Source organism: Hibiscus syriacus, unplaced genomic scaffold, assembly GCF_006381635.1.
Source record: "Hibiscus syriacus cultivar Baekdansim isolate YM2019G1 unplaced genomic scaffold, ASM638163v2 tig00110777_pilon, whole genome shotgun sequence".
Taxonomy (NCBI): domain Eukaryota; kingdom Viridiplantae; phylum Streptophyta; class Magnoliopsida; order Malvales; family Malvaceae; genus Hibiscus; species Hibiscus syriacus.
The window spans coordinates 2,501,395-2,556,028 of record NW_024062858.1 but is presented as its reverse complement, the minus strand read 5'-3'; the positions used below and the strand labels follow the sequence as shown (position 1 = coordinate 2,556,028).

The 54,634-nt window shown below is 33.6% G+C and overlaps 3 protein-coding genes, 1 non-coding gene and 2 pseudogenes across 4 annotated transcripts in view; 3 read left to right on the top strand and 3 right to left on the bottom strand.

The window, feature by feature from the left end:
• Positions 1-21,263: 21,263 nt before the first annotated feature.
• Positions 21,264-22,298, top strand: LOC120139915 (annotated as a pseudogene).
• A 4,177-nt stretch (positions 22,299-26,475) lies between these two features.
• LOC120140028 lies at positions 26,476-30,132 on the bottom strand (annotated as a pseudogene).
• A 2,165-nt stretch (positions 30,133-32,297) lies between these two features.
• On the bottom strand, positions 32,298-32,403 carry LOC120140066. The gene has a single exon (XR_005517697.1). It is a non-coding gene; the product is annotated as a U6 spliceosomal RNA (small nuclear RNA).
• Positions 32,404-32,753: 350 nt separating this feature from the next.
• On the bottom strand, positions 32,754-35,066 carry LOC120140033 (probable aminotransferase ACS12). Its single transcript, XM_039155095.1, has 4 exons — positions 34,584-35,066; positions 34,361-34,495; positions 33,717-33,877; positions 32,754-33,627 (listed from the first exon to the last, which is right to left on the bottom strand). Exons 1-4 carry the CDS (start codon positions 34,938-34,940, stop codon positions 32,778-32,780), a joined length of 1,503 nt encoding a protein of 500 aa, XP_039011026.1. The 5' UTR covers positions 34,941-35,066; the 3' UTR covers positions 32,754-32,777.
• Positions 35,067-39,270: 4,204 nt separating this feature from the next.
• LOC120139910 (cytochrome P450 704C1-like) lies at positions 39,271-42,850 on the top strand. Its single transcript, XM_039155009.1, has 5 exons — positions 39,271-39,657; positions 39,743-39,955; positions 41,661-41,945; positions 42,019-42,354; positions 42,430-42,850. The coding sequence occupies exons 1-5, from the start codon at positions 39,304-39,306 to the stop codon at positions 42,814-42,816; spliced, it is 1,575 nt and encodes a 524-aa protein (XP_039010940.1). The 5' UTR covers positions 39,271-39,303; the 3' UTR covers positions 42,817-42,850.
• Positions 42,851-54,028: 11,178 nt separating this feature from the next.
• Positions 54,029-54,634, top strand: part of LOC120140027 — a 3,106-nt gene continuing 2,500 nt past the window's right edge. The window contains exon 1 of the mRNA XM_039155092.1: positions 54,029-54,634. This exon is cut by the window's right edge and continues 772 nt beyond it. Coding sequence (XP_039011023.1) covers positions 54,029-54,634 — 606 coding nt within the window.

Below are 54,634 nucleotides of genomic sequence, written 5' to 3'. Positions count from 1 at the left end.
TGTGAATATTTTAATTATGGTCGGAGGGTTGACTTTGGATGGAGATCTATAAGTATAATATAAATACTTTTTAGAACTTGTAAATATTTAGTTAATTATCCTTATGATGAAATATGGATGATGTCATGATGACATAGTTTATTCGAAAAGCCTTAAATTAAAACTTAAAATATACCAGCATTTTTTTACAGAATTTTGAAATCTTGAAGAGAAAAAAAAACAATTATTTTTAAATTTTTTAATTCAATTAAATATTTTATCACGTCACGGTATTTCCATGTGGTATTTCAAAAAAAAAATACTATTTTTAATTTTTCTATATTTTGTTTATAATTCTAATAATATTTTTAAGAGATTTTCTTTTAATGACAAATCTAAAAATAATGTGACAATATTACCTCAAGATTTAATGAAAAGGAGGTGGAAAGTATCAGCTAAATACATCCACTGGGAAAGTGAACTGACTGCGGACAGAATGACAAAACTGACACGGGTTGGAAGGAGAGAATGCAAACTTTACATAGACCCTCCAGCAGAGATTGTACCTCTGATTTACCTACAGTGTAATACCTTTGGGAAAAACTGAAAAGTAAATAAAAGTCATTTTTTGATAAAAAAAATATTATCTCAAGAAAAATAAAATAAAATTTAACGGTGAAAACAAATTATTAATAAAAAAATTACATTAAAAAAACTTAAATATGTGATAATTTATTTGAGAAACCATAAATATTTAGAGTTTCAACCCTAGAAAGCATAAGATGCTCCAAGGAGGGTATAACATAGTCAAAATTGAAGGGTGTGTTTGTTGTACTTAAAAGGGTGTTTTAACCTTTGAATTTGAGAATGGTTGGTATTAGGTAAATAAAAGTTGACGAATGTTAAAACCCTCTCTTTGGACTTGAAGAATCACCACTCGTTTGGGTTTCCCAATGAAACACCAATATCTCTCGTACTTTAATTCCAATATTTGAATTACAATCCAACTAATTCCCACCTTTAGGATGCCAAAATTCTAACAAAATGATTTAAATCTTTATGTAGACACAATATTTCGTCCAATTATACATTTATAATATTTTTATAGTATATTTAACATATAAATATATATTTATTATTTTATTTATTTACACATTACAGGTCCAATAATAATTAACACTACAAGCCCATCATACCCCAGTAGCCCATAAGCCATTACACCCAACCCGTTTACAAGTTCAACAACCGGCGACCCGGATAGAGCCCGAACTAGATCCAGTGAACTAGCGACCCGCGAACTGCTCCACTGGAGCCCCACGACCCGATTTAAAACCCTAGAGCAAATTAGGGTTTCAAAATTTTCTCCACAGCGCCGTTTCCTTCGAGGACTCCTCCTCACCCGCGCCTACGATTTTCACGGCAACACGCCTCCATCTCCGAGTAATACGACGCAAGGAAAATACCCACAAAGCAACATACAACGAGCATCAACCATTTTACTCGGATGAAAACTCTCTAAAAATAGCATGTTATTCTCTTATAAATAAAGCGTGTAATCAACAGTACAGGGACGAAACACAGAATTTTTGTACACGATTTACACGAAATAGAGAGCAAATACATAAAATTTCGGAGAGGAAAAAGTCGAAATCCAAAGTCTTGTAAACGATTCAAGAAGCAATATAAAGGTGAAAGCTTTTACCTTTCTTTCTTTTCTATACTTGCATGCGTTGTTCCTCGTCGTTCTTACTTGGAAACCCCAAAAAAGCATTCGATCGATGACCGGAGGGGCATTCGAATGATCTTTGTTAGATCTAGCTCTGCCGATGCCTGTTTTAGAAAAAAGGTTTTGCTTTTCGAACTTAGGGAATAAAAATCTTTTTAAAAAATATATTTTTTCCGACCACCGTCGATGAATGGCGGCCGACAAGGCGGTTGCCGGCCGGTTTTTGGAAAATTGCAGCCAATGTTCTTCATTTGAAGAACACCCCAAGAACAATACAAAGAAAACGAGGGTGGGGGTGTTTGATCTGTTTGGGCTTAATGGAAATAATGAATAAATGTTTAAGGGTTTGGGATTTATACCCAACCCGTTAGTCGACCCGTGACCCGGTCCGACCCATACACGATCCGCGTGTTTTTTATGAAGGGGGAAATTACAATTTTGGTCCCCGTATTTAAAGCTTTAATTTTAGCCCCCTTTAATCCAATTAACTCCCAAATTCCTCTTAAAATTGACCTTAAATTTTGTTTTCTTTTCAATTTAGTCCTTTTATTATTCTTTTATTATTATTTTTATTATTTTTATTTGTTTATTTTATTTTTGTTTTATTTCCTATTATTATTTTATTTTAATATTTTGTTTAAACGTTATTATATATATATATATATTTATTTCTATTTTATTTTAATCCTTTATTTTATTTTTTTGTTTATTTTTTTATATCTATTATATATATTTATTTATTTCTTTTTATTTTTTCCTATTGTTTGTGTATATATGTATATATTTTTTATTTTTTTTAATTATTTTATTAAATATTATCTTATATATATATATATATATTACTAACCTAATGTTTGAATTATCATCTCCTAGGGGGCCCTCTTTGTCCTAATTTACTAAAATTTCTCCCACTTTCGATGAAGTGATGGGGTTGTTTTTAAATATTTATTATGTATAGATATTTTATTTGTTTTATTAACATTATGATGTGTATATATATATTTTCTTTTTTTTCTTTTTTAAAAAAATATTACTATATATATATTATTTCTTTACTATTATTTTTTCTTTATCTTATTTATTTTATTTATTTATTTTTCTTCTCTTTATTTTATTTTCTTTATCTTCGTTTTACTTATTCATATTTATTTATTTATTTATTCATTTGTTATTTTGTATTTATCTTTACTTTTTATTTTCGTTATTTTTATTTTATTTACTTTTTATCTTTACTCCATTTTTTTATCTCGTTTTATTTACTTCATTTTTTTCTTTAATCTATTTTTTGTATCTTATTTGTTTTCTTTACCTTTTTTTTTTCTCTAACACATTCTCTACTTTTAAATGGTACACTTTTCAAATCATTCGGAGGTAAGTAATTTAGATCATAGTTTTACCTTTTAATTTAAACTTTCAATTTTCTTAATTAAAGACAACTGAAAATTACGTAGTACCGAAAGGGCAGTTCAAGGGTGTTAATCATTCCTTAACTGTAACCGACTCCCGAATCTGACACGTCTTTGGTAAGACGCAGATCATATAAGAAATAAGGTATCCGATCAACCTATTTATTTTTAAATAAACGATCGGTGGCTACTCCAATACATTTCCTTCAAGTCGAAGCCCAATTTCGGGCTTACCCGAAAGACGGTTCCGACAGCTTGGCGACTCCGGGACAGGTAAGTGAGTCAGGCTAAGGTAATTTCTAGTCGTCTTTTTAATGAAAAGGGTAAGTTTAAATTTTAAGGTAATTTTTCGATCCTTATTACTTACTTTCGATTATGTTTTTTCAAATAAATAGTTGTAGTGACGATCTCCTTTAAGTGATTTCAGCCTTTTAAGTTTTTCCATCTAAGACTCTATACCCGAGCTTATAACCCTATTTAAATGGGGGTGAAAGCGACACTCTCGTGAGAATTTATTCTCCGTATGGGCCTAGCAAGTAACCTTCGTGATTCATATACCTTATGCTTTCGTGGGAATTTATTCTCCGTATGGGCATAAGAGAATGTTTCCTCTCGAATTTAACTTAGTCCACACAATCTTGTAATGGGCTTAGGACTAAGGGTCTGGCAAGCCCAAGGGGGCACCAGCAAGGAGAACTCGGGTACCGTTTTTTAGAACCCAAACCGGGAGACTATGGAGAATTAAAGACCACCCCAAAACCTCATTTCAAACCCTAGGTTGCTTTGATATTATTTCCTGCTCTATTTCATGTTTAAACCATGTGAACTAGAAATGTATGCGGTTAGAACTTATTCAAAATCAACTTATGGGATAGAGATCATGTCCGGGTAGGAATACTAAGCATGTGAGGTGGATATCATGTGGGGTAGGATTTTTTATTTTCATGGTTGTTTTGATTATTTTCACCTTGCAAACTCTTTTCATTGTTTTCTCTTTTATTTTATTTTCATTATTTGTGTCATTCGAAAGAGGTGTTGATCCACCAGAAATGTTTTCGTTAAACATAAATAATCTGTATTAATGGACAAAGGGGTTATAATACAAGAGATGAAAAGCTCAGAAGTTCGACTATAGTTAGAAAGGACTCATAATGGACCAGGTTTACATCGAGCATGTCGAAAGTCAACTTTTCCAAAACGGGTTGGCAAAGACTGCAGGGGCAAGACAAGAAAAGGGACCTGGAATGTCCCTTCAAAGGAAACAAGATGGCAAAGTGATAGAAGGCCATTGCTGACGAATTCAAGAAACATGTTTCGGATAGTTCCTCCAATAGTATTTTCATTAGGGAACAGACTCAACAGAGAGTGAAAGCCGGAGATGCAGTCATTCGAGACTTTTTGGGGAAAACAGCTCGTCACTTGCACAGTTTAGCCAAAGGAGCCGAAACGGTTCAACAGGGTATTCAACCGGTGATAGAAAAAATACGGAAGACGAATCAACTTGTCAGAGGCTATTCGAGATCTATACCATCAAAATGTTTTTGTCTCTTACCCCAATGAGGATTATTTATAATAACGGACACATTTTTGGATCAATGCCTCGAACATTACATGCATCATGCATTTAAACATATTTAGCATTTTGTTATTTTCATTTTTTTGCATTCATATTAACTAATAGAAGAATGTCTCATCAAAAGGGGGAAAATATTGGATTCGGCACCTCAAGCATTGGACATACCTCATCCGCATAACACCCGCTTGAAAAAGAAGATGATGGAATCAAGAATCACTCAGATCGAGAACACGTTGAAGCTCTAGAGAGAGTTGGAAGATAAGATAAACCAGAGCAGTCTGAGTACTCTGGATACAATCATGAAAAGCCAAGAGCCCTTGGTCGATCAAATTGTGGCCAAGTTAACTAGTTTACATCAAGTAAGTGCACTTGGGCAGGTTCATCAGAAGGGGTAGCTAAGCCACCTACCCCGTAGGTGGTTATCACACCTGGAATCTTACTCGAACTTCAAGGAGACCTATCCGCTACAAAGGTAAAAACCTCGTTTGCTATAAAGATACAGACTATTATATTTAACCCTGAGAACAATCCAGGTTATTACCATATATTGTATTTGGAAGAAGAGAACAAAGCAGAGAAGATGGAAGAGAAAATCAAGCAACTGGAGGACCAAATGAAGGTAATCAAATGAGATCATGACTACCATGGAGTCGATACCGTATAACTCAGTCTAGTCTCAGACTTAGTTTTTCCTCCGAAATTCAAGTCCCCGAAATTCGAGAAGTTTGACGGGAATAGTTGCCCATCCGCTTACATCACCATGTTCTGCAGAAAGATGACAGTATATGGAAAAAATGACCAACTCTTGATCCACTGCTTCCAGGAGATTCTGTCGGGCTTAGCCATCCGGTGGTACAACCAGCTAAGCCGATCATATATCAAGACATGTAAGGACCTGGCCAAGTCATTTCAGGAACAATACAAGCACCTCAATGACATGAGGCCAAATCAAGTTATTGTAATACCTCCAACCCGTACCGGACCCGGATACGAGTCTAAGGTGTCACATTGACTTTTCAAAACATTACTTTGACAAAAATATAATAAAATTCAGTTTAACATTTTCAATAAACCAAATAATTTCTATTGTATAAAACATATGGTTTTATAAAACTTATCGGAGCATATTCAACTAAACTCTATTAGTACATGCCAACTATATTCAAAATAACCAAATACAAATAAATCATCTCTTTGATTTTCTGATATGAACTTTGTAAGGGAGATGTTAACCTGTCTTGCTCCTCTTAACTTCTCTTCTCACTTTTCGGAACCTACGTGTGAAATATTCACACGGTAAGTCTATGACTTAGTGAGGCGAATACACATATAATGTAAACTCTAACTTATAATCATGCATGAACAATTACTACTATCATATCATACACAAACATATATCCTTTCATACATCAAATCCACACATGCATATAATTATCTTCATTCCTATTATTATCATTAATTTCTTTTTATCGTATAATCATATACTTATCATTCATACACATCATATCACCAAACAAACACACAACACCACATAGAATTTACTCATGTAATATCTTTTAGATAGCCCATGTACACTTGTGAGAACTAAAGATATGCGAGTACATTGAGGTTGTGCACACATGCTGTCACCACAGCTCGTATAATTCCCGCTGAGTGAAATATAAAATTTGTCCCGAAGGACCTGTGAGTATGTCCCGAAGGACCTCTATACACTGTGTATGTCCCGAAGGACCGTGTAGACCCTCGACTCTTAGCATGCCAACTATACCTATAACTCTTGTATCATATAACATGGACATTTTTCTTATACTTCATATATTCATGTACTCATATCATTTCTTCTATCACATATCACATGTGCATATAATCATCCATTTCATATCATATAACATATGTCATTTGAATACGTTCACATATCATCTATCATATAACTTATATCATTTCTCTTATGTTCATATGACATATAAATCATTGTCATCTCTTGTTTTCATATGTTTCCCATACATCACATATATCACATATACTATATTTACATACTTCAATATCATGGAACTTATTTCACTTTATTACATAAGCACTTATGCACATAATCTCATAATTCTTTCATATAGCTCATTATCGCATTTCATAAGATCACACTTAGTCACGTAGTTTATTTCATATCATTCACATGTACATATACTCATATAGCTATTATCCTTTCTCCGATAATCACATAGATCACATCTTATAACATACACTAGGTACATATAATAACTTATCTCATATCATTTATATACTGATTTTATATATTTACTTAGTTCAGTTTCACATAATTTATCACCTATGCAAGTCTTCTAATAAATTATCATCAAAAGCTCCTATAACATCTTCCTATGGCTATATAGATCTTTACCATATACCTTATTTATTATAAGTTCATTTAAGCCTATAAATCTTTCCCACATAATTTATCTTACATGTTCATATAATCACTTCTATCAATGTCTCCTAATTTGTATATTATTCTCAAATTGTTCTATAGGTCTTTGCTATTTAACTTATCTTATTTGTTCATGTCATCACTTTATATTCAAGTTTCCTAATTGATACAATATTCTCATTTCATTCTATAACTCAATCTTATTTAGTTTCCTTCAATTCACATTAAATCATGTAACTCTATTATACTAATTCTCATAATTAATTATACCACTATGTACTTGTCCAACTGATATTTCTATTATTCATATAACTTTTCCACATAATTACCTAGTTTCTATCATTTCTCATAGATTCACTTTCATTATATTCTCTTACTTTTACGTATTTTATCTCATAATCATATATTTCCATTATCAGATGATTTATGTTTGTTCTCTTATGACTCTTTATAGACATATATATTTTCATTTCCCCATATCACGTAGATCTTATCATATAACTTATCCTTTATACTCACATAAATTATATAGCACATAAAAGAACATATCAGCTCATATAATCAACCATAAATACATTTCATGTCATTCTCATGCTTATAATCAACACTTCATGCATAATAAAATAATTATCATAAATAAACTTATCACAAGTCCAATTTCCTTATAGTCCTATAAAATAAGATGCACTCATAATACTGATCTCTTATCTTTCCCTTGATCGATTTTACTTGCCAAATGTTCTATATAAATATAATTTCCAAGATGATTATTAGAAGCCTAAATCTTATAATTCGATGCTAATAACTTAAACTAATTTATTGAACTATAATTTATTTTTTTCCTTTAGGGGGTATCGATATACCCCTTGAGGTATCGGTACCCTTACTGCATTCTGTTAGTTTTCGTTCAAGAGGGTATCGGTACCTAACTGGGGTATCGGTACCCTCATTACATTCTGTGATTCTTTTCGTTTGAGAGGGTATCGATACCTGTTGAATGGGTATCGATACCCCTAGCCCAGAAATCACATTTTTGTGCACGAAAATTACATCATTTCATCTCAAACACTTCATATTTCAACCCTTTTTGTATCTTTAACTTACATACACTTACTTAAACCAATTTATTTTCATTCAATACCTCTTTAACTTAAAAATTCACTCCTCCACATAGCATTCAAGAATCATACCAAAATTTCTATATGTTTCTAAATCCAATTCTATCACTCCAAATCTCTTAATTCAACTATTGACAAATCAAATTTAACTTTAAATTCTACTTATCAACTATTTTCCAAAATTTCATTCAAAAACTCCAAATCTTTAATCTCTCATAACTCTTTCATTCTTTTTTTAAAACTAACTTAAGCCTTCATTAAGCTTTTCTATCATCTAATGATCATAGCCCAGTCTTAAATTCAGCTAAATATCAACCAACAATAAATCTTACCTTTGTTCTTGGCTTTCACACGTGAAGAAGAAAGGAGAAGAAGATAACTCTGGAAACTGGAACCTTGTCTCTCTTCATTTCCACGTGTTATATCATATATAGGAGGAAATAAAATCTTTCTTGTGAAATTACTAGTATATCCTTCCAAATTTCCATAATTATCATTCAATCCAATAAGGAATTATTCATGTTTAAGTCATTGAAATTTTAACTTGTTTCGAAATCGAGCACATAGTTTTCAAATTTTGCAATTTAGTCACTGACCCTGATTTGGGATGTTACAAATCTCCCATCCTTTAAAGAAAATTCGTCCTCGAATTTTCACTACACACACAATACGAACATATCTTATAATGTTCTTATATTGTTTCTTTTACTTAATATTTCCTTCCTTTAGTTCTTCAACTACCTTTTTCCTTTATACATCATTATCATATCACTTATCATATAATAGTTGCATCAGTTCTTATCACTCAAAATCATAAATCGGTCAAATTCCTTATCAATCTTTAATTGCCTTGCAATAATAACCAACTTTTATTCCATCATCACTTAACTACTTCTTAAACTTCCTTAATACATATAAATCATTCTTTATTTCTCTGACTAAGTCTGCTTGACCAAGAAGCATAACCTTATCATATATGATTCTTTAAACTTTATCATTTCATTTCCTTATTCCATTATTCCTTTATTAATTTAAAAATCAAAATCTCCTTATACAGAAATCATATCTTTTCTTTCATGCTCACATACTCTATTCCTAACATTTATGCTCATCTCTGATTACTGATCTTTATCACCTCTTCATAACTTTGATAATCAACACTCCTTGAACAACTTTTATTCTTTGTAAAGTCCTTGTTCAAATCACAATACACATATCCTTAACTTCCTTCAAACATATGAATCCTTATCTCTTTCACTACATCACATTTACATAATCAAATACATAACCATTTATAAATTTTACGACATACTCTGTTGGCTTAACCTTACATCATCATTAATCTTTTAATTAAATTCTTCATCACTTAACCTTGTCAGTCAACAACAGTTCTTCCAATCATATACACTCTTTCCGGTCGAAACTAACTCGGTATTAATTTATTTGACTCATTCAACTCACATTCTTACTCATTCACAATGTAAATTACCCGAGTTCAAACTCAAGCATTACAACTTCCTTTATCTTATAAATCAATCATCAATGTACCCATTCTTAAATCCTTCCAAAACAGTATCTATATCACCAAACAAACACAAAACACCACATAGAATTTACTCATGTAATATCTTTTAGATAGCTCATGTACACTTGTGAGAACTAAAGATATGCGAGCACATTGAGGTTGTGCACATATGCTGTCACCACAGCTCGTATAATTCCCACAAAGTGGCATATGAAATTTCTCCTGAAGGACTTGTGAGTATGTCCCGAAGGACCTCTGTATACTGTGTATGTCCCGAAGGACCGCGTAGACCCTCGACTCTTAGCATGCCAACTATACCTATAACTCTCGTATCATATAACATGGGCATTTTTCTTATACTTCATATATTCATGTAATCATATCATTTCTTCTATCATATATCACATGTGCATATAATCACCCATTTCATATCATATAACATATGTCATTTGAATACGTTCACATATCATCTATCATATAACTTATATCATTTCTCTTATGTTCATATGACATGTAAATCATTGTCATCTCTTGTTTTCATATGTTTCCCATACATCACATATATCACATATACTATATTTACATACTTCAATATCATGGAACTGATTTCACTTTATTACATAAGCACTTATGCACATAATCTCATAATTCTTTCACATAGCTCATTATCGCATTTCATAAGATCACACTTAGTCGCGTAGTTTATTTCATATCATTCACATGTACATATACTCATATAGCTATTATCCTTTCTCTGGTAATCACATAGATCACATCTTATAACATACACCAGGTACATATAATAACTTATCTCAAATCATTTATATACTGATTTCATATATTTACTTAGTTCAGTTTCACATAACTTATCACCTATGCAAGTCTTCTAATAAATTATCATCAAAAGCTCCTATAACATCTTCCTATGGCTATATAGATCTTTACCATATACCTTATTTATTATAAGTTCATTTAAGCCTATAAATCTTTCCCACATAATTTATCTTACATGTTCATATAGTCACTTCTATCAATGTCTCCTAATTTGTATACTATTCTCATATTATCCTATAGGTCTTTGCTATTTAACTTATTTTACTTGTTCATGTCATCACTTTATATTCAAGTTTCCTAATTGATACAATATTCTCTTTTCATTCTATAACTCAATCTTATTTAGTTTCCTTCAATTCACATTAAATCATGTAACTCTATTATACTAATTTTCATAATTAATTATACCACTATGTACTTGTCCAACTGATATTTCTATTATTCATATAACTTTTCCACATAATTACCTAGTTTCTATCATTTCTCATAGATTCACTTTTATTATATTCTCTTATTTTTACGTATTTTATCTCATAATCATATATTCCCATTATCAGATGATTTATGTTTGTTCTCTTATGACTCTTCATAGACATATCTTTTCATTTCCCCATATCACTTAGATCTTATCATATAACTTATCCTTTATACTCACATAAATTATATAGCACATAAAAGAACATATGAGTTCATATAATCAACCATACATACATTTTATGTCATTCTCATGCTTATAATCAATACTTCATGCATAATAAAATAACTATCGAAAATAGAATTATCACAAGTCCAATTTCCTTATAGTCCTATAAAATAAGATGCACTCACATTGGTCTCACTAAGTTAATATCGATCTCTCATCTTTCCCTTGATCGATCTTACTTGCCAAATGTTTCGGAACTTGTTTAGGCTCAATATCTACATAAATATAATTTCCAAGTCGATTATTAGAAGCCTAAACCTTATAATTCAATGCTAATAACTTAAACTAATTTATTAAACTATAATTCACTTTTTCCTTTAGGGGGTATCGATACACCCCTTGAGGTATCAGTACTCTTACTGCATTCTGTTAGTTTTCGTTCAAAAGGGTATTCGGTACCTAACTGGGGTATCGATATCCTCATTACATTCTGTGATTTTTTTTGTTTGAAAGGGTATCGGTACCTGTTGAATAGGTACTGATACCCCTAGCCTAGATATCACATTTACATCATTTTATCGTAAATACTTCATATTTCAACCCTTTTTGTATCCTTAACTTACATACACTTACTTAAACCAATTTATTTTCATTCAATACCTCTTTAACTTAAAAATCCACTCCTTCACATAGCATTCAAGAATCATACCAAATTTTCTATATGTTCTAAATCCAATTCTATCACCAACTATTGACAAGTCAAATTTAACTTCAAATTCTACTTATCAACTATTTTCCAAAATTTCATTCAAAAACTCCAAATCTTTAATCCTTCATAACTCTTTCATTCTTTGTTTAAAACTAACTTAAGCCTTCCTTAAGCTTTTCTATCATCTAATGATCATAACCCAATCTTAAATTCAGCTAAATATCAACCAACAAGAAATCTTACCTTTGCTCTTGGCTTCCACACGTGAAGAAGAAAGGAGAAGAAGAGAACTCTAGAAACTGGAACCTTGTCTCTCTTCATTTCCACGTGTTATATCATATATAAATGAGGAAATAAAATCTTTCTTGTGAAATTACTAGTATACCCTTCCAAATTTCCATAATTATCATCCAATCCAATAACAAATTATTCCTATTTAAGTCATTGAACTTTTAACTTGTTTCAAAATCGAGCACATAGTTTTCAAAATTTGTAATTTAGTCATTGACCTGATTTAGGATGTACAGTTATGCTACAAAGCATGAAAAAAACATAACAAGAGTTTCAGGCAATACGCACAAAAATAGAGTGACTTGGCTGTGCATGTTCATCCATCATTGGATGAGAAAGAGACCCGAAAGCCTTTTTTACAGACCCTGAAGGCTCCATACTTCAGACACCTGGTTGCAATCACATCAGGAAGCTTTTCAGACTTAGTTATGGCTGGAAAAATGATCGAGTAGTCCATAAAGCAAGACAAGATAAAGGATGGAGAGGCTAGTAAAAAATCTCTTGTAAAGAAAGTGATGGGGAGATTAACAACGTTAACACCTACTGTCAGATTCCAAAGAACCTATGAGAGAAAGAGAACATTTCGACCATATTCCCATGACCTACAAAGAGCTTTACTAGCAACTTCTCGACACTCACGCAATATCATCATATCCGGTGGAACCCTTGAAGCCCCCATACCCCAAGTTGTATGATGAGAATGCCCATTGTGAATATCACGGCGGTGTCCGAGAGCACACTATTGAGAACTGTTAAGCATTCAATAGAATCGTGCAGAAGATGCGTAACCAGAACTGGATCGACTTCAACAACTTGGGGGCCTCCAAGTGAGGAAGATCTTTTAATCAGTTGAGGCATTTGTTTGAATTTGATTTTTTTTTTATTTTTTTCAAGTTTTTGTAAGGAAATTTAAATAAATTTATGTTACTTTAAAGATGTTGAGCATTGAATCAAATTTACAACTTGAAATTCTTTGAATATCAGTTGAATTAAAAAGTGTTTTAAATGACTCATAGTTACAGATCTTTGACAAGTTAATAAAACAAAGGACTTTACCTTACCCAGAAGATACGCTCAAACACCGTACCCTTCTCTTGTAAATAACCAATATAGCCTTCTCCCTTCATAAGGCTTGGTATAAGTACGGATAACATGGGGTATCTTTTGCATATGAGAATTACTATACTTTTTGTTTAAGACGTTCAGTGATGATAATGATCTTCACAGATGGAATAATCGAGTAGGTGAATCTAATTCAGACTAGTTGCTTGGAAATTGAACTATAAAGATGAGATTTCTTGACTTTCAACAACACCTAGACTATAACAGGTTCTTCTTGACAAACTTAAGAAATTAGACCCGTATACCCAGATTATATATATAATAAAGCTTGAGTTGTCCCTCTAGAGCAATTGGTTAAACGCCCCGGCTTTATGGATAAGATTCAGCTAGCCAGATAAAGGTGATTATAATATACAATAAAGCATGAGTTGTCCCTCTAGAGCAATTGGTTAAACGCCCTGGCCTTATGTATAATATTCAGCTAGCCTGCTAAAGGCGATTGTAATATCTATACAATAATATTGAGCTGTCCCCTAGAGCAATTGGTTAAACGTCCTGGCTTTATGGATCCAGCTAGTCAGACAATGACCAATTAAATAAGGAGTTTCGGTAAAATATAGACTAAGGGAGTTAAGGAACGCCTGTTATAGTCAACTTTACACGAGCACTCAGGAATTTCTTTTTTAGACCTATATTTTTACACTGCCTTTGTTAGAGGAGCCTACGAAACTTGAACAAATGGAGTATTTCAGAGGACCGAAATAAAAGGTCTAGTAATTGATTATGTTAGTTGCGTCATTTTGTCCGCATCCAATTAAAATGCCAAGCGAAGAAAAAGACATGTTACAATGACCAAAAAATGACATTTTTTATGGCTAGAACCTTAGAAAATAGGAGGTCAACCTAAAGTCAACTCACCCATTTGAATATTTGTCAATAAGCTATAACTCTGAAATCGTGAAAGAGCTATTGATTCTTTTGATTTTCTTTGAACTCATGTTTATAATTTGATTCGATTGAGAGCCTGAATTAAGGAGCAATATTTTACAGAATTTTTATCCATTTCCCTCCTAAAATAAGAGAAATGAGAAAAACATTTTCAAACAGGACAGTCTCAAATGTGAAAGGCTGTAACTTGAGAAGAAAATAGGGCGTGGTTGATTCCGAGTACAAGATCGACATAAAAAATGGGGCTCCATCCAGAAGATAAAATAGAGCCAAATCATATTGCATGCATCTTAGGCATACTTAAGAGCATCACATTTGTTTTTTATATATGTAATGTTTTGTAGCTTTTAGAGTCAAGTTTCGACTTCATGACGAAAGATACTCGGTTCAAAAAGCATCTACAAAGATCGATGGTGGTTGCTTAACTCAGCAGTGAGAAGCTACACCTCAACCAACTTGACATATCTACAGATCCCAGAATCAATTTCAGATGGGTTCGAGAGCCAATTCAGAACGAATCTAGTTCAACTTAACTCAATAATGATTAGCAGGTTTCCAGTTAACATTTTCAAGCCAGATTTCAATTCTACGACGGAATATATCTGACTGACAGAATTTATCAGTGGGTTTTCCCATGAAGGGGAGTCATCTAAAAATCATATCACTTGGTTCAGACCCGCTCAGGGGAACCACCTGAGAATTATGATCGGCTCATCATTTGTAGCATAGTTCAAGGCAAGAAGGTTATCTGCCAAAGACCTTCGAGTTTGATTACACTCAGCTTAGAGGCACATTTGCAGCATAACTCAAGGCTAGAAGGGTTATCTGTCATCAAAATACCTTCGAGTTCGATTACACTCAGCTCAAAGACACATCATTTGCAGCTTAGCTCAAGGCAAGAAGAGTTATCTGCCAAAGACCTTCGAGTTCGATTATACTCAGCTCAGAGGCACATCATTTGCAGTATAAATCAATGCTAAAAGGGTTATTTATCATCAAAAGACCTTCGAGTTTGATTACACTCAACTCAGAGGCACATCATTTGCAGTATAAATCAATGCTAGAAGGGTTATTTGTCATCAAAAGACCTTCGAGTTCTATTACACTCAGCTCAAAGGCATATCATTTGCAGCATAACTCAAGGCAAGAAGGGTTATCTGCCAAATACCTTCGAGTTTAATTACACTCAGCTCAAAGGCACATTATTTGCAGCATAGCTCAAGGCAAAAAGGGTTATCTGTCAAAGACCTTCGAGTTCGATTACACTCAGCTCAAAGGCATATCATTTGTAGTATAACTCAAGGCTAAAAGGGTTATATGTTATCAAAATACTTTCGAGTTCGATTACACTTAGCTCAAAGGCACATCATTTGCAGCATAGCTCAAGGGAAGAAGGGTTATCTGTCAAAGACCTTCAAGTTCTATTACACTTAGCTCAAAGGCACATTATTTGCAGCTTAACTCAAGGCAAGAAGGGTTATCTTCCAAAGACCTTCGAGTTCGATTACACTCAGCTCAAAGGTACATCATTTGCAGCTTAGCTCAATGCAAGAAAAGCTATCTTCCAAAAGACCTTCGAGTTCGATTACACTCAGCTCAAAGGCACATTATTTACAGCATAACTCAAGTTGAGAAGGGTTTTATATCATCAAAGAGCTTCGAGTTCGATTACATTAAATTCAGAGGCAAATCAAATTTACAACATAGCTCAAGGTAATAAGGGTTATTTGTCAACAAAATTGTCGAGTTTGATTCTATTTAGCTCGATGACACATCAATCACACTACTTTCTGGTTGCAGTCTAGGTTTTCAAGTCGAGAAGAATACATGGGTTAGCCGTGCCTTAGTGACAAGAAACTATTTTCCAACAACATAGCTTAAGTCGAGAAAAGTTATATGTCAACAAAGACTTTTAAGTTCGATTTCGTTTAGCTCAAGGGCCTATCAACCACATGGTGGAGTCAATGAACTATTTTCTAGTTGAGTTTTTAAACCAAGGTCTTTAAACAGAGAAGAAGACAGAAGTTGATTACAATTTGGTAACGAGAAGCCACATTCCGATTCAAATTATGAACTACTGTGGACTCAACTTCGCAACAAAGGACTCATCCAAATCGACAGTGAGTTATTCTTAATTGAAATATCAGAGTCAATTTTTAACTCAACCGAACGAAATTTGTATCCTTTTGTCTTTGTCCTAATTTTCATTCCACGAAAAAGGACAAAGAGAGGCAGCTGTAGACACAATATTTCGTCCGATTATACATTTATAATATTTTTATAGTATATTTAACATATAAATATATATATTTATTATTTTTTTGTTTACTCATTACAAGTCCAATAATAATCAACACTACAAGCCCAGCAGACCCAGTATCCCAGAAGCCATTACACTCAACCCGTTTACAAGTTCAGCAACCCAACAACCCACGACCCGATTTCAACACGCGACCCAGATAAAGCCCAAACCAGATCCAGTGAACCAGCGACCGGCGAACTGCTCCACTGGATCCCTACGATCGGGTTTTAAACCTTATAGCAAATTAGGGTTTCAAAATTTTCTCCATAACGACGTGTCCTTCGAGGACACCTCTTCACCCGCACCTCTGATTTTCATGGCAACACGCCTCCATCTCCGAGTAATCTGGAGCAAGGAAAATACCCACAAAGCAACAGACAACGAACATCAACCATTTTACTCGGATGAAAACTCTCAAAAAATAGCATGTTATTTTCTTATAAATAAAGCGTGTAATCAACAATACATGGACGAAACACAGAATTTTTGTACACGATTTACACGAAATAGAGAGCAAATACAAAAAATTTCCGAGAGGAAAAAGTCGAAATCCAAAGTCTTGTAAACGATTCAAGAAGCAATACAAAGGTGAAAGCATTCAACCGATGACCGGAGGGGGGACATTCGAATGATCTTTGTTAGATATAGTCATCCCGATGCCTGTTTAAAAAATGTTATGATTTTCGAACTGAGGGAATAAAAAGCTTTTAAAAAATAATTTTTTTCCAACCACCGCCGATGAACGACGGTCGGCGAGGCGGTGGCCGACTGGTTTCTGAAAATTGCGGTCGGTGTTCTTCAAATGAAGAACACCCCAAGAACAATACAAAGAAAACGAGGGTGGGGGAGTTTGATCTGTTTGGGCTTAATGGAAATAATGAATAAGTGTTTAAGGGTTTGGGATTTATACCCAACCTGTTAGCCGACCCGTGACCAGGTTCGACCCATACACGATCCGCGTGTTTTTGATGAAGGGGGAAATTACAATTTTGGGCCTCCCATATTTAAAGCTTTAATTTTGGCCCCGTTTAATCCAATCCAGTCCCGAATTACTCTTAAAATTGACCTTAAATTTTGTTTTATTTTGAATTTAGTCATTTTATTATTTTTTATTTGTTCATTTTATTTTTGTTTTAATTCCTATTATTATTTTATTTTAATATTTTGTTTAAACGTTATTGTATATATATATTTTTTATTTCTATTTTATTTTAATCCTTTTATTTTATTTTTTTGTTTATTTTATTTTTATATCTATTATATATATTTTCTATTTCTTTTTATTTTGTTTTCCTAATGTTTGTGTATGTATGTATATTTTTTTATTAAATATTATCTTATATATATATTACTAACCTAACGTTTGAATTATCATTTCCTAGGGGGTCCTCTTTTTCCACATCTACCAAAATTTCTCCCACTTTCGGTGAAGTGATGGGGTTGTTATTAAATATTTATTATGTACATATATTTTATTTGTTTCATTAACATTATGATGTGTATATATATTCTTTTTCTTTTTTAAAAAAAATATTATATATATATATATTATTTCTTTACTATTATTATTTTTCTTTATATTATATTATTTATTTATTTATTTATTTATTTATTTTTCTTCTCTTTATTAATTTTATTTTTTTATTTTCTTTATCTTAGTTTTACTTATTCATATTTATTTATTTATTTATTGTCTTTATCTTTACTTTTTATTTTATTTACTTTTTATCTTTACTCCATTTTTTTATCTCATTTTATTTACTTCATTTTTTCTTTATTATATTTTCTGTATCTTATTTGTTTTCTTTACCTTTTTTTCTCTAACACATTCTCGACTTTTAAAGGATACACTTTTCAAATCATTCGGAGGTAAGTAATTTGAATCACCGTTTTACCTTTCAATTTAAACTTTCAATTGTCTTAATTAAAGACAACTGAAAATTACGTAGTACCGAAAGGGCAGTTCAAGGGTGCTAATCCTTCATTGATTGAAACTGACTCTCGAATCCAACATGTCTTTGGTAAGACGCAGATCAGGTAAGAAATAAGGTATCCGGTCAACCTTTTTATTTTTAAATAAACGATCGGTGGTGACTCTAATATATTTCCTTCAAGTCGAAGCCCAATTTCGGGCTCACTCGAAAGATGGTTCTGACACTTTCTAATTAATGTCTACGTGAGATTATATTATACTATGCTTAATTTGGGTTTAGTCCTTGTACATTTTAAAAGTGAACATTTTGATCCAAACGATGAAGTTATAGTTGATTCAAATATTTTGATTTAATAACTCTTTTAAGTTCCTATCAAATTTAGGGGTGTGAATGAACAAAGCATTCGATGAATCATTTGTATAATATTTGTTTATGTTTATTTATTAAGTTAAATAAATAAGTATGAACAATTTTCTTTTGATTAATGTGAGTTTTAAGGGCATGCCAATATGATGCCATTGGATATAAAGGAAAAAGGTAAGGGAAGGAGAAGAGGTGCTTAAATGAGAGAGGATTGGAGTCAAATAATCAACTAGGTTGTCCCACATGGTTAAACGACGTCACATCAACTGATTTAATGTGCCACATTAGCATCCTATATTTAGTAACAATTGTTAATGGCGAGCGACCGATTTATTATAAATCCATAACGTTATTGATCAAATTTTTAATTTTGAAACTTCAATGACAAAAATGAAAACTCACTAAAATATTAGTGATCATTTGTATAGTTTATCTATTTTTTTATTTACCCAAACTTGAGGCGGCAACTAGAGAAATGAAATTAGAACAACCTAAAGGACCGAAAAGCGACTGATTTATTATAAATTCATAACGTTATTGATCAAATTTTTAATTTTGAAACTTCAATGACAAAAATGAAAACTCACTCAAATATTAGTGATCATTTGTATAGTTTATCTATTTTTTTATTTACCCAAACTTGAGGGGGCAACTAGAGAAATGAAATTAGAACAACCTAAAAGACCGAAAGTTTGGCTTGTATGATCACTGCCAAGGCCACCATCACATTTAGATTCCATGATGATCTCTCATCTAGGTATGGACACAAGATCCGAACTAGACAGATTATAATCTGATCTAATTTTATTGGGTTGATTTTTTTTTAAGTTTGAGTTGGGTCGAGTCGGATGATTTTAGAGAATAAGTTCAGGTTCAACCAGATTCGGATTTAGGGAGAAAAATACTCGATCTGAACCGACCCAAAAAATAATGTAAACATACCTTATATATTTAAGGATAATTGCAATAATACACTCTTTATATATACATTTTCAATTATAACTTATTTTAACGAATAAAATTAATAATTTTATAAATATATTTATTTCGATGCAATTTATGTAATAATTAAAAAAATATTTCAATGTAATTTTATAATTATTTATGTATTTTATTTTAATCTTAATTATTAAAACTTAGGTATATTATCAAAATTAATTCTCAACGCTTAGCAAAATGGTCATCTGGTTCATATGTTTTTTTATAGTATTTTGGCCTCTAACATTTCATTTTAAGACAAAAAGGCCCATAATGTATGGCTGAATAGTTACTTTAATTTTTTATAGTGTTTTTGGCCTATAATGTTCATTTTAAGATAAATAAAAGTCGTATTATGGAACATTAATTGTTTGTTAATTGATTATTTCTATCCACATAATGACCTTTTGTCCCAAAAAGAAACATTGGGGGCCAAAATACTTAAAAAAATTGATGTCAAAATGACTATTTTGATAAAGTTGGAGCCTAATTTTAATATTATGCCTAAAACTTAATAATTAATAGGGTAAAGTACACGAATGGTCCCCTAACTATAAGATATTACTTTGTCGAGTTCATCGACTATAGAAAGTTACAAAATGGTCCCTCGACTATAGGGAGTTATTTTTTTAGTCCCTTGACTATTAAAAGTTATAAAATGATCACTTGATTATTCATTAGTTTCAAACTCGTCCTTTTCTTTAAGAAATTAACTAGAGTTTGAGCTTGACGTTAACATGTTGACTAAGATATGATAAAATATGATCTTATAATCTCAAACGGCTATCATATATCAGTCAACATGTTAACGTCCAGATCAGGCAACCGTTACTTTTTAACGAAAAAAGATGACTTTGGAACATAATAATTAGTTGGGTGATTATTTTGTAACTTTTAATAGTCGAAAGACTTAACAAAGTAACTCCCTATAATCGAAGGACGATTTTATAATTTTTAATAATTAGGAGGATCAATAAAATAATATATTATTATGGGGATTCATTTGTATACTTTACTCTTGTTAAAATCGATCCAATCATTTAACTCACCCATTTGTACCCAATCGAGAAATCTCGCTTTATAGTTGAGTAACCCGACCCGAAAAACATTTGGTCCACCGAAACAAAAACCCTATAGCTAATAATAAAGCCCACCCCTGCCGCTCTTTAAAATTTTCCATCAATCTCCATTTAGAAAAGAGAGAACTACCACTACCAAGCTTTAATCTCCGTTGCCACTTCCTCACTTCTTCCAGCTTTCTCTCTCTTTCTTTTGTGTTTGTACAAAGATTGCATAATATCGAGACTTAGATTTCTCATCATTTTACATTGGAAGAAAAATGTTTGCTTTTTGGTTTAGATAATTATTTCTATGGAATATGCTAAATTTTTCTTCTTAGCTGATTTAATTCCAATTAACTTATATTACAAGTGATCATCCCAGCTTGAGTTAAGAACAATGGCGTTTGCTGCAATTAAGCCGACCAAACCTAGTTTGGAGGATCCCCAGGAGTAGATTCTCAAGATCCAAATCACTCTCTCCTCCAAGAATGTCAAAAACCTCGAAAACTTGTGTGCTCAAAGATTATGTTTCCCTTTGTTACTCCAAGAATGTCTGATTATTGATAATCACTCACTTAGTCTAACTCGTTTCTGTTTGATGGATAGTTGTGCCGATTTGGTTTACGGTGCTAAGTATAAAGACATAGGGTTAAGGGCCCAGTGAGAATGCCTACCAAGGTTCTTCACATCACAACAAGGAAGTCTCCATGTGGTGAAGGTGCTTTTTACATTTTCTACCTTATATAACTTGATTTCGCATAAATGTTTTTGAGAAATTTTTAATGAGATGCAGGAATAAAACTTTACGGTCGATACTACAATAAAATTATTAATTAACTGAAGAAAATTTGTATTTAAAAATGTGACTCCAGGAATGTTATATATATTAATGACGTGATGATGAAGGTTCATATAACAATTATTCGTTCATTAAGAACTGTCATTTGCAACCCTTTTTGCATGTTTAAACATTTTGAAGTTGTCTTGGTAATTGGATCTTTGAATACTTGTTGCATAGTCTTGTTTTCCCCTACACAAATAGAATTTAAAAATGTGACAGTGAATTCTCTTTAGTCGGATGACCTCTGCTTCAGGAATGAATATGATATTGTAATTGTTAGGATCTTGGTTTCTGATTTGTCCATTGGTTCGGTTGGTGATAGTCCACTGTTTGTGTGCTTTGCAGGAACAAACACATGGGATCGATTTGAGCTCCATGTTCACAAGCGAGTTATCAATCTCTTCAGCTCTTCCGATGTGGTCAAGCAGATCACAATCCATCACCATTGAACCTGGTGTCGAGGTGGAGGTTACCGTTGCAGATTCATAAATAGGCCTCACTTTCTCCTTTCGGGGATCTCTAGTTTTAGTTTCTCTGATGTAGCTCGAGTAGTTGGTTATAGGCTCTTTAGTTTGCGATTTCCCACACTAGTAGTTGGTTTTAGTTTTATTTTGTACTTGCACAGTAGAACATCCAAATCTATAATTGACTTTTCCCCTTGGCAAATAAAAAAACTAATTTGATTCAGTTTCAATTCAATAGATGTTTCTATACATCATACTTGTACTAGTGATGTTACTTGTGTTTCGAAAACCACAAAAGCAAACCATATTTCCTCGAACGATTGCTCGATCTCTCCGTGAATTTCTTGGACTGCCTTGGTTGCAGAAGTAGTGGTAGTAGTACAGAAAGGTATTAGTGGAGCCAGAGTCATGGCCATTTGCATAGAAACTGACACCGTTGAAACTGGAGTCATGGTTGTCATAGGCATTGCCTTCGGGGATATATTCTCTTCGTCAACCGGAGACATTGTCTTCAACGGAGTAGTATACGAAAGATCATTAGCATGTAGTGTTTTTTGTACAGTGGAAGAGATGGGTGAGAACATCTCCCGAACCAATGGGGATTCTAGTCACCGATAGTTTACCCCCGCACATCTACTTGGTTCGTGACTCTTTCGAGAGATGAGGACAAACCGCAGAACCCAATCCAAAGTATGCATGCTGATGTAGGGTCCTCGAGCTCAAGAAAAAGGAAAAGAGGTGAATCTAGCAAAGGAAAGAAGAAGTTCAGGAAAACGTTACGACAGGATATGAACGCTACAATGTCAGCTATGAATTCGAGATGTTTATCTAACGGCGATGGCTGAGGTTCAGCCCCGCCAATCCCCGTGAAGGTGTTATGCTGGAACTGTCGAGGGCTTGGGAACCCATCGACAGTTCGGGAACTACGAAGAATTATCTTCGAAAAGGACACGCTGCTTGCTTTTGTTTTGGAAACCAAACTTAGGAAGAATAAAGTCGAGTCCATAAGACTTGCCACTCGGATGCATGGTTATTTTGCGGTTGACCGATCGAATGACTGTGTAGGACTTTTGTTGCTTTGGAAGGAGGGAATCATTGTTTCGCTGAAGAGCTATTCTAGTCTCCACATTAACATGGAGGTTAGATGGAAGGAGCACTTGTTTAGATTTATGGGCTTCTATGGTCGAAGTACTTGGGAGATAAGAGACGCAACTGATGGCCATTTGCATAGAAACTGACACGTTGAAACTGGAGTCATGGTTGTCATAGGCATTGCCTTCGGGGATATATTCTCTTCGTCAACCAGAGACATTGTCTTCAACGGAGTAGTATACGAAAGATCATTAGCATGTAGTGTTTTTTGTACAGTGGAAGAGATGGTGAGAACATCTCCCGAACCATGGGGATTCTAGTCACCGATAGTTTACCCCCGCACATCTACTTGGTTCGTTGACTCTTTCGAGAGATGAGGACAAACCGCATAACCCAATCCAAAGTATGCATGCTGATGTGGGGTCCTCGAGCTTAAGAAAAAGGAAAAGAATTGAATCTAGCAAAGGAAAGAAGAAGTTCAGGAAAACGTTACGACATGATATGAACACTACAATGTCAGCTATGAATTCGAGATGTTTATCTAACGGCGATGGCTGAGGTTCAGCCCCGCCAATCCCCGTGAAGGTGTTATGCTGGAACTGTCGAGGGCTTTGGGAACCCATCGACAGTTCGGGAACTACGAAGAATTATCTCCGAAAAGGACACGCTGCTCGCTTTTGTTTTGGAAACCAAACTTAGGAAGAATAAAGTCGAGTCCATAAGACTTGCCACTCGGATGCATGGTTATTTTGCGGTTGACTGATCGAATGACTGTGTAGGACTTTTGTTGCTTTGGAAGAGGGAATCATTGTTTCGCTGAAGAGCTATTCTAGTCTCCACATTAACATGGAGGTTAGATGGAAGGAGCACTTGTTTAGATTTATGGGCTTCTATGGTCGAAGTGCTTGGGAGATAAGAGACGCAACTGAGAGACGATTACACACTTGTCCTCCACTTCTTCACTCCTACGGTGCATGAGAGGGGATTTCACGAGATTCTTCATCCGTCAGAGAAGAACGGAGGTCGAAAATGGGCTAGAGTGCATATGGAAAAATTCCAACGGCGTCTTCGAAATGCAGATTTATGGGACATCCGGCCCAATGATGGTTGGTTTACATGGACGGGTGGAACTCGAGCTTATACATTTGTACAAGAACACATTTAAAAGGTAGTGACCAAGACGATTGGCGACTTATGTTTCTCGGGTGCTCAGTTTTTATGGTCCCGACTGCTTGTTCAGTCCATTGTGATTTCTCCTAAGCTTGGAAACGCATTGATAATGTGGGAACATTGTCCGATCGATATGGGAGAATAAAGACGATTCCTTCTCGAGCAAGTTAAAAAAGTGGGTGACAAACTTGGGAGATGGAAGAGGTTACAGGCTAAGAGGGATGAGAGGCGTCTCCGAGATCGAATTCTTCTTATATTTAGCTCAGGTCTCGGACATTGTTAGTGAGTAACTGCAAGGCCATGGCGGAGCTTAACAATAAGATGAAGCTTATAACTTCCGAGATCTCGGGTTGCTTGGCTGAAAGATGGGGACAGGAACTCAACTTTCTTCCACGTGAGGCTGAAAGATGGTATGATCAGTTGGAGGCATTTTCGATGTCGCTACTAGCTACTTCACCTCTCTCTTGTGATCTTTAGGTGCTGAGCCCGACGAGGAGATCCTACGGGCCATCGATCGTTGTGTGATGCCATTGGACAACAAGATGTTCAGCCGCAACTTCACCTCCGAGTAAGTCATCCAAGCCTTTTCACAAATCAACCCTTCCAAAGCAGCCATGAAGGTTTGTCCGGTCACTTTTTTTCGCTGTTTTTGGGATATTGTTGGTAATGATTTGTTGAATGGTTAGTCAAATTTCAATGAAAAACTTTCGACCGATAAGCCTTTGCTCGATCATTTATAGGTAGTCGAAAGCCATAGTTAATCGATTAAAACCTTTGATGTCTGTTTGTATTGCTGAAAATCAATGTGCGTCCCGGGTAGGCGCATTTCGGATAACTTCCTAATCGTCCATGAGCTTATTCATTACCTCAAAGGTTCTAAAAATGGTCATAATAAGGGGATTGCTATTAAACTTGATATGGAAAAAACTTACGATAGGGTTGAATGAGATTTTGTTATTCATGATGCTTATGAATCTTTTGTTAATCTTATACATAAGTGTATTAACACTGTTTCTTTTCAATTTAGGATTAATGGTGCTTTGTCCGATCCCTTTACCACAGAAAAGGGACTCCGGCAAGGTGATCCATTGTCCTATATTTGTTTTGTTTTGCACACAGGGACTTTCAATTTTCCTTCTTGCGGCATAAAGTAGGAATAACTTAAAGGCATTTAGGCTAGCTGAAAGTCCTTTTGCATAAAATAAAACATATGGGGGACAATGGATCACCTTGTCGGAGTCCCATTCCAAGGTGAAGGGACCAGACAAAACACCATTAATCCTAATTAGAAAAGAAACAATGCTAATGCACTTACGTATAATATTAACAAAATTCATTAAACCTCATACGAAGCATGACATGAAGAACAAAATCTCATTCAACCATATCGTAAGCTTTTTTCATATCAAGTTTAATAGCAACCCCCTTATTAGGACCATTTTTAGAATCTTTGAGGTAATGAATAAGCTCATGGGCGACTAGGAAGTTATCTGAAATGCGCCTACCCGGGACAAAAGCATATTGATTTTCAGCAATGCAAACAAGCATCAAATGTTTTAATTGATTAACAATGGCTTTTGACACTACCTTATAAATGATCGAGCACAGGTTTATCGGTCGAAAAATTTTCAATGAAATTGAACTTACTATCTTGGGAAAAAACACAATAATAGTTCGATTAACTACATCAAAGTTTGAATGACCATTCAACAAGTTCAAACAGAGTTCAACAAAATCATTACCAACAATATCCCAAAAACAACGGAAAAAGTGACTGGACAAACTATCATTACATGGAGCTTTGGAAGGGTTGATTTGTGAAAAGGCTTGGATGACTTCCTTAGAGGTGAAGTTACGGTTGAGCATCTCATTGTCCATTGGCATCACGCAACGATCGATGGCCTGCAGGATCTCCTCGACGGGCGCAACACCTGAAGGCCGGAAGAGAGAGGTGAAGTAGCTAGTAGTAACATAAAAAGTGCCCTCCAACTGATCACACCAAGCACCACTCTTACTCTCTAAACCCTCAATCTAATTCTTCTTTTGTCGTCTATTCGCTCTCGCGTGGAAGAAGGTTGAGTTTCTGTCCTCATCTTTCAGCCAAGCAACCCGAGATCTCTGATGCCAATAGGATTCATCCTTATCGATGAGCTTCTTAAGCTCTGCTATGGCCTTGCATCGTTGCTCACAAACAGTTTCTGAGACCTGAGCCAAATCTAAGTGAAGAATTCGATCTCGGAGATGCCTCTCATCCCTCTTAGCCTGCCCCTTTCGCAACCTCTGTCACCTCCCAAGTTTTTCACCCACTTTTTGATCTTGCTCGAGAATGAATCATCTTTATTCTTCGTTCCTCACTTGCCTAACACGCGTTGAATTTAAAATAATCATCTCTGTAGGATCGACTAGGAGCAACGCTTTCCAAGCTTAGGAGAAGACCACAATAGTCTGAACAAGCAGTTGGGAACGTAGAGACTGAGCACCCGAGAAACATAAGCCGCCAATCGTTCCTGGCCACTACCCTATCAATGCGTTCTTGCACAAATGTATAAGCTCAAGTTCCACCCGCCCATGTAAACCAACCATCTTTGGGCCAATTGTCCCATAAATCTGCATTTCAAAGACACCGTTGGAATTCTTCCAGGTGCACTCTAGCCCGTCTTCGACCTCCCATTTTCTCTGACGGATGAAGAATCTCGTTGAAATCCCCTCCCATGCATCATGAGAGTGAAGAAGTGGAGGACAGGTGTGTAATCATCTCACGTTGTGTCTCTTATCTGCCCAAGCGCTTCGTCCATAGAAGCTCGTAAATCTAAATAAATGCTCCTTCATCTAACTTCCACGTCAATGTGGAGACTAGAATAACTCTTCAGCGAAACAATTATTCCCTCCTTCCAAAACAACAAAAGTCCTACACAATCATCCGATCGATCAACCGCAAAGCAACCATACATCCGAGTAGCAAGTCTTATGGACTCAACTTTATTCTTCCTAGTTTGGTTTCCGAAACAAAAGCAAACAGAGGTTCCTTTTTGGAGATAATTCTTCGTAGCTCCCGAATTGTCGATGGGTTCCCAAGCCCTTGATAGTTCCAGCACAACACCCTCACGGGGATTGGCGAGGCTGAACCTCAGCCACCGCCGTCAGAAAAACATCTCTCGGCTGCTCACTTGGTGCCTCGCTCGGGTCTTTTCACTTATGATCGGGTTCTGCAGTTGGTCCTCATCTCTCGAAGAGTCACGAACCATGTAGATGTGTGGGGGTAAACTATCGGGGTCAGTGGGATCAATAGATGTGCTAAGTTAAAAAACAAATTTGAATAGTGTTAAAAAGGTTCAGTTATATTCCAAAAGTGTAAGCAACTTCTCTCTCTATTGTCATAAAGGTTTAGGTTGTACATTATCAGAATATTGACACCATCAAATAAAAATTCGACCCATGTCTCTTTCTCTCACGCCATAGTCTTTGAAACCAACGCCTCCACCATTCCTGGGTTAATATTATAAAATAACTTCAACACTGTGTTGACTTATTCTAATCAAAACAGGTAGAAATGATTGATAGGATCATAAGAACCTCGAATAATGTGAAATTCATAACAACCAGCCCTGCTAAGTAATGTGAAAGCTTACATTTCTCAACCTTTTATCTAGAATGTATTAATTACCTGGAAGTTTATTAACCGGAGAACGAGCTTTCAGCACGCTTGAGTGTAAGATGAGCACCTTTTCCCGCATTATATAGTTTTCATCTTGTTGGATAACAAACATTTAAGCTAGGAAACCATACTAAAGATCAAAATCCTATACAACAAGAGATAAAGAACGCCCACCTTATTATATTCCTCAAGCTAACACTCCTCATCATATGCCATCAACCATGTTCCCACCCTTTCAAGCATTTATTTCCTGCTAAAAACTTCCTCTTTGAACTTAGGAATTTGAAGTTCAATTTGTTCTAATATGTTAGCGGCATCAACAACCCCTACATATGAAAAGTATGAATGATATTCAGTAGCATAAGGAGTGGAATTGAGAGTTTGCTAACAGTAATATAGCATATGTATTTACCAGACTCAAAAGTTTTGATGGCATCTTCGATCACACTTTGTGAAACAACCAGATGTGTCTTTCTACAGATCTCGTCTAGCTCTAATCTCTTCTTCAGACAAGCTCTTTCATTTTGCTACACTTCAACTCTTCCAACCAAGAAACTTCTGCCTCAACCTGCACTTTACTACTTTCAAATATTTATAAATCCTAGATAAAATCAGTGAGCTTTGCGTTTAAACATGTATCACTAACATATTTGATGAAATCCATAGAGAGCGTGTTGGGTTCAGTAATTTCATGCTTTGAAGCATCTATATTACACGTAACATTCTGAAACATTTGTTGCTCCTCAATAGGTGTATCCATCAGATTCCATAATTCCAACATAGTAGTAGCAAGATCTTGTAGCTGCCATGGGTCAAGGAATTATGTTGTAGTCAGAGAGAATGGAGATGGATTTTGCAATGCACAGAAATGCAGAAATTAATAATTTTACCCTTTGTATTCTCTGTATCTTAACTTCCTGTAACTTTTTAATCAATGTAGCCAACTATTCAATTGTTATGTTGCTAACACTCCTAAATCCTTCTGAGTAACTTAAACTAGGATGAAACTCAGTAAACATGAGCTTGAAATCCATGCCCATCACCAAGCAGAGTGAGTTCAACACGCTAAGGTGGTCCTCAACCTGCTTCAGACGATCATTCTTCACAAGAAAGAAAATAACATAGAAAAGATAAACATTTGTTATAATGAGGTTGAATCAATAAAGAATTGGAAAATAAAAGCCTAACCTTTTCTTTTTGAAATTCATTGAGTTGTCTGAACAATTCTTCAAGTTTCCTTAAGGATATGTCACTTTCATCCATAATTGTTTAAGAACAAATTGATTTGGCTGATTCACAAATCTCATTTGTGATAATTTGTATTTGCTGTAAAACTTGTACGATTTGATTTCTTCTTTCAATCTTCCTTTTCTTCATTTCCTCCAATTGAGGAAAAATTTTGCTTAGCTCCTCCTTCAAACTTCCATCATTTTGATCTGACTGAAAATTTGTGAACAATAAGATCAGTAAAAAGTTCAATCTAAAGGGAAAAAATTTATCCAGGATTACAGGATTTGTTATCCTTCATTTTGACCTGCCTAATATGCACTAGCCTCTCATCCATTGCTAAACAGATGGCCACAAGTTCAGTTTCAGAGTCGGCAATTGTCTATCTGAGCTGAGCTCTACAGCGATTTGCCTGATCCACCTTTTTTCTGTATACTTCCAGGCACTCTAAATTCAAGCTCAAGCAGCATTTCATCCCTGTTAGCATCTGTCTCACCCACTTCATCCCAAATTATCTAATTTTCTCAATGGATCATCAAAGTATGTATTAGATTATATTCAAGTTTTAAAATTAAAATAGGAAGGTACAAATTTATCATCTGACTAATAAAGAAAATACAAGGTAACCATTGTGAATGATGTTCAATGATACCTGAAGTTCATATAGAAGGGCACATGTTGTTTCCACTTGAAGAAGTGGCTCGCTTTGTGGAGTAGACATGTTGAACAATTCCTGCCAAAAGAAAATACTCAGAAATCAAAAGACATCCAAAATTATACACAAGTTGCAGTCACCAAGTAGATAAGTTAAAGCTTTGAAAATGAATGCTTGCAATACTTTAAAGTTCAAAGCTTAACTTAAGAATCTGTCAAAATCATCCACATATTTAGTATACAGGACTCTGAATCTGCATCGGTTTTATACTAAATCGTAGTTGAAATAAAATTTTAATAGGAAGTAGGAACTGCTTAGAGATAAGATATTAGGATGAAAATGTCAAAGAAAATAGAAAATGACAATTGATGACACTCGATCCATGACCATCAGTTTACTCCAATTCCATCAACTTGTTACCATACAAAATAAAAAGATCATTTGCAAGTTCCAAAGCTTAGACCTAAAACCGGAGGTAAATATTAACAAAATTGCTTCAGCCAACAGACAGTCGTGATTTATTCAAAATTATAACGTATTAATCGCCAAAAAATTCAGAATCAGCTGATACAAAGTAGTATTCCTACATTACTCGTCGGCCAAATATAGCAATAAATTGAAATATAAAAGAAAGCAAAGAGGAGACGAACCTTAAGCAAGAGAGACTTTAGGAATGTAGAAAAGAAAGAAAAAGAAATCAAACGGTGCATACTGATAGATGTGATTTGAAATTCAAAATTGCTTTCGATGGATCGTTTTTGTTAAAAAAAATGATATCAATATTGGATTTGCAGCAAAATGAAGAATGAAGAAGCAAATTGAGTAGGAATCGAGCGGATTTGAATTTCAAATCACATCTATCAGTATGCACCGTTTGATTTCTTTTTCTTTCTTTTTCTACTTTGGATCCAACGTTTCATATTCGTTAATTTCCCATTACCAGGCTTTATGGGAGTTTTTTTTGAATGATAAGACTTTAGGATAAAATACGATAATAGTTCCCCTGACTATAAGTCGTTTTCTTTTAAGTTACTCAATTATGAAAAGTTACAGAATAATCAATCACTTTTTAAAAATTAACTAAGTAATCCTCTTTCTTTGGAACGTGACAATTAATAAAATTAGTTTAATAATAAATTTAACCTTCAAAATTTATATATTTTTAATTTAATCCTAATTCAAAAAAACTAACGTTTTAATAGTATGCGAATTTAATTCCACTCTTAACATGTTTCTTATTAAATTAATAATATTAATAGATTTATTTAATTAGAAAACTAGAAAAAAAATCCTCATATCCATCACGTTTTGAAATTTGAAAACACTATGAAAGTCTAACAAAGGGGAAAATGACACCAACACTGTAATATCGAACCCCAATTTTATTAAAATATTATCTTTAAAAATTAATATTCACAATATCATCATTTTAGTTTATTTTTCATATTAGTACTCTTTTATACCCACATCAGAGATATTTTTGTTCACGTGACGTTATTATTGGACAAAATAAAAGATAAAAAATATTTAAAATGTAAAAATTACAGATTTTTTTATTATAAATTACGGTACGGTATATGTGAAAGACATATATATAACTATGACATATATATATAAGTCTTGGCTTCAATCGTTCAATAAATACATGTTTAAAAGATTATATTTAAAAACTTAAAAAAAATATATCTAAACGATGTAAGATTCGAAAATCTCATGCTAAAGTTACTGATTTTGAGCTATTGTTTTGAACTTAATCAAACTTAGGTCTTGAACTCTGTCTGTTGTTACCTTATGAATGTCAGTATTCAAAACTGACTTTAACTATCGTATTGATATAGGTCTGATCAAATTTAAAATATATCTTTAATAGTTTAAAATCAAAATGTTTGACCATGAGATTTTCAAATCTCACATTGTTTTAGTATAAATTCTTGTTTAAATATAAACTTTTAAACATACGCTCAATGAGTGTTTGAAGATAAGATCAATATGCGTGTCGTCGATGTCGTTTAACTCATGATCATGCATAAAACATATTACGTTTTTCTTATTTTTGATAAAATTCTTAAAATTTATTTATATATTTTGTCCATTTTCCTTTTATTTTGACCGATTTTTTTTATCCAATCTTAATATTTTTTTACTATCTTTGCCTTTACCCTACGTAGCGCAAAAAAAAATTGTCAATCTAAGAAGTAATACGAAAATGATGTTACTTTAGGTATTATTTTTTAAAGGTGATATTTGAGTAAAAAAACCTAAGAAATGTTCAATTATGATTTATTTTAATTATTAAATAGTTTCTATAATTTAATTATTATTTTCAACTATTTCTCGATTTGTACGTGTCATCCTTATGTAGGAGCCATGCTAATCATCTCTGAATCGTTCCCGTTATACTAATTGCACTAATTATAAATATATTATTCAATAAGTTGATTAAAAAAATTAAAGTTGATCACATATGTATGTGGAAATCATAAAATTTGTAAAAAAGAAAGAAAGAAAAAATAAGAGATCTATTTGGAAATCAAGTAATGTGTGGTGTTCAAATGTCCTACACATGAGTGACTTGTCAAGGAAAGACCTCATGTGGATGTTGTGCTTTACTATCTTTGCCTTTGGAATTGGAACTGCCATCGCATTGATTCAAGGAAGCATCATTTTCCAGAAATTGTCAACCACAGGAAGAATCTCCATCGGCATCAAACAGAAATCAATGATCAATGCACTTGCAACTGCAACTGCACCTGCAAACTGATTGTGATTTTAGAAAGACTTTTAGCATTTTCAACTTCATGATGCTCGGGAATCGGTAACTTTTCGGATCCTTTCCATAACTACAGGAATATCCTCCTTATCCAAGGTTGTGAAACAGCACCGGAACCATCCTGGTTCTATGCAGTGGCAAGCTGAACCAGGAGTCACATTGATCTTAGCCACATTTAATAGCTTATCCCATAGCTCAAGTTCCCCTTTCTCACCATAAGAGGGGATTAATTTGCTCATATCAGCCCAACAATACAAGCCAGCACTGCTATCTGCACATCTAATACCTAATCCTTCCAAACCAGACACAAATAAATCATGCATATTCCGTATCCTCTTTTTATTGGTCTCCATATATTCCTCGATGAATCTTGCATCCGACAGCATTGAAACTAGCAGTCTTTGGGTTGGGGCCGAAATAGAAGAAAACCTAGTTAACTTTCTAGCAGCAGCCAATACATTCTCATTAAAAGAATAGATCACTCCGACTCGAAATCCTGGAAGAGAGAGGTCCTTTGATAGCCCATAAACAATATGAACCCTGCTTTTATCGAAATCCTCTGAATCAAGAACATCAGCAATGCTGACAAACTCTTCGTTCCCGTAAATAGAGCCTGCGAATATTTCATCCGATATGATATGGATGTTCTTTTCTCGAGCAAAGTCCAACAGATCACAAAGCATCTCCCGAGAAAGTAGGTTGCCAACAGGATTTGCAGGGTTTGAAAGGAGAATTCCCCGAATCTTTGTTCCACGCTTCCTTGTCTGGTTGAATGCTTGATCAAGCGCACTGATACTTAACATGAAATTGTCAGTGCTCCGACAATGGACAGGTATTAATTCCACTCCTGTTCGCCATTTCATGTCCCTGTCAAAACTGAAGACATTTTTCTTCCTAGTTAAATCAATGGGACCACGGAGTATTTGTAGTAATACAAACTCTTGGAATGAAGGTCAAAGAGTTACCCAGGATAGTAAGGTGTGGGAACAAGAAATGCATTCCCATGATCTGCCAAGCAGAAGCATAATGTCTCAATTGCAGGAGTCGCACCAGCAGTTAAAACCATTTGCGACGGTTCAAATGAGACAGCTCCTCCCATAACATGTGACATAAAATCTGCCATAGCCTGTAAATATAAAAAAAAATCCGGAATAAATACAAAAAGAAATAGAACCAGAGAGTCTAGAAGGCATTTGGCATTCCAACTATGATTGGTGATGAAAGTGATGCCAAAAAAGGTATAAACTACTAAACCATGCAGCTTCTTTCGTAGCTCCACATCTCGCAACCCAGACCATGTACCTCACATTTAAAAAGAACTATAGTCGGAAGTATTTTGACGACATTCACCGGTTTAAAGCCAAGCAAAGAAAATCTTATTATAATAAGTTCATAACATCTCTGATTCTTAAACTCTTAAACCAATTAAGTTTAATCACTTTAAATGTGATAAATTTCACCAGTTTGACCGGCAAACTAGCAATTTCACCGGGAAACTGACAACAGGTAATTCACCATCAGATATCAAATTCACCCCAAAAAGCAACAGAAACTTATAGCCCATTTAATTATTCAATAAAACCAAAAGATGATGAATTATAGAGATTACCATTTTGAGCTCCATTGTTCCATCCAAAGGCTGGTAAGAGGCAATCCCGCTAATGCTCAAATCATCCCCATCTCTTCCCCTAATCGAATCGGTCAAGTTTTCCAACATCCATTTCTCAATTAAATCAAAACACAACTGTAAAAGAAATTTTTAAAAGAAACAAGAAATAATCAATACATGTATAGGCCACGCAAAAGAACCATGTTTAAAAGCAAATACTCACCCTATTCTCTGACAAGCCGAGTTGGATAACCCCATCTGGATTACCAAATCTGTCGTACGGATCCTCCGTGGCCTTATCCAACCCGATATAATAGGGCGAGTCGTTGGGTTTAGAAATGGAAGCGGCCAAAGAAGATATCCGAACTGGTCCGATGGAGCCGCGTGAGAGCAAATTGGAGCGTGAAGAAGTTCGGGTCATCTCCGCCAGGTTCTGCGAGGAGGCGGACGGAGAAGGAGGAGAACGGTGTCGTTTAAGGTAGAGTTGGAGGAAGTAAAAGAGAGCGCATGGGATAAGAGAGCCCAAGATTAGTCCTCCTCTTCCTTGGACCACGCCTTGGAGAGGTACTACGAGGCGCATGGCGGCGGCGGCTCCGGTGGGATTTCGGGTATTGAATGTAGCGGGTCAGGGTCATGACCCACCCGAGACGACAATGTTTGTGGGAAGTGATGGCCAATTGGGAAGATTTAGGTTTGGTGGTTTAGACTTCAGAGACGGAGGGAACAAATAGATAATGTGATTTGTGCTTTCGTCTTCAAATTTTTTTGGGTAAATTACAATCAAGGTCACTTAATTGTTTCTTCCATAACAAATATGTCATTTTTCCTCTCAAAGTTATATAAATAGGTCTTAATTAAAAATATTACAAACTAAAGTCAGTCGTCAAATATTATATGAAATAAGGGTGTTGATTGATATAATAATCACTTTAATCCTTAAAATTTATATATTTTTTTATTTTAAAAATTACATTTTAGTCATTATTCTTCTACCATAAGTATTATATTACTTTCATGATATAACAACGGTTTGACAATAACTTATTATTACGTTATGAAAGAATGTAATTATCCAATTACTGTCTTGATTCGATGGACTCGTTTGGTTTGAAAATATCATAAAATATTAAATTGATGAAATTCAAAAAAATGAAAAGTTGAATTTATTGCATTGTTTCAAATTATGATAAAATTGATAAAAATATATAACTTTTAAGGATTAAAAATGTTGTTATACATACTATATTAAACATTTCTCCTAATTTTAACATCTAATAATATTTTAATTGAATAATTGTTTTTAAAATAATTTGTTTATTATCAAACTTGTAATAAAGTGACTTAGATGTAATTTATCATATTCTTTTCTTGACCTTGAATTGTACGGGGAAATTTCTCAGGTAAGATATTTAAGTTACGGAAAACGATTAAGCAAAAATAAATGTACAAATTATATTCAAAACTATTTTTTGTGATTAAAGAATTTTTAAAAAATATATATTTAATGTTTTTTCAGTTATAATTTTAAGATATACTGTTAAAGAAAATATCGTTAAATGACATGTGTCATATTTATATTATTTAAAAATAATTTAAAATACAATATCATTTAATTTTTTTAAATATAAATATGATATGTGTCACTTAACGAATTTTTTAACGATAGGTACCTAAAAGTGTAACGGAGAAAATGTTATGCACTATTTTTAATGAAAAATTCTTTAGGCACCAAAAGTTAACTTTAAGTATAGTTTGAACACTTATTATTATTTTTTTTGAAATTAAGCAAAATTTCAATATTATTAATAATAAAATTTTAAAATATTATTTTTTCGAGTTGTTCGCTAACTTTTCGAGTCGAATATCAAGTAGCTCGCTTCGGCTTGTTAAGAACTCGAGTCGAGTTGGAGTTTAATTCAAATCCAACCGATTCAAGTGGTGATTAAATTTTAACCAAATCAAACTCGAATAACTTACGATATGTTTCGTCTCATTTACAACGCTAGAGCTACACGATGATTCTAATGGTTACAAGGAAACCAATTAAGCTTATTGCGATTTAATTTTGTAAAGGTATAATATAAAAAAAATTCATTAATGTTTGACTAAAAATTATATTGATTTATTTTTTTAAGTATTTTGACACTTAATATTTTATTTTAGGATAGAAAGGCTTCAAATATTTGATTAAATAATTACTTTAATCTTTATTTTATTTTTTTTAACATTTTGGCTCCCAATATTTCATTTTACAACAAAATTGTTCCTATTTTAGAGTATTAATCATTTGTTGACTAACGATATCCATCCACGAAAAAACCATTTTACTCTGAAATAAAATGTTAAAAGTCAAAATACTCTATAAGAATAAATGTCAAAATAACTATATAATAAAACATTAAAAAATATTTTTTATTTTATCTTTTGCAAAAGAATATATCATGATCATATAAGTGAAAACTTCATATCCCTAAACCTATTATGATCCCAAGGATGATCGATGTATAAGGACACACACATACACACGTAAACTAATTGCACAAACTAAATTATCTTAATATTTAAAAGAATGGTTGTTACCTATTAGTGACGGATATATGAAGCCTTTGAAAGGTTCAATTGCATACTCATTATTTTGAAAAACCTATTGAATTTAATTTAATATATTAAATGAACGAGTAAAAAAAGAAGAAAATTAACGTACACAATTTTTTAAAATAATATTATTAAATTTTTGGACCTCTAATCTTAAATTTCTAGATCCACCACTGTTATCTGAAGAGGTCTTAAGTTCAAGTACTAGAGACTGCAAGGGTACTGAGCTTTCATTGTCAAATTATTGAGAATCTGTAGAACATATACAATATTGTTGAGTAGTTAAATCAAGTTGAGTATTAAAAGTGAGTATTAGATCAAGTTGAGTCGATTCGAGTAAAAATATTTTAATTTAGTCGAGTTGATGAGTCATATTTTATGATTCAAAACTTATTTGAAAATTTTTCGAGTTAAACCAAGTTTATGAAATTTGACTCGAGTCGAATTGTTCAAGTTTCTCTTTAAAATTAATTATAATTATTTTATAATGTTATGATATATATTGGCTTCAATTTAAATGAATTTCACTAATCATATAAGATATTCATATATTTTTTTCATGTTCTTTTTCACATATGTAAGTAAGATTTGTTATGGTATTTAATAAACCAAATAATATTTAAAATTATAAAATATATTTATAATGCTATCTTTAAATAATATATTTTTGAGATAAATTATTGATGTGAGTACGAAAGAGTTAAAAGAATTGATGAGAAGAAAAAATTACAAAAAAATCAACAAAGGATCAAATTGATTAAAATAGGACGAAATTACAAAAATAACAAAATTTCTATTAATAATAAGAATTAAAGTTATATAAAAATTCTATATTGTTAGTGAAGCGTGTAGATTAAATTTGATAAAAAATGAACTTAAAACTATGAGCAATAAAAGAAATACGAAACCATGTAAAGTTAATAGAATAAATTTAAAAAAATAGTTTCCATGAAAGCGAATTGAAGTTACATGGGTATTTATAATGATCTAACAGTGTCCGATTTAGTAAAAAAAACTTAAAAAACCTTTAAAAAAAAGAAATCAAAAACTAAATTGTAAAATTATTAAAATCAAATTAGACTCAAAATCTGAAATTAAAATCTAATTTAACTCGATTAACATTAAATTTTAAAAATCATTTTTTGGAATCGAATGTAATCGTGTTTTACACCACGCAAAAATTTTGTATCCTTATAGCTAAAAAGTCAAACAATCCAAAGTCGTGACTCACTCACTTGTCACCAAGTCTACAATAAAGGTTCGGGCGGCTAAGGAGATATTAACTATGGATAAACTATATATTTATTTACTCGATTATCACTTTAATTTTATTTGAATTATTTTAACTATTTTTTTAAAATTATATTTAAAATTATATTTTATTTATATTTTAATCATCCGTCATAAAAAATTAATGATGATGCTGACATATTAATATAAAGTAATGTTACATCATTATTAAAAAATAAAAAAAAAATTATGTTAGTAGTTTAACTTCTTTTTTTCTTACAGTAGATGGTCAAAACGAAATTAAAATATAATATAAAGGTGATTTTGGGAATGATTTTGTGAAAAATCACTTTTGGGGTGAAATTATATTTTTATCCTCAATTATTTAATTTTAATTGATTTTTAAATAGTATTCATACATATATAATTATTTATTAGTTTTTTTATTAATATTCAAATTAATTGTTAAACATAAATTGATAGAACTTAAAAGATTTTTTTACTTTATATATATATATATATATTATTTTATTGTTAAAATAAATATAAAAATTATTATTTCGTAATAATTTTAAGTTGACATGTTGAAAAGTATTGATAAAAGATTTTTTTAATAAATATTTCATATATAAAAATATTATTAATGAATTATCATAAATACTTTTTATAATTTTATTATAGTTTAAGTTGATATATTTCAAATATTATAATATGAATAAGTGTAAATTTAATTCAAATAGTATATTCAATTTACACTATAATGTTTAAAATTGACATTTTATTTTTTTAAAATTATTTTTAACAACTATATCATACAATTAAATTTTTAAAAAAATGTACTTTTTACCAACATATTTAATGTAATTTTTTAAAACAATTTTAAGTTATTTTTAAAAAAATAATATTAAATTAATTCTTTAATATGATTTTAAAAAATAATTGAATAACGAAAATATAACTAAGTGATAACAGTGTGATTAAATATAAAGTTGACCAATTAACAATCGGTGATTGACTACGACAGCCTCGATATTAACAAAGTTCTGGCTCATATTCAACTTGTTCTTCGACGGAGAATTCAGACACTCATCTCTCAAGTCCTCTGGGCTGAGCCATCCATGGCAGCTTTCTTGCTTTCTTCTTCCTTCCTCTTACTTCTCATAGCCCTTTTCTTTTCAACCCAAAATTTTCTAGCTCTGCTTGGAGCATTAGCTTTGCTCCTGCTAATATTTGCACTTCTGTTCTTATTGCTCCATGTTCCAGAGCTGATATCAAAGGACAAACGGCCTCCCATAGCTGGATCAATGTTACACCAACTCTTTTACTTCAACACACTCCTTGATTACGGAACATCCCTGGCCAAGAATCATCGAACTTTCAGGCTGATCATGCCGTTGTATAGCGAGATTTATACGGCCGATCCTGTTAATATCAAGTATATACTAAGGACCAATTTCCCTAATTATGGAAGGGTATAGCCTTTAAATCTTTAAACCCTTTTCGTTTAATGCTCTGTTTTTTTTTTGTGTGTGATGTTTTGGTGTTGTGGAAATGCAGGGTGCCCATATTGAGATAATGAGAGACCTGTTCGGTGATGGTATCTTTGCTGTAGATGGTGAGAAATGGCGCCATCAACGGAAGCTCGCGAGCTACGAGTTCTCGACCAGAGTTTTGAGGGACTATAGTAGTGCTGTGTTTCGTGATAATGCTGCAAAATTGGTCTCAAAAGTTTCCACTTTGGCTCTAGTTAACCGTGTTATGGATTTGCAGGTTCGTTTTAATGGATCGGTGATGATTGGTCGTTGTTCAAATTTAAAGTTTTCATAAAAAGATAGAGGATTAAAGAGTGAATGGAGTCGGGGCTCGTCTACATACGAGTGTGACATTTGACATGTCATAGGGTCTTATAATTTGGACTTCTACATATGAATGTCATTTAGGCTTTTTATGTATAAATTTTGCGTCCTAACAACATTTTAGAAAACAAAAATTTCATTTTATTCTCGAGCAAGTGATAAAGAAAATTGCAAATTAAGATTTTGACATTATCTTCAATTGTTTCTATGATGAATTTTAGGGTTTGTTTGTTTCACATAAAACGTTTTCCGAAAAATATTTTCATCATTTTTCAGTATTTGGTTAGAGGAAAACTAGTTGGTCAACGTAAAATATTTTCTTGATTAACAGAATTTCTTTTGTGTCTTCTGGAAAATGACTTACGGTCTGATTTTTCGTAAGTCATTTTCCGAATTTTTCACTTCATAGAATAAATACTCAAAATAATTTTATTTTATGAATTTAATATTAATAAAATATTTTAATATCATTTTAATCAAAATATTAATTATTAAAATATTTAAAATATATTTATTAATATTTCTAATAATATAATATAATATTTTTAATATTATAATAAAATAATCAATTATATTATAATAATATATTATATTATATTTTTATTTTAATAATATATAATAAATTATTAATAAAATTTATATTATTTATTAATTTCATATACTAATATTATTAAATTATTAATAATGAATAATATTATTTATATATTTAATATTAATCTAATAATCTAATAATATTTTAATAAATATATTTAAAATATAGTAATTATTATTTTTAAAATATAATATCACTATTACTTTAATAAATAATTAATATAATTTATAATATTTTTATTTCAATAAAATATACCAATATTAATATTTTTATTAATAAAATTATAAAAACAATATTTTAATAATAAATAATTTTTTAATATTTTAAAAATGATAATATTAAGTTTTATGATAATAATATTATTTATTGTATTTAATATTTGTAATAAATAATTTCTAAAAAATTCACCAACTAGTGGAAAAAGTGTTTAAACAATATCGTAAAACGTTTTCCAGAAAATGTTTTTCAGAAAATGTAATTCATTTTCCGGTAAACGTTTTCAGTGAAAGAAACAGACCTATAGTATAAAAAAATTATCGTAGATCTCTTATAATTTCAAATTTGACAAATTATTCTTTATTATAAAATATTATAAAGACTCATTTTTAAAAGTAGCATAGGATCTGCACATTTTTTGAGACCAACTTGAATAAAGTCTTTCATATTCATCTCTCAGCCTTGGTTGGGATTTTTATAATGATTCTTAGTGTTAATGTAAGACGTACCATAATGATAGTTGTTCGTAGGTTAACAGGTTTAATGACAAGCTTAATTGATGTGATCATATATTAATTGATTTTGATTTCGACATAACATACTTGTCGAAGGTCATGTTAATAGTCGTGATTTATCGAGAGATACAAGGTCTTTTAGATCCTTTCTCAGATGATGTTCACTCCAGAGTTCTATTACGAAGGAATTCTATGGACGTTTGAGTGTGCGGAGGAGATTCCATAGAAATACAACAAATTATGATTGATTCTTGCTTGTAGTAACTTTTTGTTTCCAAATTCGGCATTCTTTGCAGGATCTGTTCATGAAATCGGCTTTAGATTCGATTTTCAAGGTGGGGTTTGGAGTTGAGTTAAACTCGCTCTCGGGTTCTGTCGAGTCAGCAAACCGATTCGCCAAGGCTTTCGACGACTCTAACGTCATTGTGTTTTGGAGATACGTTGATGTGCTATGGAAAGTTAAGAGGTTTCTCAATATAGGAATGGAAGCCGATCTTAAGAGAAACGTCAAGATCATAGATGACTTCATTTTCGAGTTGATTCAACGGAAGAGAGAGCAGATGGAAGACGAAAAGCTTGTGGTGAGTAAATTCCATTTCCGCCACTAATGGTAACTTGTGAAACTTGTTAAGTAATTATTCCTAGTGTGAGCAGAGAGACAAGGAAGACATCTTGTCAAGGTTCTTGATGGAGAGCAAGAGGGACCCTGAGAACATGAATGATCGATATTTGAGAGATATAATTCTCAATTTCATGATAGCAGGCAAAGATACATCAGCAAGCACACTCTCTTGGTTCTTCTACGTGCTTCTCAAACATCCCGGTGTTTGGGACAAGGTCGTCGAGGAAGTTTGGGACGTGACACGAGCTAAGGATAACATGTGTGCTGATGAATTTTCGAGGTTGATGACGGATGAAGCATTAGACAAGATGCATTATCTTCACGCGGCGATAACCGAGACACTTCGACTTTATCCTGCAGTTCCTGTGGTAATATTTCCATAAAAGCACTTTCGTTTGCCTCGAAAAAAAAATAACATTAATCCGCTTCGATTCCGAATGCAGGATGGTAAGTTTTCGGCAGAGGATGATGTTCTGCCTGATGGTTTTAAAGTAAAGAAAGGAGATGGGATAAATTACATGGCCTATGCCATGGGAAGAATGACATATGTCTGGGGAGAAGATGCTGTCGAATATCGGCCCGAAAGATGGCTCGATGATAACGGCCATTTCCGTCCGGAGAGCCCTTTTAAGTTCACCGCATTTCAGGCTGGGCCTCGCATCTGCCTGGGAAAGGAATTTGCATACCGTCAAATGAAAATCATGTCTGCCGTTCTCCTTTACTTCTTCCGATTCCGACTTGTCGATGAGTCGAAGGAGGCTAAGTATCGAACCATGTTCACCCTTCACATGGCTGAGGGGCTCAATGTGTATGCGTTTCCCAGGACCTAACCAAACTGTGAGCTTGGAAATGTTGGTCTTTCCTTTGCCTGTTTTGCAGTGAAATGTTCATATTAATAAACTTTTGTACAATTGAAATTGAAATAAGCTTAATAAAAATGGAATGAACATATGTAAGTATATTTTATTTAATTATTTTAATTATAAAATTTACTTTTAAATAAAATTAATAATTTAATATTTTCCGTATTTAAATTTATAAAATAAAATAAAAGATAAATTATAAAAATACAAAAATGTAAAAATAAAATAAAATGAAATATTTCTTTCAAGTCTATTTTACTCCACTCAAACTCAAAATCAAAACTTCATTGACACTTTATTATTTTGACTCAAAAATTTTATAATTTAGTTTTCATCATTTTCGTCTTAATATAAAACTATTTAAATTCACTTATGTTATCGGAATAGTAGCCGTTATATAATAATTTTGATGTCGTCCAGAACCGTTATCGCATGGTCGTGATACCTACAATGATTACAATAACACCTATTGTACCCGTTGATAATATTTGATTCTCTCGTTTGTAATATTTGGGAATTTTTAAGAAAGTTCACTTGTGAGCAATAATTTGACAATAATGAAGTTATAATGTGACAGTGAGATTCTAGCAGTAAACGGTGTTTTGTTAAACTTGTAAAATCGATATATTTTCTTCATTGTTTATTTTATTTGTTTAAAATTAATTTTTTATATTGTATCTTAATATTTAATAGTATTACAGATTTATCCGTTGTGTATTTCGATAGTTTCAATCTTCATATTTTAATTCAATTTTAAATTTATGTTCGTGTGATAAATTATCCAATTTACCAAACAATAATTATGTCACCAAGAGCTAAAGAAAACAATAGAATAGTACGGGTTAGAAAGGATTATTCACTGTTAATTACCATTTAACCCTTTGGACTTTCCTCGAACGATTTTTTTCGTCTTTGTCGGTTGAAAAAGTTATATTATGGTGAGTTTTGAACTTATAACTGAGAAAGTTATATCTTATAATATTTTTAAAAAATATAATGAAGCAAATAATATTTTCATTTTCAATTTAAAAATTTATGTTTTTGATAAGATTTTTAATTATAATTGGTTTATACCATATTTAACTTTATATTAACAAGTTTATTTTAAACTTTCACTTACATCTATGCAGAAGATTTTCCGAATTATCTAATTTTCTTTTTTTTTTTAATAATTTAGGGGTAATTGTTCATGATTATTTTAATTATTGACAACATATACATCTTATAGACACAACTGTTCAAATTCATGATTTCAAGAGAAAATAACAATTTTTTAACCGATCACTCATGGATTCCCAAACTGACTAGTTTTAAACGCTTAGCTGCTTTAATAAAGACAATAAAAAAAGCAATTAAAAGATACCTTTGACTGCTATACTATGCACAAGAACTCGAAATTGAGTGCGAACCATTAATGTTAGCTAAAAAAAATTTGAGTTGAAGTTGATTAAAGGGTGCTTTTATGAGGGTCACCCAGGTTTCTCACCAATGATGTTTGCCTTAAGACAATAACTGAGACACATTATGTTTTGCTGCTGCTATAGCTTGTATGCAATACCAACATCTCTAGAATAATTAGTAGATTAACCTACACGTTTAATTTCTAAATTATTAATTTTATTTCATTTTAATATTTCATTTTTTTTATTTCTCAAGTAGGAATCTTTCTAAAATACTTCAGAAACAATCGGACGACATGGCATTTTTCGGGAAGATGGGCAGATGATACATCTTTTACATACATTTAAAAGATGTCGTGTTGTTTAATCGTCTTCCAAAAACACGATTTATTATTTGGCTGTCCTCTTCGATCACTATAGAATCGCCGTATTTTAGAAAATAATTTGAAGAAAAGAACATGCGACAATCTTTTCCTGAGTTCATTATATGGGCGATTTTGCCTTAATAAAGTAAGTGATAGAGGTTTGAGAAAACGTTAGCTTGTGTAAGCTTTGATAGAAGAAGAGGAAAGAGAAAGACAGAGATGGAGAAAGGCCTACAATCACTGAATCTCTAAAGTAGTAGAGGCCACAGAGCTTATCTCAGATGCCTTTTACTTGTCATTCTGTGCTTTCACCACTATTTTATATTTATCTATTTATATTATGTCACCCACCCACTATTTACATGTCATGAACTACCCACGATTAATTACCATGTCATTAACGATAGATATATGATTTATATTAGAAAATAAGAATTTAAAATTTTATATTAGATATTTAAGAGATGAAATTACAAAATTTTAAGATATACGAAATTAAATTATCATAGAAAATATAAAGAATATCTAAATTATATAAAATTTAAAATTTTCAAGAATCACGATTGCACTTCTAACACCCCTCCATTCCAAATGTTGTCATGACTACCTTATTGTGGATAGGTGATCCTTGATGGCGTGCCAAGCATTGTGAGCCTTTGTGCAGGAGTGATCAAGCGGGATGGTGGAGCAACATAGACAATGTGTGGCATATAGGGCACAAAGTGTGGATCACAGTGCTTGGAGATGCATTGGGGATGACCATGAAGACCGTTGTCAGAAAAGTGGAGTGAAATGGTGGAGCAACATAGACAATATGCGGCAACATGGGTGCACAAGTGTGGACCAGAGGTGCTTGCCTGCTTGGATATGCTTTGGGGATGGCCATGAAAATATCTGTCAGAAAAATATCTTAATTTTTGAAGATTTAAGTAGGGATGACAACAGAGCATGACGGATCAGATTTTCAGCTATAATAGTGCGTGGAAGTTGAAATAGTTCACTAAAACATTCCTTGAGGTATGGGTATGATGTTGATGGTGGAGCCTCAAGATTCTCAATTTAGATGGATGCTTGAGGTAACTTGTGAGCTTGAATGCCAAGTGCCTTACGGGAATGGGTGTCCTCCATCCTTGAATTTTGAGATGTGTATGGGTACGAAACTAAATTGAAGCCCTCCTATAACAATTTCCATGCTGACACCAATGCTGAATCTACAAGGATTTTGAGACAATTTTAAATTTAATGGAACACCCAAATTTAATAAAATAAATAAATTTTCATATCGACGAACAATATCTCAACTTCTTCCACAAAACCCCTTAAAAGGTACTTAATCAACAATAATTACAAACCAAATTCATACCTTGCCCAAACTTAGATGTATTAGGTAACTTAGTTTTCACATGATATTGATATAACACTTGATAATTTTTTTAATTAACAATCAATATCTAATCTATTAATTAACTAATTCAAATCAAATACTACATAGATTCATTATAGGAACGACCTTCCTAATCTAATTTACTTTATTTACAACATCAAAATTAAACTATTAACTTTATTTAAAGATTTTAGTGTATAATTAATACACTTGATAAGGTTTAGAGTGTCATATCAATATTTTATGATAGATAATAAATGTGTTTAATGACTAAAAAAATTATGTCAAATTAAAAATAAAAATACTTCAGTGTCACATTCTTAGATAAGATATACTCTAATTACTAAATTACTATTTAATATATGAATTATTTTTTTATAAAAATAGGAGAAAAATTAAACTAATATTAATCTCAAAGTTCATTTTAAGTAATTAAGAATTGTTTGATCACTAAACCTTGTCTCTTATATGTTGAGTTTTCTTGAAAGGATTGGTGGGGTGTCACTTGCTAGTATTGATTGGTGTAATTTATGTCCTACACCTAATAGCTTCTTAATCATCAGTTTCATGGATCTAATTTTATCTTGCACCTATGGTGTAGATAATAGTGGATTTCTCTAGGAAAATCCAACACATTTGCTTAAAAAATAATGTTCAAATTTAATTCCTAGCAAGGTTTTGATTCACTTGATTAGGGCATAAATGACACGAGGATAATAAGTTATTCGAGTTTGATTTGATTAAAATTTAATTTGAATAGACTGTATTCGAGTTCTTAATGAATCAAAACAAATTATTTGATATTCGATTCGAAAAGTTTGCCAGTAACTCAAAAAAAATATTTTAAAATTAAATTATTAATAATATTAACATTTATAAGTTTTTTTTAGCTCAAGTTTGAGCTTGAACCGAACTAGAGTTCGACATTCAATCGAGCTCAGTTTGAAAACATTTCAAGTTTAAGTTTTTTCGAGCTCGAATCAAGCTTAAAGTTTAAATTGACTCGATTCTTTTACATGGTTGCACTTGATCCAATTTGAAATTTTTTGATACAATTTAAACTCGCAAACTTTCAAATTGGATCAACCTCATATTCAAACTTTTCAAATTAAACCGTGTTCAACAATACTCAAAATTGACTCGATTGGTTTACAGGGTTGCACTTGATGGCATTATCAATGACATAAGTTAGTACTAAGTCATTGCTGCTGCGATTATAGTTAATTGAAACTCTACTCTTCCTAAGAGGTAGATTAGTGTGTAGCAAATAAAAGTAAAGTTAGGCAGAGCAATCTTTCATTGTGAAAATTTAATGTTAATCTAAGAGAAGAGAGAATTTTCAAAATGATATTTATTATATATGTGATTATTAATAATTTTTTCTTTTGAATAGTGGAAGTGATTATATGATAGTATATGTTTATAATCTTTTTTAATCATTCAAAACGCATACACACCTTACATATACAATTGCTTAAACTCAAGACCTTAAAGAAAAATAACACTCTCTTTAATCGCCAAATCTAGAGATGGGCATGGGTCATGTTTGGGTCGGGTTTCGGCCGACCCAACTAGAAAATTTTATATCTTTCACCCGACCCGACCCAATACGATCCGAAAATATATACCCTCCACCCGACCCTATTTTTTGAGATGAAATCTGAATCCGACCCGACTCGATTTCTTTAAAAAAATATATGATCGAATCGAGTCGGATCAAAACCCATCAGGTTCGGTTCCCATGCCCATCCCTACCAAAATCTCATTATAATCTACTGTTAGGTATGGCTCATAAATATACCAGTAAAGAGGACAGGAGATGTAACATAGACCTAAAATAGAGATGTAACCTAGACCTAAAATATCATTGAATAAAATTCTAGCGCCGCCTAGGCTCCGAGGACGTAAGCACATTGCCGAACCTCGTAAAATTCTCGTGTTCTTTCGTTTTCTTTACCCGTTTTCATCAACAATTGGTATCAGATGTCAGGAGCAAAATTCGAAGTCGCGAAATTCGATGGTCAGGGTAACTTCGGATTATGGCAAACGAGGGTGAAGGATCTATTGGCGCAGCAAGGGATCTTGAAGGCTTTGCGACTTACAAAGCCGGCGTCGATGGATGAGGAAGATTGGGAAGAATTGCAGCAGCGAACGGCAGGAACCATACGATTATGCTTGGCGGACGAGGTCATGTATCACGTCATGCATCTATCGTCTCCAGACGAAATTTGGAGGAAGTTGGAAAGTCAGTTTATGTCCAAATCCTTAACGACAAAACTGTATCTGAAGCAGCGGCTGTATGGGCTGAAGATGCAGGACGATCACGATTTGGCGCAACACGTGAATGTCTTCAATCAAATCGTTTCTGATCTGGCTCGGCTTGATGTGAAAATTGAGGATGAAGACAGAGCGATGATTCTGTTGTGTTCGTTGCCTTCCTCTTACGAACACATGGTGACTACTCTTACATATGGGAAAGAGACTATCAACGTTGAGGAGATTACTGCAGCCTTGTTGGCTCACAACCAGCGGAAGCAGAATGCAGGGGAAAGCTCTCAAGCCGATAGCTTATATGTCAAGGGTAATCGAGATCGTGGACGGAAGCCAGAGAAGGCAGGGTCCGGGAAGCGGAATTCCAGATCCAAATCCAGGGATAAGAAGACGATTCACTGTTACAAGTGCAAGGAGGCGGGACATATGAAGCGAGACTGTCCGAAGTTGAAAAAGCAGACTGATGAGAAGCGTGATGGCTCATCCAAGTCTGTGAACGTGGTCGAGGATGATACTTCTGATTGCAGTGAGGGTGATATGTTTTCTATTTCAACGACACAATTGACGGATGCTTGGATTCTTGATTCTGGATGTTCTTATCACATCACGCCAAATAGGGAATGGTTTTCGACATACAGGCCGGTTAATTCTGGTTCGGTTTATTTGGGTGATGATCGATGTTGCAATATTGTTGGTATTGGTGATGTCAGAATTAAGATGCACGATGGCTCCGTTCGGACGTTGAGTGGTGTTCGACATATCCCAGACTTGAAGAAGAATTTGATTTCCTTGGGCACTTTGCACAAGAATGGTTTTATCCCTAAGGCTGACGAGGATAGGGAAACCATTCGGATTGTTAAAGGAGCATTGACTGTGATGAAAGGCAAGATGACTGCAGGGAATATCTACAGATTGTTAGGGAGTACCGTTGCAGGTGGAGTTCACTCTGTTGAGTCCTGTGATGATACGACAAAATTGTGGCATATTCGCCTTGCTCATCTTAGTGAACGTGGTATGACAGAATTACACAAGAGAAACTTGTTGCATGGTGTCAAAAGCTGTAAGCTCGATTTTTGCAAGTATTGTGTTCTTGGTAAACAGACTAAAGTCCGTTTCAAGACTGCGAAGCACACAACTCAAGGGATTCTTGATTATGTGCATTCTGATGTATGGGGGCCTTACACGACATCGTCTTTGGGTGGATCTAGGTACTATGTTACTTTTATTGATGATTTTTCACGGAAAGTTTGGGTGTATTTTTTGAAACAGAAATCTGAAGCTTTTGAGAAGTTCAAGCTGTGGAAAGCTGAGGTAGAAAACCAAACAGGACGAAAAATCAAGTGTTTGCGGTATGACAATGGTACGGAGTACACAGATTCACAGTTCCTACAATTCTGTAAGGAGCATGGGATTCAGAGGCATTTTACAGTGCGCAAGACACCACAACAGAATGGTGTTGCGGAACGAATGAACAGGTCGTTGAATGAAAGAGCCAGATGTTTGCGGTTGAATGCGGGGCTTCCCAAACACATCTGGGCTGAGGCTGTTAATATGGCGTGTTACCTTATCAACAGATCGCCAAGGGCATCGCTGGCTGGGAAAGTTGCAGAAGAGGTATGGACTGGTCATGATGTTAGTTTTGATAACTTACGGATTTTTGGTTGTCCTGCTTATGTGCATGTACCTGCTGATGAGAGATCCAAACTTGATGCAAAATCGAAGGAGTGCATTTTTCTGGGTTACAAGAAAGGTGTCAAAGGATTCAAGTTCTGGGATCCAGTTGCGAAGAAAGTTGTGATTAGTAGAGATGTCGTTTTTGATGAAAAGTCTATGTTGCAGCAGAAGCAAGACACGACAGTGGTAGATTTCGAGCAGTTTCCAGTTGAGAAACCAGAAACTTCTCAACCGACTTCTGGTGGTTCCACTACGGATGATTTGCAGGATTATAGTCTCGCCAGAGACAGGGTGAGACGGACGAATATAAAGCCTCCGAACAGATTGGGTTTTGAAGACTTGGTATCTTTTGCACTTACTGTTAGCAGTGATGATCCAGTTACTTTTCATGATGCCGTTACTAGTCAGGAAAACGACAAGTGGATGGCAGCCATGGTTGAGGAGATGGAGTATTTGAATCACAATCGCACATGGGAGTTTGTTCCCCTTCCTGAGGGTAAGAAGCCGATTGGTTGCAAATGGGTGTATAAGAAGAAACCAGCAGTAACAGAAAAAGAGGGGGAGAAGTTCAAGGCTCGTTTGGTAGCGAAGGGTTTTTCACAGCAGAAAGGAGTTGATTATGATGAAATCTTTTCTCCTGTGGTCAGGCACACTTCAATCCGAGCAGTACTTGCATTGGTGGCTAGTTGGGATTTGCATTTAGAGCAGATGGATGTTAAAACTGCTTTTTTGCATGGTGATTTAGAGGAGCAGATCTACATGCGGCAACCTGAAGGTTTCACTCAACCTGGAAACGAGCATTTAGTTTGCAGATTGAAGAAATCTTTGTACGGGTTAAAACAGTCTCCGAGACAGTGGTATAAACGGTTTGACTCCTATATGATCAAGATTGGCTACAACCGATGTGAGTATGATTGTTGTGTCTATGTTAAGAGCCTTGATGATGGTTCTTTTATTTTTCTATTACTGTATGTTGATGATATGTTGATTGCTGCGAAGAACATAGATGATGTTATCGGTTTGAAAACTTTATTGAGTCAGGAATTTGATATGAAAGATTTAGGTGCTGCAAAGAAAATTCTTGGAATGGAAATTTGCAGGGACAGAGACTCAAGGAAACTGCGGCTATCTCAACGGGGTTATGTTGAGAAAATGCTAGAAAGGTTTGCGATGAGCAGCGCGAAACCAGTTAGCACTCCATTGGCGAATCACTTTAAGCTCTCATCAGAACAGTGCCCTAAGACAGATAAGGAAGCTGAAAATATGGCAAAGGTTCCGTATTCTAATGCTGTTGGCTGCTTGATGTATGCGATGGTATGTACTCGTCCTGATTTAGCTCATGCTGTTAGTCAAGTTTGTAAGTACATGTCTAAACCTGGTAAGCAACATTGGGATGCAGTCAAGTGGATCTTTCGGTACTTAAAGGGTACTGTGGGACATGGAATTGTTTTTGGGAGTCACGGGATAATCCTTTGGTTGTAGGATATGTGGATTCAGATTATGCAGGTGACTTGGATAATAGAAGATCTACGACAGGGTATGTGTTTACTCTTGGTGGAGGGCCTATTTGTTGGAAGTCTACTGTTCAATCTGTCGTGGCACTATCTACAACTGAAGCTGAATACATGGCAGCGGCTGAAGCTGCAAAAGAAGCTTTATGGCTTACTGGTTTAGTGAAGGAGTTGGGTGTTCAACAAGGTGGAGTTCAGTTGCTTTGTGATAATCAAAGTGCTATTCACTTGGCTAAGAATCAGGTGTATCGTGCTAGAACTAAACATATTGATGTAAGGTTCCACAAGATCAGAGAGTTGGTTGCATCTGGAGAGGTTTTGTTTCAGAAGGTACATACTGATGAGAATGCCGCTGATATGTTCACCAAGCCAGTTACGACAGACAAGTTCAAGCATTGCTTGGACTTGTTGAATGTTTCGAGTTGTTAAAGAAGCAAGGTAACCCAACCCACATTGAAGTTTCCAAGGGGCAGGATATTCGCCAAGGTGGAGATTTGTTAGGTATGGCTCATAAATATACCAGTAAAGAGGACAGGAGATGGAGCGAAGTGAACATCAATTGTCCTTACAAAGAAAGTCTCGTTGTGGGATTACAAATTATGTGGGTTGGGGGTGCGGGGGCGTAGCCCCCGCGGTACGGTACAGGGTTAATTTTGTAATTATGTACCAGGGTTTTCTATTATAAATAGAGATGTAACCTAGACCTAAAATATCATTGAATAAAATTCTAGCGCCGCCTAGGCTCCGAGGACGTAAGCACATTGCCGAACCTCGTAAAATTCTCGTGTTCTTTCGTTTTCTTTACCCGTTTTCGTCAACATCTACCAATGTTACATTAACAATCTCATTGATTATTGAGATGTCATGTTAACACATGTATCGATTTTAAAGAACAAAAATTTAAGTTACCAATTTAATAAATTACAAATTTCGGGTATCAATTTGTAGATAAAAACTAAAAGATAAAATAAACAAATGATCACTATATTATGCTAAATCGATTACTAAACTTTTAAAACTTATTAAATCAACACTATGTTTTAGATTCTAAAAGAGTTGAGTTAATCAATATCAAAGGGTAAAGAATAAAAAAGGATTACTATACTATGTCAATATAATTTTTTTGAATTAATCTTTTAAAAATTATAAAATAAATAATAAATTTTAAATTCTTCATAGAGATTATGAGTTCAATTAGCTACTTCTGAAAGCATAATTAATCACCCTAAACTATTAAAAAATAAGTATTATATAATTAGTTATTTTATAATAAAATATAAACTTCAATATTTATTCTATTAGTTCTAAAATTTTAATGTTTGAAAATATTATTGGTATAATTCAAAAATGTTCATCGACTATAGGGTATTACTTTGTTAAATCTCGATTATTAAAAGTTATAAAATGACCCTCAATTATTCATGTGTTATAAACTCATATTTTTCTATTGAAAAATTGACGGTCGTTTGAGTTGGAAGTTGACCTGTTAACTGTAATATGTTAAATTTGATCCCAGAATCGTTCGAGCTATATTTTTTTGGATCAACCCTCCATTTATATTATGTCGTTGAGCTAATACTTGAACAACAAATTAACATCTAGCTCAGACAATCATCAATTTTTTAACAGAAAAATATGAGTTTAAAATATATTAATGGTTACGTGATATTTTATAACTTTTAATAATCGATAACTTAATAAAAAATGCCCTTTAATCGAGTTTATAACTTTTAATAGTTGAATAATTTAATAAAGTTACACTATATAATTGAGAGATTATTTGTATACTTTATCCAAATATTAGTTTAATATCTAGTAATAGTTTATGTAATTAATCCAAAACCAAAATAATGCAAAGGCATGGGCGTTGGCGAAGCAAAGAGAGTGAGTGATTGGGGGGCACAGCACAGCCATGGGTTTGAAGTGTCCACATCGAAGAATACCTCTGCAACCAAAAAGAAGTATGCACACTCACTCACGCCGACTCCACCCCCTCACTCCACGTTGGAACCCTCTCTCTCCTCTATTCTATCTTTCAATGAAACATTAAATACAATTCTGTCGAGAAAACAATGGTAGCTAGTAGGCCAATGTTTTTTCTTGTAGCTGCGGTTTGCAGCTCCAGTACAATCACCATCACGAATATATATATATATATTAAAAGTATACCCTTTTATCTCTCTTTCATCCTCCTTACTTGTCAAAATCACACATCAACATAACATTGTGTGGTTGAACTACCTGATAATTAACTGAAGGGTCTTATTCATGGCAGTTCCACACTGTCGACTTTTTTTTTCTTTCTGTTACTTCTTGCTTATCCTAGATGTTTTGCTTTTGCTTTTCCTATGGCGCTATGATTTTCCCTATTGTTTTTCAACTTTTTCCCTTTTGGAGAGACGTTTTGGCCATCGAAAACTCCACAAGAACCAGAAAATATCCCCTTTGTGGAGCTTTTGTCAATTAATAGAACAAAGATAAGACCTGAAACCGAGCTAGTTCAACAGTAATGCTGGTGGCGCTTCCTGTTCTGGTTCTTGTCTAAGGTTGATTTCTTCCCTGAGGATATTTGAGATGGGTGGTAACAAAGGAGATGTTACAACCAAGAATCAGCTCTCGTCTTCTCCCAAAGAGCAGCATGAGGAATCATCGGAATCAAGGCAAAAGATCCTGCAGCAACCATCGGCTGGAACTCCTTTCATCTCTGTGCCTTTTTATATCCCATCTGTTGCAGCTTCTTCTCCCTTTGAACAACAGTTTGAGTCGGTTAATCCCAAGAGATCTCGATACAGCAGTGGCCAATGGAAACTACAACCCCAAGGGGGAATAATCACAAGCGAATCAAGCCCTTCTCCAACCATAAACCCTCAAACACAGGCTTCCTCCTCGGATGCAGCCTCATCTCCACCTCACTCCCCTCAAGAAACCAGCAAACGCGAAGGAGAGCAGCAACCTCATCATCAGTTCAGGAAAGGGAAATATGTCAGCCCCATTTGGAAACCAAATGAAATGTTGTGGCTGGCAAGGGCTTGGAGGACTCAATATCAAGGAGGGTCCGAAACGTCTGGCAGCGATGTTGCAGTACAATCAACAAGAGGCAAGACTAGGGCTGATAAAGAGAGGGAAGTAGCTGAGTTTCTAAACAAACATGGGATCAACAGAGATGCCAAAACTGCAGGT

Coding starts and splice junctions, on each gene's coding strand:
- LOC120139910 (XM_039155009.1), top strand. CDS start 39,304: ATGGCAGCTTTCTTGCTTTCTTCTTCCTTCCTCTTACTTCTCATAGCC. Junction 39,658..39,742: donor ATTTCCCTAATTATGGAAGG/GTATAGCCTTTA, acceptor GTGGAAATGCAG/GGTGCCCATATTGAGATAAT. Junction 39,956..41,660: donor ACCGTGTTATGGATTTGCAG/GTTCGTTTTAAT, acceptor CATTCTTTGCAG/GATCTGTTCATGAAATCGGC.
- LOC120140033 (XM_039155095.1), bottom strand. CDS start 34,940: ATGCGCCTCGTAGTACCTCTCCAAGGCGTGGTCCAAGGAAGAGGAGGA. Junction 34,496..34,583: donor TCGGCTTGTCAGAGAATAGG/GTGAGTATTTGC, acceptor TTTCTTTTACAG/TTGTGTTTTGATTTAATTGA. Junction 33,628..33,716: donor CCCACACCTTACTATCCTGG/GTAACTCTTTGA, acceptor AAATGTCTTCAG/TTTTGACAGGGACATGAAAT.